Source organism: Rattus norvegicus, chromosome 15 (genome assembly GCF_021556685.1).
Source record: "Rattus norvegicus strain SHRSP/BbbUtx chromosome 15, alternate assembly SHRSP_T2T, whole genome shotgun sequence".
NCBI classification, from domain to species: domain Eukaryota; kingdom Metazoa; phylum Chordata; class Mammalia; order Rodentia; family Muridae; genus Rattus; species Rattus norvegicus.
Genome location: NC_141548.1, coordinates 34065137 through 34137225, shown reverse-complemented (window position 1 = coordinate 34137225; position 72089 = coordinate 34065137). Strand labels below are relative to the sequence as shown.

The 72089-nt window shown below is 43.3% G+C and overlaps 1 protein-coding gene across 2 annotated transcripts; it reads left to right on the top strand.

Moving 5' to 3' along the window:
• The first annotated feature begins 55982 nt into the window (after window positions 1-55982).
• Gzmb (granzyme B) lies at window positions 55983-59445 on the top strand. 2 transcript variants are annotated; one of them, NM_138517.4, is made up of 5 exons: window positions 55983-56127; window positions 56993-57143; window positions 57513-57648; window positions 57774-58034; window positions 58663-59445. In NM_138517.4, the coding sequence occupies exons 1-5, from the start codon at window positions 56073-56075 to the stop codon at window positions 58804-58806; spliced, it is 747 nt and encodes a 248-aa protein (NP_612526.2). In that variant the 5' UTR covers window positions 55983-56072; the 3' UTR covers window positions 58807-59445. The 2 variants fall into 2 exon arrangements, with proteins under 2 accessions (NP_612526.2, XP_087441052.1); XM_087584926.1 differs by having other exon boundaries at window positions 56843-57143.
• Window positions 59446-72089: the final 12644 nt, after the last annotated feature.

The window sequence follows — 72089 nt, the reverse complement described above, 5'->3', positions numbered from 1 at the left end:
TGTATGTGTGTGTGTGTGTGTGTGTGTGAGAGAGAGAGAGAGAGACAGACAGAGCGAGAGAGAGAGAGAGAGAGAGAGAGAGAGAGAGAGAGAGAGAGAGAGAATGATAATGGAGATATTGTTTCTGTGCTTTTTACCTTTTCATGGGGTGTAGAACAAGTCTTGCCTGAAGGACCCGATACTGAATTCTTGGCTCATGGAGAGCCCAGTGGGTGGAAAAGGGAAGGCTGAGTCACCACTTGGGAGGAGCTGGTGAAGGTGTAGGTGTAGTTCTTGTAAGATGGGGCTTAATTCTACTACTTTGAATAAGAATTTGCACTTGAGGTTTCTGTTTCAATAGGAGGGAAAATATAAAATTGGAGAACAAGGAGATTGTGTCTCCCATTGTGGCCCAAGAGTTTCTCTTCTGCAGCAGATGAAACCACTCATGAAGTCAGGGCCAACTCTCACTTGGACATATGGACTGGAACCTCTGAACAGTCGCTTGAAAAGTCTGTCTGCTTACGTCCTCCGGCCTCTCTTCATGCCCTGCAGACAGCTCACTGTTCAACACGCTTACATTTTGAGATAGAATCTGATTGTGTAGCCCAAGTTAGTCTTAAACCCGTAGTCCTCCTGCCTCAGATTCTAGTACTGGGATTGCAGCATGTGCCACCATCACCTTTGAATATTAACGTGCCTTTTTGGGGGGTGGTGTGGGTGGTTGAGACTGGGTTTCATCAGGTGTCCTGAGGTAGCCTTTTGAACTCCCTATGCAGCCCATTCTATTCAAACTTGCAGCAGTCCTCCTGCCTCTGCTGCTGAGGGCCTGAATCATGAGTGTGCATTACATTTAGTATGACACACTCACTGTGTGTGTTGAAATTCACAGACAAAGACATTTGCCATAGGAAAGCGCTGTGTTCATGGAGGGTATGTAGGTATCTTGTTCACGTAGGCCTCAAACATGGTCTGTTGCTGTTCTCTGTCCCCTGTGCTTGTGGTCATACAATGTACACATGGGAAATGTGACAGCTAGCCTGTCCCCTACCTGTTACTGACAAACTGTAGGAGCTCAGGGAAGTAATTTTTCTCTTGTCAAGGAAATTAAATAAAAATATTAACACTCAAGATGGAGTTGGAAGTATTCTAATCAGATCTGATTTACAAGGAGCTGCAGGCACATCCACCCCATGGAGCTGCCTCTGAAACATTGCTCACCTCCTTCACAATGGGCCTCTTCCTCCATAGCACACCAGAGCAGGAGATGAGATTTGATCCCCTTCTTAAAAGATACCCAATCTCAGACAACAACAGTGGTGATTCCCAGCTAAAAAGTGACGTCATCTCCATGGCTAGAAACTATTGGTACAGCCACCATTTGGTCAAATCTTAGTATACTTTTAAGATTGCTTGGGCCTGTGGTTTCCTAGACTGTAACTTGAATTAGTTTCAAATAAATATAAACATCCTCACTCTCAAGTAGGCGGACTTCATTCAGAAGGGAATATCCCTTAGTGCTTGACTTCATTTATAATATTAGGGTTGAAAGATATATATTATAACCCTTTGAATTTTTTTCCCAGAGTCTCACTATATAGCCCAGGCTGGCTTGGAACTTTTAAATCTCCTGCTTCCCCTTCCCAAGTTTAATTGACTTTATTTTGCAATCTTAAAACAGAGTAAGTGCTCTGGTTGGCTGAGTAGATTTAATCCTCTAAAACAAAGCAAGGCTCTCAGCCCGAAAGCAGGAAAGAGTGGATTAATTGTTTCCACATTGCCTCCTTTGTAATAGGCAGGTGGCTGGGGAACAGAAAGGGGAAGGAATATCCCGTCAGATTGTTTCTGGTCACTTTTGGGGGTTCAGAATTAAAAAGAGGGAAATTTATCCTCATGCAGATCCTAATCCAACTGTTTGGAAAAGTTGGCTTATGTCTCTCCCAACTCTTCAAAGTCAGTAACTCATCTTTCTGTTGGTGGGGAGAACTTTCAGGAGTGACTCCATCTTGATTTTCAGTCTGTTCTTCTAGAGCCTGGTACAGAAGCTTTGTTTAAAATGACACTTTCCTGGTTTGACTTTAGCAGGGCTTAAGTCACACAAGCTCTGGGTTTTGCCATAGCTTCCAGGGCTGTCCTGAGTTTTAGAGGCCACAGATTCCAGCTGGATCAGCCCCACTCATACCTGAGAGTTGACGTGGGGAAGAAGTATTTATTGAGAGTTCATTTTGCAGGGCTGGGGAGATCACTCAGGCCAATCTGCAGTGCCCACACGAAGCTGTATGCAATGGTATGTGCTTATAATCACGGTGCTAGGGAGGCAGAGACAGGCAGACCCCTGAGGCTCACTGGTTTGACCACATCCCACTTCAAGTTCAGCTTGCACCTCACTTGTTCTGAGTGCTGTTACCTAAAGTTCTTGATTTTCTGTCATCCTAACACTAACATCCTTTGGGTTAATTCCTGGTGTTCACAAATCCTTCCTTGTTATCATCATCATCATCATCATCATCATCATTAATTATTTCCATTTCTTTATGTCAGACACATTTTTTTTTCTCCTCAGAGAGTATAAGCAAGGTGACCTTCTATGCCAAGACCCTAATGTGTGGGGTTCTGTTTTGGTTTTGATAATAAGAAAGGGGAAGAAGAAGGCTGGGAGGCTGGGTAGGAAGACCAATTACCAATACTGTACTTATATGGTCTTTGTTTGGTACAGGAGGGTAATGTAGGGGGCTGTAGGTGGTTTTCAGACTTCTCATTAAGCCGGACCATTTTAGGGAGCTGCAGGACTAGGGTACCTTGACTCTTTCATGGGGCAGGTAAAAAGGTCTTTTCGGTTTCCTTCTTTGACTTCCCGGAAAGCCTTGTGCTTTGCACGTCCTGCCCGGCACTCATTTTAGCCATGGATGACTCATTTTCTCTGTAGGAATTCCAGGTTCAGAAGACTCTGAGAAGACTTTGCCCTTGGACTGTAAAAACCTTTTAACTGCAATCGACAGCTCAGAATCTTGCTCCGTTCCGTTTTTGTTGACTCTAGCCTTGTTAAAAAGTCTTAGAAGCTGGGGCCAACGGGCCTCTCCTTTACTCTCAGCTACTCTGGAGGCTCAGCCAGGAGGATGAGCTGAGTTCAAGGCTGGCCTGGGCAAGACAGCCAAAGTCCTTCTAGATAAGCTTTTGAGATAACTACAAGAAATTCTTAGGAGAAATCTAACCCATTAACTCACAGTGATTCCTATAAATGCAGTACAGGGTCTGGCACCTTCCCAGCTCACGCGTTACTGGAATGAGAGGTTAAGGGGACTCACAGGAAGGTGACGGATGCTTCACTCCCTGTGCCGAGTGCACACTGTTGTCGCGCTGAGCAGGACCAGTGATGGAGTTCCTGTTTTGTATGTGTGAATCCCTGAATTCTATCCCTTGAGCTGCAAAAATGAATGAAACCCACAAAACAAACAACAGACAAACACTCTCCTAGGCCAGAAGAGAGCCACCGAATTCACACTAATTCAACAGAATCATCAAAACCCTGAATTTGGGGGAGAGAGGTGGAAAGAGGATGGTGGTATAGGATGCAGGGTACCGAGGACAGGTCGATAGCATCTAACATGTTACAGTGAATTTGGGTTGCTATGACTGACAACAATTAATTGTTCTTTTTAGTATAGTTAATGTAGAGGATTTCGAATGTTCCTAATGCAAAGAAATGATATTTAGGCGATAATATGGACTTCACAGGGTATTTCGTCTATATGCACATCATTTATAAGGCAGTAATCGCTTGCGTTACTGAAGGTAAGCTAGTTAGTATATTTGATAAGCCCCAGCCTGAGGGCCATAACACAATGAGCGCTGTTTTCTCATTCGAGGAGGCAGGAGGTAGTAGGAGGGAGGGGATTTCCTCACAGGCCTTCAGGAAGCTGTCCCAGGAGGCTCTGCCAGGTGGCCTCACCCAGTGTGTCAACACCCTTCCCAGGGAAGCAGGAAGGCAAGAGTGGGGGTAAGCTAGTCATGCCAGCCCACATTTGGTGGCCCAAACGCGTTCAAAAGGCTCCATCCAGCTGCAAAGGGCCGAGGAATGAGGAAATGGAGTTCCTCACAGACACTTCCAGAAGCAGCTGTGCATTCTGGAGGGGAACAGGTTTGTTGGTTGTGATGCCAAGGAGCTGCTGACACTGAGGGCTTTGAGAATGTTCCCATCATTCCTCCAAAGAAATTAGGAATGCTCACCTCCTCCTCCAAACAGAGCCTAAAGGACATCTGTTTAAACCTCAGGCGATTTCCCCCAAATGTAGTTTTCTCCAGCCACTGCTCTGGCGGGGACTCCCAGGATCTCCTGCCTCCTAATTCTCTGCTCTGTTGTTTTGTATTCTTGAAGCCCATCCAAGCTTGGCTTCACAGACACAAGAAGATTTGGCAGTTCTCCTGAGTTGGTCATTCTTTGATCATGTTTCAAAATATTTTTTTAGGTTCTAGGCCAGGGGTTCTCAATCCGTGGATCGTGAGAGTCCTTTGGGGGACCAAATGAACCTTTTACAGGGGTCTCCTAAGATCATTGGACAATGTAGATATTTACATTACAATTCATAATAGTAGCAAACCTTCAGTTATAAAGTAGTAAAGAAGATAATTTTTGGTTGGGGCTAATCCCAACATGAGGAACTGTATTAAGGGATTGAAGCATTGGGAAGATTGAGAACCAGAGTCCTAGCTAGGCTCCTAAGCAGAGGGAGCTAGTCCACTCTTTCAGTCCTTGCTTTGTGGTTTTCAAATAGTACCCTTTCCTTCTTTGTGCGTGCGTGTGCGTGCGTGCGTGCGTGCGTGCATGTGTGTGTGTGTGTGTGTGTGTGTGTGTGCGCGCGCGCGTGCTCGCGTGCGTATGCGTGCTGGACATCCACCTCCCCAACCTGCTCTCTGAGCAACTCTGGCATGGATTCACACTCTCCATGTGTCCTTTCTCTTCTTTTGGTGTTTTGAGATAGGAGCTCACAGTGTAGCCCCAGCTGGTTCGAACTCATGGTAATCATTCTATCTCAGACTCCCATGTGTTGCGATTACAGCCCTGATCCAACAAAGTGGAGCTTTTTTTTTTCACCTCAAACCTCATTTTTGCAGTGTCCTAGTCTCTCTCCATTTAGCAGCCACGTTCAATCCTGCTCAGCCTGCAAGACTGTGCCATCTGGTGGTGGTGACGGGTAACTGCAGGATTGCGGTTTCCAGAGGAACGAGTTTGACCTGCTGTGGGCAGATGCACTTGCAGGGATCTTTGCTGATAGAATTCCAGCACAGCACTCAGCTTGTGTTGAGGGCAATTTCCTGCCTTTGTACACCCAGAATGCCTAGCGAGTGGCACAGACTTTCTGGTTATTTGAAATAACCACTAGCCAGGAATTTTATAGACTGAATTCACACACATAATCTCAGGCTAGCCCTGGCCGCAGTGTGGCCTTGGCCCACAGCCATAGCAGCCGCTTTTCTCAAAGTTCCTAAAAGGCTGTAATGGAGCCGAAATAGCCCTTAAGCTAGAGACGCCCTGGGTGACCATGCTGCATAGCCGCTGATGCCTGTGATCACAAATGTGCGGTTCATTTGTTCTATGTAAGCGCAGTGGCACGCTGGTGCACAGTCAGAATACTTAAAAGTGACTGCAGTCCTTGCGTATGTGTTTACTAGGCTCTTTACGGTTAATATAAGAAGGGCAGGTGAGACAGCTCGTTTGGAAAGTGCGTGCTGCCAAGTCTGAAGAGGTGAGTTTCATTCTCAGGACTCCCGTGGTGGAAGGAGTGCACTAATTCCTGTAAGCTGTCTTCTAATGTGCACACACCAGTTATGGTGCATGCGTACACCCAAATAAAGAAATGTAATTTAAAAGTTTAAAACAAAACTACCTTAGACTGAACTATGCCAATCTGTGGCAGCCTTTCAATCTCCTATTGTCTATATTCCTCGGCTGCATGGAGGGACTAATTTGAGCCAGCTTTGCTTGGGTGAATGCAGTTCTAGGATGCTCAAACAATGGCGATGAGGTTCTCAGAGCAGAGTGCTCTGACCTTAAAGGGTATGTGGCCAGATTAGCCGCATTTTACAAGGGACAGACTGGACTTCCTAGAGGTTAAGAGATTAAAACAGATGGACCAGTGGGTCAAGTTTTCAGACGTTTAAATCTTGGGCTCTCCCAGCATCACACTCCTGGTTTCAATGCTGTACCAGAGAAAAGGCAACTCACTTGTCAGATACTGGTAATAATTCTGAGTCTCTAACTGACCTCATTAAACATGGGCTTTAGAGTCAGGTTCCCTCACGTGAAATACGCAAACTAAGTTACATATACAAGAAAGTTGTGAAATAAAGGGATTTTGTTCTTTGGGAGTAATGTCTTTTGCTAGTTTTTGTTGTTGTTGTATTAAATGAGCACATTGTAGCCAGGAGTGGCACATATGCCTGTACTTGTAGCATTTGAGGGACAGAGGTAAGTGGATCATAGGTTCAAGGTCATCCTCAGCCACCTCATAAGTTCAAGGCCAGCCTGGGCCTCAAGAAACTCTGTCTTAAAAAAAATAGTGTTACTTTTTTCCTTTTCCATTGCTGGGGGTGGAATCCGGGAGTCTACATATGCTGGACAAATGCTCTACTAGAAATGTGAGCTATAAATGTGTTTAAGAACAAGGAGAAACCAAATTTGAAATGCATTTGTCCACAAAGTGCTTGACTCCAGTGTCTTTCTTCTTAGTTGTGCTAGGAAACCAGATGACAAGGACAGCCTGTTGGGAGACGGATTTGTGCACTATGTATTCAGCTACTGACTGCTGTGCCCAGATATCTGGTTGCAATCCAGATGCTGGCATTGTCGTGATTATTGGGATTCCTGTATCAGTGATGTGTAAAGATTGATTTCCATCACCTCTGATTGGTTAATAAAGCACTGGTCAGTGAATGGCTGTGCAGGAGAAGAAAATAGGGCAGGACTTCTGATCCCAGTCTGGGGATCCCAAGGGAAGGGGGGGCGGGGAGGAGAAGGAGAAAGAGGAAGAAGAGAAGGAGGAGGAGAAGAAGGAGAAAGAGGAGAAGAGAAGAAGGAAGATGAGGAGGAGGAGGAAGAGGAGGAGGAAGAGGAGGAAGAGGAAGAAGAGAGATGAAGGTGTGGAGAGACCGTATGGATGGACCAGGATGATTCACCATGAGGTTGTGATAAAAGAGCAGCCACGAGGACACACATGGACCAGCGTCAATACTCAGATGCAGGTAAAGGACCATGGCTGGGAAGTGGGCAGCATAGCTGGGTTAGAACAGCTCAAAACCTGTCCAACATAGTGCCTGCAGCTTGCTAATAAAAATACGAGACCTCCGTGTCATTTAATCAGGAGCTAAAACGGGTTAAAGCAGGCATAGAAATGCCTTGTAGTTATTTGGGAGCAGAGGGGGTGAAAAAAGTCCCCCAAGAGTTACTTTTACGCATCCTGATTCCCAGAAGTCTGCCTGTGTTCTACAGTTTACAGAACAGTGCATAGACACAGGCATGCCTTTGGCAGGACTGGGGAAGTGGGTGTGTTAGCATATCCCTCCTACCTGCCCCCACCCTGTCACCTGAGGAGATAGAAGCTGCGTATTAAGTGAATGGACAGAGGGAGTAAGAAGAGAAACACATTCGCAAACCCAGGTCCTTAGATGCAGGCCTTTTTCTTGTCACATCCACACATAGCCACCAAACCTGCTCAGTTGCTCCTGCCCTGCACTGTGGGCTAACCAGCTTTTGTAGCATAGAGAAGCCTCTCTCTTCTTTCAAGAACTCCCTCTCCACCCATATTCAATGCCTACTCAATTCTAGAAGTAGCTTTATGTGGTGGGGATGTAACAGTTGGTGTGTAGAGGGCCGCAATAACATTTGCCACCACAAGATGGCGATGGCTTCCACTGCGCCCCATGTGGAAGGCCGAGATAGTTTCGCCATTACAAGATGGCGCTGGCCTCTGCTGCGCCAGCTGACTTCCTTTCAGGAAGTTAACTGTGTGCGCATGTGCAAGAGTGCCTTCGTAACTCAAGAAGTTAGACCGCAGGGAGACAAATAACCCTATTAAAAAATGGGGTTCAGAGCTAAACAAACAATTCACAGCTGAGGAATGCCGAATGGCTGAGAAACACCTAAAGAAATGTTCAACATCTTTAGTCATAAGGGAAATGCAAATCAAAACAACCCTGAGATTTCACCTCACACCAGTGAGAATGGCTAAGATCAAAAACTCAGGTGACAGCAAATGTTGGCGAGGATGTGGAGAAAGAGGAACACTCCTCCATTGTTGGTGGGATTGCAGACTGGTACAACCATTCTGGAAATCAGTTTGGAGGTTCCTCAGAAAATTGGACATTGAACTGCCTGAGGATCCAGCTATACCTTTCTTGGGCATATACCCAAAAGATGCCCCAACATATAAAAAAGACACGTGCTCCACTATGTTCATAGCAGCCTTATTTATAATAGCCAGAAGCTGGAAAGAACCCAGATGCCCTTCAACAGAGGAATGGATACAGAAAGTGTGGTACATCTACACAATGGAATATTACTCAGCTATCAAAAACAATGACTTTATGAAATTCGTAGGCAAATGGTTGGAACTGGAAAATATCATCCTGAGTGAGCTAACCCAATCACAGAAAGACATACATGGTATGCACTCATTGATAAATGGCTATTAGCCCAAATGCTTGAATTACCCTGGACGCCTAGAACAAATGAAACTCAAGACGGATGATCAAAATGTGAATGCTTCACTCCTTCTTTAAAAGGGGAACAAGAATACCCTTGGCAGGGAAGAGAGAGGCAAAGATTAAAACAGACACAGAAGGAACACCCATTCAGAGCCTGCCCCACATGTGGCCCATACATATACAGCCACCCAATTAGACAAGATGGATGAAGCAAAGAAGTGCAGACCGACAGGAGCCGGATGTAGATCGCTCCTGAGAGACACAGCCAGAATACAGCAAATACAGAGGCGAATGCCAGCAGCAAACCACTGAACTGAGAATAGGACCCCCGTTGAAGGAATCAGAGAAAGAACTGGAAGAGCTTGAAGGGGCTCGAGACCCCATATGTACAACAATGCCAAGCAACCAGAGCTTCCAGGGACTAAGCCACTACCTAAAGACTATACATGGACTGACCCTGGACTCTGACCTCATAGGTAGCAATGAATATCCTAGTAAGAGCACCAGTGGAAGGGGAAGCCCTGGGTCCTGCTAAGACTGAACCCCCAGTGAACTAGACTGTTGGGGGGAGGGTGGCAATGGGGGGAGGGTTGGGAGGGGAACACCCATAAGGAAGGGGAGGGGGGAGGGGGATGTTTGCCCGGAAACCGGGAAAGGGAATAACACTCAAAATGTATATAAGAAATACTCAAGTTAATAATAATAATAATAATAATAATAATAATAATAATAATAATAATAAAAAGAGTGCCTTCATGCCAGGTCTTTGCCCACTCCGGGGCATGCCTAATGAGATCATGGGTAAGCGACCAATCAGGTGTGGATGCACCGCGCTAGGGTGTATATAAGCCGCGCCATGCCGGCGCGTGGCCTCTCCTTAAGATTCAATAAACGTTTAGCTGCAGTAAGGATTCGTGTGTCCCCGTGTATTCTTGCTGGCGAGAGGTCGCGAGGGACATTGGTGTTTCTTTCCGGTGAGAGAAGATAGGAAACAAAGGAAACAGCAAATCAAAGAGCTTTTGGCTTCCATGGCTGGGAAATCAGACAGACTGAAGCTATTATTTTCAGTGTGTGCTTTTCCACTCAACGGAGAGAGACACTGAGATGGCAAAGCAGAAACACAAATCTACACAGAAGCCTCTTCCAGTCCCAGGTCAGCTCTCCAGCTCGAGATCCATCTTTAGTCTGGGAACACACTGGCTTACACTGGCTTTCACAGGGCTTGATCCTGACACTCCACAGACCAAGCACCTACGCCATTCAGGTCTTAGGTCTCAGCTCCAAAGCCCCGATCACAACTGTAGCTTCCTGAATGGCACCATTATTTGATAAATGATCCTTTTTAGGGGGTATTTGATTAGTTACCATGACATTTGAGGAGTCATTGACAACTGTTGTGGGAAAGGATCTTAGGCAGCGGTCATCTCACTGGAGGGGGTTTGATCATGACCATCTCATTGGAAGCATGATTGATCTGGGATTGGTTCTCTCACGAGCTTAGGATTCCAGGGCAAGGACAGTATTGTCTCCATTCACTAAGCCATGGTCAGTCCTGAGCCCTGCAGGCCTGGTCAGTGTAGATGTTACTTGACTTAAAAGAAAAGGGAGGTGATGAGGTCTTGGATGAGAACTCCTTGATCCTTTGGGTGTGGAAACATGGGTGGCAATTTGTCCAAGTTTCTTCTCCAGAGCTATTTATAAGAATAGAAACTTTGAAACTGAAAGCACAGTCAAATTCTGAGTCATCGTAGCCTTTAATATAGAGACTTAGGACATGGAGAGGAAACACATTGCTACGAAAGGGTCAGGGCGGGGCGAGTCGTGAGTCCATCAAGATCTTTGAGTTCCTGAAGACATGCTTCTCCTGGTCTGGCTTCTTCACTTTCAGGAAATCCCTTGAAACTGATTTTACTAAGAAAGTGTGAGACTTACTGAGGCCTTACAATCTTCCTCTAAATCTTTGCATCTTTGCGCTGTGGTCTGAATGAACCTCTTTCTCCTAGTCCCAACCATCACCCTAGGCTCGGGATCCAATTCACTCCTGGCTCCTCAGGTCCCATTCCATGGTAGATTTTTCTTTTTTTCTAGACTGGACTTCTCTGACTGTCTTGGAACTTGCTCTGTAGACCAGGAGGCTGGCCTTGAACTCACAGAGATCCACCTGTCCCTGCCTTCCAAGTGCTGGGATTATAAATGTGTACTACCATGCCCAGCAGTTACTTTGTTTTCAAATTCTGGAGGCCGACTTCATGGCCCACTCCACGCCTGCCTCATCCTTTGCTCAGTTTTTCATCATCCTAGTGAATTTCTGGCTTTGTAGTACTTGCCTTGACTGTGGACAGGCTGCCCGTGGGCATGTCTGTGCCATCATACTCTAGGCTCTACCTAGGATGGTAGTGAAGGAGGTCCTGTCCGTGAGGGAAGTTCTCAGAAAGCATAGAAGGTACAAGGTACCAAAGATGATTTCCACGAGGCAGTCAGGTCACTCGCCTGTCCTCAGGAGACTCTGGCATTGGAGGCTCTCACTATGGTCAGGAGGCCCAGCCTTTGGATACCACCTATCTCTCTGCCATTCAAGAGGCATTCTTTAGCCAGAATGGGAAGTGGCAGCTTGGGCTTCCAGGAAGTACTTAAACTCCAGGACCCTACCCACAGCATATCTTACCCTGGAACTGGTACATAAGCAACCTTTAGACAGCTCATGCCTTAGGACACAACAAACAGTGCTTTAGAAAGGACATTTGTTGATTTCTTCATCCTAGGTAACTTTATCATCCCTCATCCCAAAGGACAAAAGCAGAGCTCAGCTTCTGTGAGAATGTGGGTGTTCCCAAAGAAAGCACCCCAAACTGAGCAGGGGAGGAAATTTCAACTGAATCTTAAAGAACGGACAGGAGGTAGCTGAGTGGAGAGTGGGGGAAAGATAACACAACAAAGAGAACAGCATTTTACAAAAGTCAGAGTCATGAGAGAAAGCATAGAGAATTTTTATGTAGCTAGCTGTCTATCCCTCTGTCCATCCATCCATCCATCCATCCATCCATCCATCCATCCACCCATTCACTCACCTCAAACATTAATCTATGCTCCCACCTACCCACCAATATATCTACTCCCACTCTATACATCATTCTTCATTCATTCACTCATAGATAGAGAAATACGTCTTGAGGGTCTGGAGAGATTGTCTCAGCAGTTAAGAGCTCTGTTGCTCCTGTGGGGGATCAACATTTATTCTCCAGTATAAATGTGGCAGCTCATTACTGTCTACAAACCAATTCCAAGTAACTTGATACCCTTTTGTGAATTCCATGGGCATAAGGCATGCACATGGTACACATACACGTAAGCAAAATACTCATACAACTGAAATAAGAGTAATTCTTTTAAACAATTTTAAGACGAGATCCTTACTGAACACCCACCATTTTGTTCAGTTTTGGGATTCCATTAGTGAACTTTTATAAGTTTCTAATCTATCAAGAAAGACAGGTACATATGGTAAGAGGTTATATATGATAAATGGTGTCTGGATACATGTTGAATTTGCTGTGGGAAGTGGTTTAAGTTTGGCAGCAAGGGATATTTTAGGGAAAGTTGAAGAAGATGTTAGAGAAAGAGATAGTTAGCGAAGAGGGGTCAGAGGTCACCCAGGGCCTGTGTACTGTTTCTGGCATTGAGGAATCAGCAAGGCCTACTACTATAAAAATGTCCTGCTTAATAGAACCCACATTCTGGATGAGGGGCAGTGTGGTGGTTTGTTCCCATAGACTCATGTGTTTGAATGCTTGGCCCATAAGGAGTGGCACTATTAGGAGGTGTGCCTTATTATAGGAGGTGTGGCCTTGTTAGAGGAAGTTTGTCACTGTGGAGGTGGGACTGTGAGTCTTTTATTTTTTATTTTTATATTTTTTATTGGATATTTTTATTTACATTTCAAATGTTATTCCCTGTTTCCAGTCCATAAGCCCCCTATCCTATCCCCTTCCCCTTCTTCTATAAGGGTGTTCCCCCTCCCCAACTACCTTCCCCCCCCCACTAACATTCCCCTACACTGGGGGTTCCAGCCTTGGCAGGACCAAGGGCTTCTCCTCCCATCGGTGCCCAACAAGGCCATCATCCTCTGCTACATATGCAGCTGGAGCAATGGGTGAGTCTATGTAGTCTTTGGGTAGTGGTTTAGTCCCTGGAAGTTCTGGTTGGTTAGTATTGTTGTTCTAATAGGGTTGCAAGCCCCTTCAGCTCTTTCAATCCTTTCTTTAATTTCTCTAATTGGGACACCATTCTCAGTTCAATGGTTGGCTGCTAGCATTTGCCTCTGTATTTGTCATGCTCTGGCAGAACCTCTCAGGTGACAGCTATATCAGGCTCCTGTCAGCATGCACTTCTTGGCTTCATCAATATTGTCTAGTCTTGGTGACTGTATATATATGGGCTGGATCCCCAGGTGAGGCAGGCTCTGAATGGCCTTTCCTTCAGTCTCTGCTCCAAACTTTGTCTCCATATCCTCTCCTATGAATATTTTTGTTCCCCCTTTTAAGAGGACTGAAGCGTCCATTCTTTGGTCGTTCTTCTTGAGCTTCATGTGGTCCGTGGATTGTATCTTTTGTAATTTGAGCTTTGGGGCTACTATCCACCTATCAGTGAGTGCGTACCACGTGTGATCTTTTGTGATTGGGTTACCTCACTCAGGATGATCTTTTCTAGTTCCATCCATTTGCCTATGAATTTCTTGATGTCATTGTTTTTGATAGCTGAATAGTACTCCATTGTGTAGATGTACCACATTTTCTGTATCCATTCCTCCACTGAAGGACATCTGGGTTCTTTCCAGCTTCTGGCCATTATAAATAAGGCTGCTATGAACATAGGGAGCATGTGTCTTTGTTGTATGTTGGAGCATCATCAGGAGTGGAATAGCTGGATCCTCAGGTAGTTCAATGTCCAATTTTATGAGGAACCTCCAGACTGATTTCCAGAATGGTTATACCAGCTTGTAATCCCACCAACAATGGAGGAGTGTTCCTCTTTCTCCACATCCTCACCAGCATCTGCTGTTACCTGAGTGTTTGATCTTAGCCATTCTCACTGGTGTGAGGTGGAATCTCAGGGTTGTTTTGATTTGCATTTCCCTGATGACTAGGGATGTTGAACATTTCTTTAGGTGCTTCGCAGCCATTTGATATTCCCCCTTTGAGAATTCTTTGTTTAGCTCTGTACCCCATTTTTTAAACAGTTATTTGGCTCTCTGGAGTCTAATTTCTTGAGTTCTTTTTATATATTGAATATTAGCCCTCTTAGGATTGGTAAAGATCTTTTCCCAATCTTTTGGCTGCTGTCCTAATCACAGTGTCCTTTGCCTTACAGAAGCTTTGCAGTTTTATAAGGGGGGCCATGAGTCTTAAATGCTTAAGCTATGTCCAGCGTGAAACATCTAGTGTCCTCCTGGCTACCTTTGGATCAAGATGTAGAACTCTCAGCTCCTCCAGCACCATTTCTACCTTCACACTGCCTTGCTTCCCACCATGATGACAATGGTCTAAAACTCTGAAACTATAAGCCAGCCCCAATTTAATATTTGCCTTTATAAGAGTTGCTTTGGTCATGGTGTCCCTTCACAGCAATGGAAACCCTAAATAAGTCAGAAGTTGGTACAAGGGACTGAGGTATTTTTGCTTTTGCTTGGAGGAAGTGGATTTGGGGGACTTTGGATTAGGAATGCAATGGAATGTTTTAACTGGGGCTTAAGGAGGAACTGGGGCTTAGCAGGAACAGGGAAGATAGTGGTGCTGGAGGTGACCCAAACTCTGGGAGCCTTGCTCAAGAAGTATCAGAGGAGATTTTAGCATATTGCCTAGAAATCTTCTTGTGATATTTTAGTGAAGAATGGACTGCTTTTAGTCCTTGTCTGCCTAAGGCTAAAATGAAAAGATGACAAAGGAAATTAAAAAACAGCTTCACATAGACTCTGCCCTATTGCTCACTCTTATGAAGAGTGTTCTGGTCAAAAGGAGAGAACTGAGAAAAGAAAAATAAAAGTGTATGGTTCAAAGGTTAAAGGGGCACCAGGAAGTGAAGTGGAGCTAAGTCCTGTGTTCAAAATAAGAAGATTAAAGGGAGTGGTAAGCTCAGGGCAAGATCCCACCCAGCTTAGCTTCCATCTCGTGAAAAGGATGCTCCCCAAAGGACATGTCACCTATTCTAAACTTACAGTGAATTCCCATTGCATGAGGGATAGTTATAGCATATTAGACATTATTATGTCCTGGCTATTGTTTTCATGTGCACATTAAGAGATCTGATCTGATCGAGTGTCACGTTGACAAGGGATGCATTGTTATGGGGATTCTTGGTTGTCAGGTTGACTTCGTCTGGAATGAACTACAATCCAGATGTGGAGGGCACACCTGAGATTGATCCCGATCTTGAGGCTGGAAGTCGGCAACCCTTTAATCTAGACCTTGAGGCATAGTGACCATGCTTATAAAGATCTTAAGAAAAGGAATTAAAGAAAAGCGCCAGGTGGGGTAGTCCACACTTTTAATTCCGGGAAACAAAGGCAAGCAGATCTGAGTTCAAGACCAGCCCAGCTGCAGAGCAAATTCCAGATGTGTGCCTGAGCTCACACATAGGCTTGCCATTCTTGTCAGTGGGGGCAGATGAGGCATCCTATAGCCACAAAGAGAGAGATTGAGGTGGAAGATAGGCCAAGATTTTCCCAGCAGCCCCACATCTAGCACGGTGTCTGGAGCACAGCATTTCCCCCGGCACTGCACTGATTGGACAATTGAGGAGCCCCGGCCTGCCTGCCTCTTGCTGTCTTTATTGAATTTAATGAAAACACTTTACCATCCCCCTCTGTGAAAACTACAATACAGGGACGAGGTGGTGAGATGCGTGAGACAGAGGGGTCTGCAGTGATTCTCAGCTTTGAATCTGTGCAACTAAGTGATGGTGGCACTGGGGTGAGGGAGAAAAAAATACAAGCAGGTTCAGGTGACCAAGGAGCCTGACTTCACTTGTGGTAAGGTGTTTTGAGCTGAGCAGACCATTTGAAATGTCACAGAAGATTGGGGCTAGAAATAGCTTTCTTTAGCTATTTAGGGCCAAGTTAGATTAAATACATCTCCACTCCTAGGGATCTCCAAGTGACTAGCTGCTTCCTTCCTCTGAGTTATATTAAATATATTCATGAATATTTTAGGAGATTCTTTCCCTATAATCTGCTCTCTTCAATAAACTTTATAATCTAAGGTTTAATTATATATATTCAAAAGTCAGCAAACTATTGTCATGAGGAAACAAGATTATGTTTTATACCGATAGTTTTATTATTTTCCCTGAAACAGCTAGGGAGGCGGGTGGGGGGAGCAGAGACAAAGAAGGGGAGTTAGACCATGAAAGAACACAATTTGGACACTAGAGGGCGCCATGAGCATGTCAGCGGACCCAGAACTTAAAAGGTATGTCTCACAGTTCCGTTCTCTTGCTTTCAGTCCTTCCCCTAATGCAGAAGGTTCCTGGGACTGTAAATAAAGAGCAAGGTCCCCCTCTGCTCCCACCCCGTTGCCACCTTCACAGGATCATTTTGTCAAGAGGTTCCTTGCCAAGCATGGCTTCTCAAAGACAGTCCCGTAGCAGGCTAAAGGTACATGGGAGCAGAAAGGGGGAGTTAAGGCGAGTGAGCACACAGGAAAAAGAGGGGAAACCGAGAGCAAGCAAGATGGGGGAGGGGTGGACAGGAGGTACCTATTGTGAAGAGTGGGAGATTCCTGAAATCAAGCCCAAGGAAACAGGTTTTTGTTTTTGTTTTTTTCTTTTTTTCCCCCTGAGCCTTCCATTTTCCAGGGCTCTCTACTTTTCTTGCTGTTGCTGAATACAATGCTGTAGCGAAAACAACTTAGGGAAGTGTTCGTTTGGGGCTTGGTTCTAGGCAGGGAAATCACAGTTGAAGGATCCCGAGGCAGCCAATTACATTGTAGCAATCACTTTCTTCTTTCAATGCAGTCCAGGATCTCAGCACCGGGAAAGAATGCCACAGTGAGTGGGTCTTTCCACCTCAGGTAATCTAATCCCGGTGATCTTCCACAATTCCATGTCTCCTCGTGTTGGGATCTGATATTAACTGTCACACTCACGTGAACAGTCGGAGGTATTTCTCTGAGTTAGGGTCCTCCCTAGGTTGCTATTCTGCTGATGATCTTGACCACAGTTTGGCATCTTCATAGAGCACACAGAGTTCCTTCAGTGGCAAGCCACAAAAAAAAATTGTTTTTTTTTTCCTTGTAAATTCACAGTAAAGTTTAAAAATCAGGAACGGTAATGGAATGATGGGTCGGGAAGGATTAAATGGGGCGGGGACTTGGAGAACAGCATAGAAGAGTTAGTGTGGAGAGGATAATTACTACCAAAGACCTTTGAAGATGCCATATGGAAACTTCCAACTGTAGACGTTTTCTAAAATGTGTACACAGGTAAAAGTTACCTAAGTAGAGTTACCATTCAGTGTGGGGGACCATGTATCTCCCAAACACCGTAGGCCATCAAACGAAAAGCCCAGTACCAGGTTTGCATCACCCCTTTTCACGTAGTTGGTCAGATGAGTCCCACAAAATGTAGACTACTGTTACTGCTTTTAGTTTCTCTCCAGGGGTAACAATAAGACCCTATCTCTGTAGACACCATACACTTAGGTCCTAGGACAGGAAGAAATCAAGCTGGTATTGATGCAGAAGCTTCATCCCTACTCTCGTTGGACTTTAAGCTGACTCCAGAAAATGGAACTCCTGCCTGGTAGGTACCATTAACTGGGGGAAAAAATCATGGCCAGCTAAGTCAGAAGCCCCAGGGGAGAATCTAGTACTGTTGTTATTCTGCTAGATGGCTACAGTAATAAACTGTTCCATAAGTTCTTATCTTTATACTCATAAACCAGTGCATTTCTCAATCCTCATCAAAAAAGCTTATTTTTTCCCAGTAGACTGTGATCAATACAGAGACCCATAACTGGTCATCATGTAGCAAATAACTCAGTGGAATGTTCAACTCTAACTAAGACATTTATATCACCCTGCTCCTACCAAGGTTCAAAGATCACCATGGAAGAAGGTCTGGGAAGACCGTAAGAGCCAGAGGGAACAGATATTTTCAGTGAAATGGTATTTGTTGAACATGACAGGCCAGTGCACTCATGAACTCATAGTGACCGTGGCTGAATGCATAAGACCTGTGCCAGATCAAGCCCACCATAATTCCTGTGTGGAAGTGGGTGGACCTCATGAACTCCCATCCTTACCCGAGAAGCTCTTGGCAGTGGATGGCTCCTTGGGGGACAGAGAATCCATTTGTTTTAGGGATGTGACCCTTGAGATCCTATCCCCAGGTAATACAGGTGTATGAACTCTGGGATTTTTAAAGAGAGAGAGAGAGAGAGAGAGAGAGAGAGAGAGAGAGAGAGACAGAGAGAAACAGAGACAGAGAAAGAGACAGAGAGAGACAGAGGAAGAAGGAGTCAGGAGGGGAAAGTTTCAGGAATAATTTGGTCAAAACACATTATATGCATATATGAAATCATTTATTGAACATTATAATTTGAAAGAAATCAATTCAATAGTAACAACTAGTAATAAATTAGAGCAATTAGAATGAAATTGAATAATATATATTGTTTATGGAATTTTACATTTGCATTTTTAGACCATAGTTGATCATTGTTAACTAAAATTATACAAGACAAAGCTGAGAAGGGAGATTGCTGTATATATCTTAGCTGCGTTACATTTATTCTCAGCAGGCCTTAGCATGAACGTCCTCTACATTTAATGTTTGGAGTTCCAAATACTCCATAAAGCACATATGTAGACTATACCATGTCATAAATATGATGACACATCTCAAACTGAAGTGCTAGAAACAATGTCTGAATTACAAAATTACAACAATTGGGCTCATGACTACATTGAAAGGGCTCAGGATTATATTATCTCTCCCAGGGCTCTTTTTAAAATTAAAATGTTTTTCCATCCTGCCAAATTATAAAGAGTGGAAATTTTGAATTCCAATACTGGCTTTTCTCACTTTCTAGCAGTATTTCTAAGTCATTTCCCTTCCTCATCTAGAAAATAAAAGTAACAGTATGTCAAAGGGTTGTAAAAGATTGAATTTCTCAAATGTTGTTGGCAAGATTTCTAGTTCATCATATCTTCCCACTAGAAGAAAAGGTTGATATCCTTGACCAATAGAGGTTCTTATAAGTTACATTCTCAGGATATGCACAAATGATTCACAAGGAAAGATAAATGTAAATAAAATGCAATTCACGAGTAACTGAAAAATTAAAGTCACAATGACAACTTTTTAAAACTTTTCTCATTTCAGTTGAATGTAGCCCTCCTCCAGCAGTTGTCTAAATTACAGACTTGGACATTAAAATCGAGTGCTGTAAATTGATGTCATCCAGATATGACATAGCTGTTTTACACATGAACTACAGCAGCTGTGGTTACCTGCACAAGACCTGTACCAGGTCCATCCAGCTAAAATTCCAACAGAAATGGACAGATGACTCCAGGGTCCTATCCTGACTGAGGAGTTAATGGCAGCTACTGCTAAGGAAGGGGAGATCATTTATTTTTTGAGTATGGGGCCACTGCTGGGGTTCCCACGTTCCAGTGGATGGTTCTACACCATCAGCGGCAGTAACTGGACTTGGGCTATATATAAAAAAAGAAGACTTGAAGTATGTGGGGATCTTTGCAAACACCAGGACTGACATAAGAATGATCTGAATGAGACAAGGAGAAGATCCAGTTCAACTCAGGAGCCCCCGTTAGTACAGCATCTAAAGTCTGACACTGGACAGTTTATTTTAGTCATCGAGAGAAAGCCGTTAAAGAGCAACCCTGGGCTTTCTTTTGCTATAGGGAATGTCATCGGAGCAGCCAGAGAAATGTGAGTAAGTCCTTTCGATTATGTAATGGCACCGTAACAATGCCGGTTTCTGATTTTAATAACATTTTATTCTTTCGACCAGGAGGAGTTATCTTTAATAGTTTCCTTCAAGAATTGGTGCTCTAAAATAATTTTAGCAGATTGAATGAAATTGGCGAACATATATATATATATATATATATATATGTGTGTGTGTGTGTGTGTGTGTGTATACATATATATATATATATATGTGTGTGTGTATACATGTATATATATATAATGTTCACCATGAAAAAAAGTGTCTGGAGCCACAGTCAGGGTTGTGGCCTACACGTAGACCTCAGCAGAGCCTTCCTGCTTCCCCAGTTACTCAGAAAAGCACCCATCTTCCTTTCCTTCTTTTCTACCTCTTGTTCTTTTGGATATTGGGTGAAGCTTGGGTATTTACCGACACTCTCCCTCACTCTCTGAGAACCCTCCCTCTAATTATTGCTTGCAATATCCCTTCTTAAGGCTTCTTACTTTCCTGGACCCGGATTTAAAAGGCCAGCTCTTTCTTTTTAACCGCCTAACCTGTTTTGTGTCCTAGGGACTAAATTCCTATCTATGACACCACCCAAAGACATGTTAATAGCATTGGTCTCCTCCAAAATTTCCAATACTAAAGATTTCCCCAAAACCTGCTTATGGAGGACCCTGCCTTTATCCAGCAAAAGGTAGTCCCAAAATGACAGTTGCAACCTCCCCTCCTTTTAACATATCTAACAAAAACAAAACCAGGAATGTTAACCCTGGCCATGTCCCTTTAGTTAAACAATGGCAATCCTCCAAACTAAAATAACTTGGTTCTTAGAATTAAAGTAACTCATTTCTCTGCATTCTTGCCCTCCCCAACTTGCTGGCCCCAGCACTGGCCAGCCACAAGAGAGGTTTATTAACCACACAATGTTCTTTAACCCTAGCCACTCCTAATAAAGGCAAGATGCAGGCAAGAAGGGGAATTTTTCAGTCTCTTTTCTGTTTCCCCCTTTCTGCCCTATAACTACCCGGCCTGTAAGTGGACACCAGGTTTTGGTTTTTACACTAGAGACCACCCCTCCATGGGTCCTTTCCCACACTAAAGCCTTTGTGGTCAAGTCCCTCGTTCCTCTGTCTTTCTTTCCTTCTCATTGTATACTTCTCACACTGAGCACATTGACAGTGGCAGAAGGAGTTTTGACAGCCTTACCCAGCCAAGTTCAGCCACCCAGCTGATCAGGACAATTAGACAGCGGCAGTCATAGAAAGCAAGATGAGGAGATTTATTCAATGTGGCCACACTGGCAAGAAGGACACAGAGGCTCAGGGGTATCACTCTCGACCCCACATCCATCTTCGGGGTCCTGAGATGAAGTTTAGGTTTAAATAGAAAGCAAGAGGTGTGCATAACTAAGCAGTCCTGAGCAAGGTGTGTTCCTGTCGGTCACCTTCATCTCTGTTCTAGTCTCTGCACCAAGTCATCTGGCAAGTTGTCAGAACTACGCACTCATTGCAGGGCCCAATCCTCCAGTAACAACTCTAGCAGCTTTGCATGTGCCCCCGCTGCCTGGTATGTAACTAAAATAAATTGATATTGCTTATTCTGTGGTCAGGTTTCTCTTATATTTTTGGTTGTGAGCCTAGCCTTTAACGACTGAGCCATCTCTCCAGCCCCAGGCTTCTCTTACTTGAATCTTAACACTGCTTAAATAGAGGTTTGAGGGGCTTTAAAAATGGTGATTCTGCCCAAAATTATTCATAAAATTCAGTAGACAAGTATAGTGATCCGGATCTGGCTGAAAAAAGGAAAAAAAAAAAAAAGAAACAAAAAACCGTGTTCTCTGTGGAGGTGTGTGAAATGACTAACAGGAAGCCACCACACCCCGCATCCGCCCCAGCCCTGTTAGGCTTTTCAAGGGAGGAACAACTCAGACAAGAGGCTGTAGGTTTACAGCTCTGCATTTACCCCTTCCTCTTCCACAGTAGTTTCCTCTCACGTGTATTTATGCCTCAGGGACAGCTCCTTCCCCTCCCTGTCCCCTTCCCTCACTCATGGCCATGCCCTGGTTTGACGCAGAAGAAGGCGTTGAGGGAGTTTCGTTAGACCCGACTCTTTCCAGGACAAGTGTTCTTGTGTGCTTATGGGGGAGGGAAACGGGGTAGAAAGAAAGACTGGCTTTTCTCACCCACCCCCTCAAAGCGCTTTTCTAGGAAATGACTGATTCTGGTCACTCCAGGGGGCTTCTGATAAGTGATTCTGTGGGCATCACCCACCCTGTCCACTTGTGTCATGTTTTCACATATCAGCAGCCGCGCAGCATGAGCAATGCTTTCCAGGCCATTTTCCCCACCCGCAACCCGCATCCTCTCAGCCATTCCTTGGTGCGAGGCTCTGGATCACCAGATACCTGTGCCGTCCTGGCTTCGGTTTCCATTGCTAATGTAGACGTGTCGAGGGCCACTTGTCTCATTTCTGCTTCACCCTTACCTTCCTGTCCCCAAACAACATTCCTATGTATTTACAAAGCCAGTCTCCAGCGGTCCATGGAGCCTGTGATTCCTCCCTGGCACTGTTCAACGTCACTTCCTGCAGACCCTGCCACAGCTTGTAAAGTTTCATCAAAGCATGTCAGGATGTCTGTGGGGACACCACGGAGCCATGCTGTTCTGTGATGTCTTGTGCGGAACACAAGCCACTGAGACCCAAAAGCATTCTGTGTTTTCTTTGAAGTTCATATTTTAAATATCTCACTGTGTCACAGGCCAGTGCCTCCCTTTCCTTAGGAATAAACTTCAACATGCCAGCGACAGAGTAATTAACTCTATTTGTGCCTTGATATCCTTTAGAAATGCCCCAAGAATAGAAGGCTTTCTTTTCTTTCTCATTGCCACTTCCATGAGCTAGGCTGGGGCAGAAAGCTATGCTGTCTCTTTGCCCACCCCCTTCCTTGATCCAACACTTCAGCTCCATTTTGAAGCTCTTCAGCTGCCCTCTGGTTTCCAGAGAGTCAGAGTCCTTCCCTGAGGTTCCCAGGTGCGCATGCGCGTTGACCCCTCGCTTTGTTTTTTGTTTTTTTGTTTTTTGTTTTTTTTCTTTTTTCTTTTTTTTCGGAGCTGGGGACCGAACCTAGGGCCTTGCGCTTGCTAGGCAAGCGCTCTACCACTGAGCTAAATCCCCAACCCCCCTCGCTTTGTTTTTGTTTCTCAGAATATGAAATTTTGTCACAGTGTTTCTATCATCAACATTTACTATCTCTGTGCTCTTCTTGTCTTTGTGAGGGGCTAAAAGAGACATGTTGGCTACTCGAACAGCCTTAAGACAGACTCCAGGAACATCACCGACGGTGCAGGTGCAACCTTTTTGACCAAATCCAGCAACAGAACGTCATTGTTTACTTTAGCGGGGTTCAAGCAGCCATCACTGGGAACGAATGCTGTAATCTTGCCATACTTGGTGAGCTGCACCCTGACACATTGCTAGCAAAATTGAGTTGTTTGGTTTCAACCCTACATTTTCGAAAGAAAAGAAGAGAAAAGAAAAGAAAAAAAGAAAAGAGCACAGTTCCCTTTGTATGAGAAGCACCTGCAACAGAATTGGCTTCAAGGGCTGCGTCCAAACATGCTTTCTTGTCATGTCACTTCTGGTACTGTTGGTGACTGTGGTGCTTCATGGCAGAATGAAGACACTAGCCCACTGTGCTGGCCCAAGCAAGGGTGCTGACCCCGGTGTTAATTACAGGTAATTAGCACCTAGCTCTTTCTTGCAATAGTTGATTTCTCCTCCCATTTCTCCTACAGAACCCTAACTCTCCTCAGTCCTTTCTTTCAGGACTCAATGCTTCCAGGGCTTTCTCTGTACTCTGTACTACCACTCCTATATAGGACCACGTGGCTGCACTACAGAGCTCTGTTTCTGTCCCGACTCACATGGGGTGAACTCAGTAAACATCCAGCTAGGGATGAAAGACAAAAGTGTAGGTAGGGAGGTTTACAGCAGGTGCCCTAATAAAATAAACAGCGAGACTGCAAACAGTCTAGCTGACCCCAATTAAGTAACTGTTGAATAAATAGAATCATATCTACACAGTGGAAAGTTAACTGGATAATGTTATATACTTCTTGGAGACTCTCGAACAGTCCAGGTCAGCCTGCATCAGAGTCATTCAGGGCTTTATTAAAAATAGATTCCTGATCCACTTGGACTGGAGTTTTATGCAGGGTGATAGGTTATAGGTTTATTTGCATTTTTCTGCATACCAACATCCAGTTAGACCAGCACCATTTGATGAAGATGCTTTCTTTTTTTTCCATTGTATATTTTTGACATTTTTTAAAATCAAAAATCAGGTACCAATAGGTGTGTAGATTTATGTCTGGGTCTTCAGTTTCTTTGATCAACGTGTCTGATATGCCAAAATATCATATGATTTATAATACGATTGCCCTGTAGTACAGCTTGAATTCAGGGATGGTAATACCTCCAGAAGTTCTTTCATTGTACAGGATTGATTTAGCTATACTGTTGGTTTTTTCCTTTTCAATATGAAGTTGAGTATTATTCTTTCAAAGCCTAAAAAGAATTGTTTTGGAATTTTGATGGGGATTACATTGAATCTGTAGCATAAAACCAAATACACTGAACCTGATAGAGGAGAAGGTAGGAATAGTCTTAAACTCATTGGCCCCGAGACAATTTCCTGAACAGAACACCATTAGCACAGGCACTAAGATCCACAATTAATAAATGGGACCTCACACAACTGAAAAGATTCTGTAAGGCAAAGGACACCAACAGAATGAAAGTGGCAGCCTATAGAATGGGGAAAGATATTCACAAACTCCAGATCCCACAGAGGGCTAATATCTAAAATATATAAAGAACTCAAGAAACTAGACATCAACAAACTAAATATCCCAATTAAAAACAGGATATAAATCTAAACAGAATTCTCAACAGAGGAATCTCAAATGGCCAAAGAAACACTTAAAGAAATGTTCAACTTCCGTAGCTGCCAGGGAAATGCGAGCCAAGGTGACTTTGAGACTTGATCTTATACTTGCCAGAATGACTAAGATCAATAACACAAGTGACGGCTCATGCTGGGGAGGATGTGGGACAAAGTGAGCACTCCTCCATTGTTGGTAGGAGACCAAACATGTACAGCCACTTTGGGAACCAATATGAAGGTTTCTCAGAAAATTGGAAATTGTTCTTCCTCAAGATCCAGCTGTGCCATTCCTTATCAAATACCCAAAAGATTCTCCACCACCCCACAAGGACTTGCTCATTTATGATCATAGCAGGTTTACTCATAATAGTCAGAAACCGGAAACAACCTAAATATCCCTCAACTGAAGAGTGAATAAAGAAAATGTGGTTCATTTACACAATGGGGTATTACTCAGCTGTTAAAAACAGTGACATCATGAAATTTGTAGGTAAATGGATAGAAGTGGTGGGGGGGAGATCCTGAGCGAGATAACCCAGACCCAGAAAGACAAACATGGTATGTATCACGTATACCAGCTATAAAGTAGAATTCGATCATGCTACAATCCGCAGACTCAGAGGCTAAGTAATAAGGCGGGGGGTACTTAAGGATCTCCCTGCGAAGGGGAAATAGAATAGATTTCACACTTGGATGGATTTTGGGTCAGATTGCGACCATAAGGGAGAGAAAATACTAGGAGAAACAACTGGAATTGGGGATATTTGGTGGAGGTGGAAACTACATGTAATGGAAACTCCCTGGAATCTGTGAAAGTCATCCTAGCAAAGATTGCTATGGACGGTGCAGGGCATGAACTGATCATCTTCTGTAACTAGGCAAGGCCTCAAGTGGAGGGACTGGGACACCAATCCAGTCACAAAACCTGCAACATACAGTTTGTCCTCACTGCAGAGTGTGCTCTGACTGGAGCAGAGTTGTCATCAAAGAGAACAGAGAGGTTTCGTTCAGCACTTGATAAGAGCAGATGCGGAGTCCCATAGCTAACTAAGTATTTCGGGCCCACGACCCGGTCAGAATCAATTGACTGGGACTCATGGGTACTTGAGAGATGAGGGAACTGGTGGAGGTCTGACCTAGGTCCTCTGCATATATCTTATGGCTGAAGAGCTTGGTGTTCTTGTGGGAATTCTATCAGGGAGCAGAGGCTGTCTCTGACTCTTTTGCCTACTTGTGGGACCCTTTCCCCCCTACTAGCTTGCGTTGTCCAGCCTTGATGTGATGGTGTGTGCTTGGTCTTATTGTAGTTCGTTATGCTGTGTTTGGTTGATGTCCCTGGGAGGCCTGCTCTTTTCTGAGGGCAGGGAGTGGGGAATCTGAGTGAGAGGGGAAGTGTGTGTGTGTGTGTGTGTGTGTGTGTGTGTGTGTGTGTGTGTGTAGGGGGAATGCTGTGGCTGGGGAAAAATTAAAAAAAAAAACAATGAAAGAATCCAAGCAAAAAATTATACAGATTTCTGCACAGTGATCCCAATTACGCAGTCAGAAGTTCTGGGAACAGATGACATTGTTTACAGGGTACCTACCGCAGTGGCAGTTGGTGCACTTTAAACTTGGACAGGGAACTATTGTAGGAGTTAGTCAGTCATGATGAGACATGGTCCTGATCCATTATATCTGAGTCTACCTGACAGATACAGCATGGCTGTGTTTTTCTTTGTCACCTTGGCAGATAACAATGCTCTTAACCGAGCCAGAACTTTAACAAGAGTTGTGACTCATTTTCTTTATCACCAGTCACTTGAAAAGAGAGGGCAAAGAAGTGGCTGTGAAAGAAACTTCCCTCTCCTGCATTTCCATGGCTGCTCCCTGCACCAGGCTTCAGCCCTCTCACGTTAAAGATGAACTACATCTGCAGTCCCAAGGGCTCGCTCCAGCACAGTTAAGGATGGAAAATGGACAAGCTGGCGAGTAAACACTTGGCCAAAGAGGGGTGAAATTGGCCGGATGGCACCTGAAAACACTCATCATTAGTCACTAGGGGAGTGCAAAGCAAACCCACAGCTAAATGTCATTTACCTCCTTGAGCATTGCTAGGAAAATATGTGTTAGTTAAGGGAAATATCAGGATTTTGCAGAAATCAAAACAGAAACCCTGTATATTGCTATGTCACTGTAAACCAACAGTGTGTGTGTGTGTGTAAAATAATGGAATTGTTGCAGAAGACAGTTTGGCACTTGCTCAACAATTTAGACATAAAATTACCATGTGAGCCAGAAATTCCAGACATAGGTGTTTTTCCAAGTTATTGAAACCATTCAAATAAATATACATGAAATATTCATAATGGATATTATACATAATAGTAAATAGCAGGATATTATTTAGCCATATAAAAATGATGTCACGAATCACACTACAACAGAGTTGAACCTTTAAAGGATTCTTCTTGGTTAGAGAAACCTTTACATATGGGATATAAAAGGTCACATATGCCAAGCATGGTGGTGCTTGCCTTTACTCCCAGCACTTGGAAAGCAGGGGCAGACTTATTCCTGTGGATTTGAGACTAGTCTAGTCTACAGTGAGCTCCAGGAAAGCCAGAGCTACATAGTGAGGCCCTAATACTAAATGAATAAACAGACAGACAGACAGCTACATGTTATATGGTTTCATTTACATCAAACATCTGAGAGAGAGAGAGAGACAGACAGACAGACAGAGAGACAGAGACACAGAGAGAGAGACAGAGAGAGACAGAGAGAGACAGAGAGAGAGAGGAGGGAGAGGAAAGGGGGACCTGACTTGTGTGTCTTTTAGGGTCTAGAGTAGAAAGGAGGACTGGAAAATGATTAGATACAGAGTTTTCCTTTCAGTGTGATGAAAATGTCTTGGAACTAATTAGAGACAATGGTTCCAAGTCTTCCGAATGTACTAAACGCCACTAGGTTGTGTAAGAGTTGAGTGAAGTCCTGAGAGGATGTGTACTGTTACCATGGGCACAGCCATGTTCACAACCCCAGTGCTTCAGAGTATTAAAGGCTCCCTCAGGTGAGGCTCAGAGGTGTGGCAAAGCCAGGCATGGTGGAATAAGCCTACAGTGCAGCACTTGGGTGGTCGGAGCGGAGGGAATAGGAGCCCTATTATAGCCGTTCTTAGACATAGAGGAAGTTGGAGGCCAGCCTGGGTTTTGGGTTCTCACAAAACAAAAGAAAATAAAAGTGTTAAGGTTTTTTTTTTTAATGGCATGGATTTAATTTGAATAAAAATTTTATAAGCTTACGAGGTCACTCAGTGATATCTGGGAAAGTCAAATCAAATTTTTGTACCTCAGAGTTTGAGTCGCCCAGGAGGCATCCAAGCGAAGACTCCAGAAGACAATCGAGGCCACCATTGAGGGGGATGGGAGAGATGCAGACTGGAACAAAGGTCCCGCCATCCCTCCAAGTCAGTTCTAATGTCTATCTGACTCGAAATTCATTTCAAGGCACAATTAATATCCAAGCCAACATTTTTGTTTTGTTGTGTTTGCTTGTTTGTTTATTTGTTTCTGTGACTGGGTCCCACATAGCTCACGTTGCCTTAAACTCCTGATCCTCCTGCCCCCACCTCCCATGAGATTGACATTACACATTACTACACTCAGCTTTAAATGCCAGGGGGAGAACAAGGTTAACCCTGGGTGTTTTGGGTCTGGATGAAGGATATATGAGTGTTTGTTGTACTACTCTCTCCATGTTTGTGTTGAAATATGTATAATAGCTTTAACATCATGAAGATTGAGGCTCCATTCAGTTTTGTTTAACAGCAGTTTTGTTCCTGTCATTCAGTATCTGCAAGATAGACAAGTTTGGTGGTGTTTCCTATTATAACACCAGTTTAAGCCTTAGTTTACAACAAATAGAATTTCCGTGCAGTAGGAAGATGGCTAACAATTATCCCTTGTACCAGAGCTGCTTCAACCACTCACTCCTCCCACCTCCTCCTCCAGGGTCTGGCCTGGTGAGTAACCCTTACTATCAGACACTTATTATTCCACAACCCGCCAGATCTAATGTGGATTCCATAGGCCTTGCCCAGTCTGGCCACCTTCACCATGCAGTCGCAAACCTCTAGGCTTCTGCAGAGTGCCACATGCCATATCCTACTCCCACCACTTCCTCTGGCACTGCAGCCAAGTTCTAGACATCTGGAAGGACATATCCTATCTCATCTACCCACAGGATCTTCTGCACTGCCTCTACCCGCCTCCTCCATCCCCAGACTTGCCACATCCTCTCCTAGAGTCTAGCCTGGTGAATAACCATGACCCTCCTCATGCACACCTTTTCCACAACTTACAAGATTTAGCCTGGGTTCCACAACTAGTGTACCAGCCTGGTCTGACCTTTCTTGCATGCACCGCAGAGGAGCTCTAGGCTTGGCTCAGAATACTTCTTACCTGTGAGGCAAACCACAGGACTCTCCCATATTGTATCCAACCTTTCCACTCAGACCTATCTATCTGCTCACTACCCATGTGGAACAGGAGGCACAACCTGTAAGACAACGGTCCCCTCTGTCTACCTCACCTCATTCTACCCAAGCCATTTCCAATGTCTAAACCCCAATATACCTTCAATCTGACTCATCCACAGCAACTTCAGAACTAATGAAGGGAGTCCACAAGTCAGATCTCATCCCAGGAATAACAATACGAGAGATCAGGGCAGTGTCTTCTTTCTGAAGCCTACCAGTCCTGTAGAAATGTTTGCTAATGAGAATTACCTGGATGAACTCAAGGACACAGAACTTAAAAGAGTACCATAAACCTCCTCAAAAAATTCAAGGAGCTTAAAGAAGAAATGACTCAAAGAAATCAGAAGGAAAAGCTAACAAACAAAACAAACAAACAACACCCCCTCCACACACACACACACACACACACACACAGACATAAGGTTGATAGAAATGGCAAAGACAATCCAAGATTTGAGTTGGAATTCAACCAGGAGGTAGAAACATTGAAGAGGACTAAAGCTGAAGTGGAGATGGTATTTAAAAACCCTATAAGCCAACTAGAGAAGTAAAAGGAAAGCTTTACAAGTAGCATGGATCAAGCAAAAGAGAAAACATCAGGCCTTGAAAATAAAATAGAGGATCAAACAAAAAAAAAACAAAAAAAAACCAACAAAAAACAAAACAAAACAAAACAAAAGAACAACAAAAAAACAGAGCCAACAAGCAAAAACAGGGAAGGAACGCACAGGAAATATGGGACTCTATGAAAAAACTGCAGTCACACCTTTGAATCATAGGCATTGGTGAGGGAGGAAAACCCAAGTCGGTGTCATAGGCCAGGTTTTACGCAAGGCCATAGTATGAAGTTTCTCCAAACTAAGGAAAGAATACACATACAAATACAAGAACCGTACAAGAAGTTAGACTCCAGAGAGCCAAATAACCATATTAAAAATGGGGTACAGAGTTAAACAAAGAATTCTCCACTGAGGAATATTGAATGGTTGTGAAGCACCTAAAGAAATGTTCAACATCCCTAGTCATCAGGGAAATGCAAATGAAAACAACCCTGAGATTTCACCTCACACCAGTGAGAATGGCTAAGATCAAAAACTCAGGTGACAGCAGATGCTGGCGAGGATGTGGAGAAAGAGGAACACTCCTCCATTGCTGGTGGGATTGCAGACTGGTACAACCACTCTGGAAATCAGTCTGGAGGTTCCTCAGAAAATTGGACATTGAACTACCTCAGGACCCAGCTATACCTCTCTTGGGCATATACCCAAAAGATGCCCAAACATATAACAAAGACACATGCTCCACTATGTTCATAGTAGCCTTATTTATGATAGCCAGAAGCTGGAAAGAACCCAGATGTCCCTCAACAGAGGAATGGATACAGAAAATGTGGTACATCTACACAATGGAGTACTACTCAGCTGTTAAAAACAATGACTTCATGAAATTCATAGACAAATCGATGGAACTAGAAAACATCATCCTGAATGAGGTAATCCAATTATCAGTGAGGTAATGCATCCAAGATACAATCCAAAGACCACATAAAGCTCAAAAGGAAGGATGACCAAAGTGGGGATGCTTCTATCCTTCTTAGAAGGGGGGACAAAAATATTCATAGGGGAGATACAGAGACAAAGTTTGGAGCAAAGACTGAAGGAAAGGCCATTCAGAGACTGCCCCACCTGGGGATCCAGCTCATATATATACAGCCACCAAACCCAGACAATATTCCTGATGCCAAGAAGTGTATGCTGACAGGAGCCTGATATAGCTGTCTCCTGAGAGGCTTAGCCAGAGCATGACAAATACAGAGGCAGACACTCAGAGCCAGCCATTGAACTTAAAACGGGGTCTCCATTGGATGAGTTGGAGAAAGTATTGAAAGAGCTGAAGGGGTTTCCAGCTCCATAAGAACAACAATACCAACCAAGCAAAGCTTCCAGGGACTAAACCACCATCCACAGAGTATACATGGACAGACCCATATGTAGCAGAGGATGGCCTTGTTGTGCACCAATGAGAGGAGAAGCCCTTGGTCCTGCCAAGTCTGGTTTCCTCAGTGTAGGAGAATGTCGGGAGTTGGGGGGTGGACAGGAAGGTGTGGGTAGTTGGGTAGGGAAACACCCTCATAGAAGAAGGGGGATGTGGGACGGAATAGGGGGTTTATGGACCAGAAACCAGGAAAGGGGATAACATTTGTAATGTAAATAAATAAAAAAATATTCAATAAAATACACAGAGTAGATGAATCAAGAAACATTGACATCATACATCAAACGAACTTCACGGATATCTACAGACCATTCTATCCAAACACCAAACACTGCATACACACTCTACTCAGTAGCACATGGGAGCTTTTCTAAAATAGTACACTTCCTGGGGCACAAAACAAATTTTTACAAGTTCAAAAGGATTGAGACCATTTCTATCCCACCTGACCACCATGCTATAAAACTTCAAAGACGTCTAGGAAATGCACAAATTCATGGGGCTTAAACAACTGATTACCAATGATGGATAGAAACCAAGAAAGAAATAAAAACCTCCTATAACTAAACTAAAACAAAAACACAATAGAAAGACTCCGTCTCAGAAACAAACAAACAAACAAACAAACAAATCCTGACTAAGCTAAAACAATCTTGAGCAATAAAAGAGCTGCTGGAGGTCCCACCATTCCTGATTTCAAGTTGTACAGCAGAGCTCTAATAATAGTAATGAAAATAATAATAATAATAATAATAATAGTAATAATAATAATAACAATGCCAACCAAACTGCATGTCATTGGAATGAAATGGAATTAAATTTAAGACCCAGAAGTAAATCTCACATACGGACATCTGATTTTTTTTTTTTATAAAGAAGCCAGAAATATACTCTGGTAAAAAGACATCTTCGACAAATGTTGCTGAATGTCTACATGCAGAATAATGCAACTAGATTCATATTTATCACTGTGCACAAAAAGTCAAGTCCAAGTGAATCGAAGACCCCAACATAAGACCAGATACACTAAATCTTATAAAAGAGAAAGTGGGGTACAGCCTTGAACACACTGGCACAGGAAATGACTTTCTGAACAGAGCATCTGTAGTGCAGGCATTAAAGCCAACAATTAATGAACTGTACCTTCTGTAAGGCCAAGGACATTTAATTAACAATTAATGAACTGTACCTTCTGTAAGGCCAAGGACATTTCATTGGGCAAAATGACAGTTTCCAGAATGGGGAAAAATATTTTTCTCCTTTTCTTTCTTTCTTTTCTTTTTTACAACTCTACATTTGATGGAGGGGTAGTATTCAAAATACATAAAGAAACTATTAAAAAAAAACCCAAATGATCTAATTTTAAAATGGGGTTCAGATCTAAATAGAGAATTCTCAATAGAGGGATCTCAAATAGCCAAGAAACTCTTAAACACATGTTAAACATTCTCGGTTATCAGGGAAATGCAAATCAAGACTACTTTGAGATGCCGTCTTACCTGTCCGAATAGATAAGATCAGTAACACAAGTGACAGCTCATGCTGGCAAGAATGTGGAACAACGCTAACCCTCATCCATTTCTGGCGTGAGTACAAACCTGTACAGCCACTATGGAGATCAGTATGTTGGCTCCTCTGAAAGTTTGGCATCAATCTACCTCAAGTGATCTGGCCGTACCACTCTTAGGCACATACCCAAAGGGTGTTCCATCCTAACACGAGGACCCTTGCCCAACCATCCTCACTGATGCTTTATTCATAATAGCCAAAATCTGGAAACAACCTAGATTTCCCTCAACAGAAGAATAGAGAACATGTGATACATTTATACAATGGAGTATTACTCAGCTCTTTAAAAAAAACATGACATCATGAAATTTGCAGGCAAAAGACAGAAGTAGAAAAAAAATCATCCTGAGTGAGGTAACTCAGACCCAGAAAGACAAATACGTCATGTATTTACTTCTAAGTGACTATTTGCTATTAAGTAAATGATAACTAAGCTATGATTCAAAGACCCTGAGAGATTAGGTAAATAGGAGAGATCTGGGGTCCATGCATGGATCTCTCCCTTGGAGGAGGAAATAGAATAGGATGTACTAAGGACAGGTGGGGACAGGAATGGGGGAATTAGGTATGTGTGTTGGGCAATGTGGTGGAGGGAGAGAGAGTGTGGAGAAACAGCTGAAATTAGGATTGGGGGTTTTGGGGGATGGTGTGGAAAACTAGTGCAGTGGAAACTCCCCGGAATCTCTAAAGGTGATCCTGGTGAGGACTCCTAGTAATGGGGGATACAGAGTTTCACCTAGCCATCTCTTATCCAGGCTAGGCTTCCAGGCTAGGCTAGGTGGGACTGGGTTGCTCTCAGTTGAGTAGTTGGCCAAGGGGGTCCCATGGAAGTTGGACATGGCACCCCAACCAAAGAGAAGGAGCCTCAAGAGCAGACACAAGAGTCAGAGACCCACTCGTTCACACACTCAGGAGTCTCTTCGAAATATTAAAATGAAAACTATAGTGTACACACAAAGACCTAGTGCAGACCCTGTCAGACCTGTGCTTGCTGCTTCAGTCTCTGAGTTCACACGAGCTTTTCTCAGTTGATAGGGCCTTGTCCTCCTGGTGTCATCCCTGTCCTCCGGCTCTTTCACTCCTTCTGCAGCCTCTTCTGAGGGGTTCCCTAAGCTCAGAAATGCTAACACTTCAAATATAAGATACCTTTTATTTTCCATATGTTGATGCAGTCTAGACTCCTGCATATTATTGTTTTTGACCTGGCAGAGAATTTCAGTTCAGTTGGCCCTTTTCAAGGCCTGCCTCATTGTAGGAGCAAATCATGGCTCCAAGGTTTTAACACCGGGGTTGCCAAGTCAATAGGCCAGGAGGTCTGCTGCCAATATCGTTGTTCCTCCTGTGCAGGTCTCCTGCTCCAGACAGCCCCTATACTCTTCCCTTTTTAGGTAAATTCTTAGACAAAGTACTGAGCTAGCGCAACAGCATTTTCACATGCGTTTTGCCCCAAGACTCTCGCTTTCCTCTTATTATTAAACGACTTGTTTGCTACTGTTAGCCCTTAACCAGACAGAGTTGAGACTCCATAGACGATGGGCTTGGTCAGCAGGCAGGCTTTGCTGACCCAGGGACAGAAATTTAAATGTGAATAGGTCTCTGCTGTGCTCTCTCTATAGCAGTCTGCTCACTGAGGAATGGGCATGTTTCAGATATGCTCCAGGCGAGGGGGCGGGGGGAGACAGAGACAGACAGAGACAGAGACAGAGACAGAGAGAGACAGAGAGACCTCAGAGCTTCCACAGAGATTTAGTTCTGTAAGCTTGTCTTGTGTCAAAATGCTCCTGCAAATCAGAATCATCCGTGACTCTAACATGCAGTGAAGTTATGTTTGGAGGATTCCTGGAGTAGACTGAGCTCTGGCCCTAAACTGAAAGAATTGGTCTTTCTTTCTTTTTCTTTTTCTTTTTCTTTTTCTTTTTCTTTTTCTTTTTCTTTTTCTTTTTCTTTTTCCCTTTCTCTTTCTTTTCCTTTTCCTTTTTCTCTTTCTCTCTCTCTCTCTCTCTCTCTCTCTCTTTCTTTCTCCCTCCCTCCCCCCTTTCTTTCTTTCCTACCTGGGGCTTCTTTTTATTTCAAGGTCAAACCCTGGCAGCCCCTCACTTGCTTCCTCTCCATTGGTTCTTTCTAATTATTCTGCCATATTTATTTTGACCCCCCCCTTTTCTTTTCTACTTCTCTTTTGGAGTTATCATTTTAAGCCAAGATCACTTGGTATTCATAATTCTTTTCGTCAAAAGGCTTCTTTCCGGTGAAATCAGAGAATGGTCTAGTCACATCCCACCAGGAACAATGGTCATTATGCTAATGGCACCCTCTCAGTTCTAGCCCTCTGGTGTTTTCAGAGCTGCAGCCTCTGGATGAATGAGCTGATACTGGACATTCTCTAGAGAAAGTGACGACCTTTGAAAAACACAATGAGAAGGTGAATCTGCAAGATGCTTCCTCAGAGCACCAACAGCTCTTCATGGCCAGAAATGTGGAACAATGTAAATAAGGCCTTTGGATAGAAAGAGAAAGAGGTGGTGGTGATGGGGCAATTAGAAGGGGAAAGAAAAGGTAGAAAGGAAAGCCATTGATGTCATCTCTCTGACATAAATGATCCCTCTTTCCCCAGGCATAGTGGTCAATCTCAAAGCTAGATAAGAAAGCAGGAGAGAAAAGGCTGAAGCGAAGTTGCCTTATTTAAAAACGTCTTTCCTGAAGTGCTGGAAACATAGCTTTGTGGTAGAGTGCATGACTACCTAGCATGTGCAAGGCCCTGGGTTCCCTCCTTATTACTGAAGAAAGACTGTGTTCTGGAAATCTCACTCACTGATTTTGATTGGAGAGAAACAGGTCAACGTGTCATATATAAGGTGTCACATACAAGGGAGCCTGGGAGGGTGGGTGTGTTGTATCTAGTTACATTTCCACTCTGGGAAAAGAGGGTGGGGGGAATCTTTAGTAAGGAATCGGGGCAAATAAATGTTGGTCAGGCAAATGTCACAAATAATTGCCAAATCTTGCAAGCATACTGGATCTTAGAACCTTTTCTACAAATATGAACCAGGAAAAATCGTTGGGGATGATTGGAGGACCTTTGGTTAGATTTACATTGAAAGACAGACAGATATGGACTCTGTGATTGAAGCTACGAGCTTTACATTTGTAACTAAATTTAAAGAGACCTTGGGACTAGAGCACCCACTTTGATGTGGTACCTGCTTATCAATTAAGGGGATTTCTGCAGCCAAATCTGAGGTGGTGCCCAGGAAGCACTATACCCCACCCCACCCACTAGCACTCAGGTGACAGCTGAACAGTTCCTGTGAAGCCTGTCACTGAGCGTAACTGTGTCACTTTAAGCCTCTGTCTTTCAGCATCTTCTAGCCAGAGGCAGGAAGCGGTATTCTGAGACCACCACAGAGATTTCGATTAAGTTTGATAGTGGGACTGAGGTATTGTTCAAGTGCATTGCTAGCATAGTTGAGTATTAGCTTAACTGCAGGGACTACTTTCCCCCAGAGTCTCAGGGTATAGGACCACTCCAATAGCAGACCATCTCTTATTAAAGTTGCATCCACCTTCCTGTTATGGTGTAACAACTTATACAAACTCAGCAGTTTGAAAGGTGGCTGGAGAGACAGCCACGGGTGCTGGGAACCGAACTCTTATAATTTTGGTTGTGAGCCTAGCCTTTAATGGCTGAGCCATTGCTCCAGCCCCTCAGCAGCTTTAAAACACCCGATGTCTCGTTGTTCTGTAGATCTAAAGTCTGGGTGACTGTAGCTGGGCTCTTGGCACTAGTCCCACCAAGTCAAAGCCAAAGTGCCAGCTAGGACGCACTGCCATCCGGAAACACCAGAGAGCTGAGAAAGCCCATACTCATCAGGCTATTAACAGGCTTCTGTTCCTTGCAGCTAAGCTAGTGTCTCGCTGCCACCAGTGAGGGGCAGCTGTCAGCTCCGTCCTTGCCACTTCATGCCCTAATCTTCAAGCTGGCAGTGGTCCCTCAAGTTCTTTTCAAAGTTGGAACTTCCCTGGATCTCTCTTCTACAACCAACTGTAGAAAACTCTGTGCTTTTGAGTTACTCCTGTAGACTGGACCTCTCTGTGTGTCCAATGCAACCACTGAAGTCCTTTCTCGATATATCCATGGCTTTTAGCCACATGTGAAGGGGGGGGGATGGAAATTTAAGAATAAAGGTCACAGGGAATCCTATTGGGCTTCTTCCATGGGCTCCAAGAGCGACAAGGTGACAAGACTCAAGTGAGACAAGGGACAAAACCCGGGGGGTTCTGCTCAGAGAAACATGAAAAGGTGAATTTGTAATTTCTCCCTCTGAGGACATTAGACTTTCTCCAGATCAATTTCAAAAGTACCTCAAGTATCAGGCACTCATGAAACATGAACATCAGTCCAATCAGAAGGTACAGAGGCCTGAAGGAACTAAGATGGCATCGTGAGCAACCAAGAGGACATGGGACATCGCTAACCTGACTCTGACCTAGGAGACCATGGGACATTAGGGAAAGGACGACCAACATCCCTGAAAGACAAGGAATGTTTCCCCCTCCCTGGGGTCCTCCAAGACACCCCAAAAGAGGATCAGCATAGACTAAAGACAAAGAAGGACCAACCATGAAGAGGAGGAAAAGCTGGTAACCTGAGAGAGAACCAGGAGCTTAAGCTCAGAGCTTCTCTAGTGTGAGGGACCCTAAGAGGGACTGACTCACCCTCGCCAGAGAGCTAAAGGCAAGAGACCCCAGGACAACTGAGCAGGAGGCCATTCATGATCTAGACACTAGGTGATTTGCATATCTGCTATGACAAAGGAGCAGCAAATTCAGGAAAATGCCCTGCCCTAACTCGGCCAGCGTGCTGGCATGGTTTTCTGACGGCAGAAAGCAAACCATCTTGGGGGAAGCGTGCTGTGTCTACTGTGAACAGCAGTGCCATGTGGTATGTGGCAGCCATATTGCCACTCACGGTTTTACCTTCCATCCTTTGAAGCATACTTTTCTGAATATGCATTGATTTGGGGAACTACTAAGACATGTCAAATATGGGATGGAGTCTGTTTGGTTCTTGTTTAACCATCTGCCACCCTGGGTTTCTGACTGACGGGAAGGTCTGTCGGGCCCATGCCTCAATCTGGAAGTTGCTTCATTTCCCCACCCTGTTTTGAGCTTGGCCTGCTATCGATATATGGATAAATAATGACCTAGCCTTTTTGATGGACAGCAGCACGCCCTTGAGTGCCAGTCCGGATGCCTTATTTTACTTGTTTGATTGTGACAGGTCTTACTTTGTAGCTTTGTAGCCCAGACTGGAGTTGAACTCAGACTCGAAACCCCTGCCCCTGCCTTCTGAATGCTGAGGTTATAAGGGAGGGCCAGCCACCACCCTTGACTTGGGCACCCTGTTTCTGTTGGGACAAGGGCCGTAATGAGAGGGCCCAGAGTTTTTCTTTCTCCTAGAAGCTTCAGAGGAGAAGCGCCAGAGACAGATTGAGTCATCTGTGGCAAGGTCTCAAGATCAAAAGCTCATCTGGTACACTCTTCAGCCCCGAAATACTGAGTGTCCTAAGGAGATATTCCATCTGCTGGCTAATTGTGACAGTACGTCTGATAAATTGTATAAAAGAAGTTAGAAAGGTTCATATGTGAAACACACCTTAAACATTCATAGGAAGGGCTGCTGGAGGTGGTAGAATTTGCATTAAGTCTCAACCAAAGACAGATAACAGGTCATAGGCAAGCAGGGTGGCCACACAACCCACTTGGCTGCAGCTTAGAGAGAAGAAAGGTGACATTTCCTGGTGGCCTCAAGTCACCTTAAATGGCTCCAAGACCAAATGGGGAGCCAATGACTGTTTCAGGCTTAGCCCTCTGAGTCACCCCCCTCCTCGACACACACACACACACACACACACACACACACTTTTGGCATCTAGAAAGTTTTGCTTTCTTGAATCTGTAGGAAATTGAAAGCTATTTAACAGCTTTTTAAAATGCTGAAGTTAGACGTGAGAGCTAGCCACACGTGTGACTTGGGCACCCTATTTCTGTTGAGTAAAGGCTGTGATGAGAGGGCCTTTTCTTTCTCCTAGAAGCTTCAGAGCTGATGCTCCAGAGGCATCCTGAACCTCTGCCGTCCATCTGCGGTTAGATTTATTTATTATTTTATGTGTGTTGTATACCACAAGTATGCCTGGTGTCTGTGATCTGGGGGGATCAGAAGGGGACATTGGGTCCCTGGAACTGGAGTTAGGGATGGTTGTAAGCCGCCATATGGGTTCTGGGAGCTGAACCTGGATCCTTCGTAAGAACAACAAATGCTCTTAGCCACTGAGCCATCTCCCCAGCCTTACTAACTAGCTTTACTGCATATGTAGCCTTGTTGGGCGCCAGTGGAAGGGGAAGCCCTTGGTACTGCCAAGGTTGGACCCCCAGTGCGGGGGAATGTTGGGGGGGCGTGGTAAAGGGGGTAGATGGAGGGGGACACCCTTATGGGGGAGGGAGAGAGGGAGGGGATAGGGGGGCGTATGGACAGGAAACCAGGAAAGAGAATAACATTTGAAATGTAAATAAAGAAATATATCCAATAAAAAAATTAAACATCAAAAAAAAAAGAGTCAAATGATCAGATTAAAAAAATGAGAATCTGACTCTGGTAACCAGCATGAGGAAAAGCAAAAGGCAGAGAGAGAGAGAGAGAGAAAGAGAGAGAGAGAGAGAGAGAGAGAGAGAGAGAGAGAGAGAGAGAGAGAGAGAGAGAGAGAGAGAGAGAGAAGAGAGAGAGAGAATGAGAATCAGGCAAAGGGAAGGGATGGAATATGTAGACAGAGGCAATGAGTTATGCAGAATTTGCAGGGCTCCTGAGATTCGCTATTTTAAATGCTTAGCAATAGTGATACTGGGTACAGGGAAAGGATAATTTCAGATGTAAGTATGAAAGCCATCCAGTCCCCTATATTTCCATGTAAATTCATGGGGTTTTCCAGGCAAAGTATCCCATCATAGGCCTGGGGGACATGGAGAAGAAAGGGCGAAGTGAGCTAATAATACTCAACTCCTGTGGCAAATACCACAACTTTCCCCAAAGTTTCAACACATCTTGGACACTCGGGAAACCTCTGAGATGGAGTTCTGTGGAGAAAGGGCATGGCTAGCAAGGCCAGCAGGAGAAGCAGATCTTGCTGGGGGGATGGCACAAGGCATGGCTGCTGGAGAAGCAAGGGAAGGCGAGCTCTATGGCCACAGTTCATCTGCAAGCCTGAGGACTCGGGCCCTGGCTGTCCTCACTATGTCTTATGCCTGCGTTGTCCTAAGAGACAGAGCTGAGAAGGTGGAACAGAACAGCCATTGCTCAGGGTTCTAGGTCGTGTGGACTGCAGCTCTGAGAATGGAGGCTACTACATGGCACATCATCATAGGCAACTCAGCTGCCCTTCATTTTGTTTGCTTTCCAACTTAAAAGGAGGAGGAGAGCAGCCAGAGAGATGGCTCAGCAGTTACGAGCACTGACTGCTCTACCAGAGGTCCTGAGTTCAATTCCCAGCAACCACATACTGGCTCACAACCATTTATAGCTCCAGTTCCGTGTCTTCTCTTCTGACCTCTAAGAGCACCAGGCATACACATAGTGCAAATATGTATAATAATATATATCATTATTATTGTTTAAAAGGTGGCTTGCCCTATGCTCAGCTCTCAAAAACCTCATTTTCACTTGATATTTTAAAATAACTGCATTTTAAAGAAAGATATCCACACCGTGCGTTTCAAATACATTGTTAAAATTTTTTAGTGTACTATCTATGAAATCTCTTCTAGAGAAACCAATCAATGATATATGTTTGAGATTTATTTCAGCCTACACATGTAAATACAGCTCCTTCATTTTACCGTTTTAACTCCCATGAAAATAAGTGTTCATTCTTAACACAGCTTACTTGTTTCCAGGTTTTGTTTCGGGAACAGTTGCAGGCAGGTTCTTGAACGGGTCTCTGTGTATTGCATGCACATGAGCTTCTCTAAGAAAATCATTGCAGCAAGGCCTTCAATACTGGTGAGGTTCGTGATTCCTTCCAAAATCTGTTAACCCTCTGAGATTGGTCTTCAAGGAAACATCTGTCAAGCCTCTTAATTTAAAGTTGAGTTGAAAGTCTTCCATAATTAACATCTTTTAGGGGTATTGCCTTTCACCAGGCAGATCCTTGCAACACTGCTTCCCAATCCAAACTTGCTTTGACATTTTATGAAGCCTTTGTTAAACAGAAGATTCAAATATTAAAAGAACTAAATTCATTAATGTATCCCCATTGTTTTTGAATTCACATGTTTGATGGAAAACAGAAGGAGTCATGTCTTGGCATGATTCCTCATTTTTTTTATTATAAAACTCAAACACTCTAGAGCATCAGAACCTGTGAGACTCTACCTGGGTGACTGGATCAGAGAACACGTCTCATGTTCAAGTGTACATTCTGCCTAACTGTCAAACACTTATTTTCCAGGAAAGTTTTGATGACCCTATGGAAAGGCCAGGTTAACCTTGTCATCCTGTCTTGTGCTTTGTTTTCTTCAGAATGCTTGCTGTTGTTAATAAGTGTGTGTGTGTGTGTGTGTGTGTGTGTGTGTGTGTGTGTGTGCGTGCGTGCGTGCGTGTGCGCACATTCTGCTCTCAAGAGGAGAAACACATTGGTACTTGCCACTTGGGTCCCAGTGTTTTATAGAACACCATGTACAGAGAACTCAGTGTATTCTATCTGAGTGAAAAAAAAATTACCCCAAGTCAGACGTTCCCTCTCCACCCATGTGCTGTGAACGCCTTTCCCTAGAGGCTAATTCTCCAGGGTTCTTATGGTTTGGCTTCCCCCATATCAGCACACGGAATGGAAAATTTCAAAATGAGCAAGAAGTACACCTTTGTGATCTCAGGCCCACAGTGATATCTCCCCTCCTCACCCCTCAGAGGTTGCAGCTGTGGCTACAGTGACCTTAAAATGTCAATGGTCGTTTTGACAGAGTGAACCTCAGAGTGGTGGTTAATAAGTTAGAAATTTCATTGCAAGTTTATGGTTCTTGACTAATTAAGTGAATTTTCAGCCACAATTCACCTCCTACCCCCTGTAGTTTGTATTCTTCCTCTAACACATATTCAGGGAAGTACTTCTGTACTATTATATTTAAAGTACTGAAGGAAGTGTCACAAAGTATCACTGACTGATCGGGCCACTGGAATGCCTACTATTCATCTAGAAGCCATAGTATTGATGATTTTTAATATATAGGCCTTCTGCCCAGACACACCCATAATCAACCTGCTTCAGATTTCCCCTAATAATCAGTTGTACCTTCCTCCCTCCCTGCTGGCCAGAGTTCAAGTTGGAATTCGATGTCAGATGATGGGAGCACCAGACATATGATTTACAGTTGTTCTTCGTGAGACTGGGGAAATTGACATGGAAATTACATGAAACAGAGGGAGTTAGCCAAGCACCGTGGTACATTCCCAAATCCCAGCACTCAGCAAGCTGAAGCAGGAGGTTCTGGAAATCATAGCCAGGCTGGACTACCGCCGCAAGTTCCAGGCTGACCCTGAGCTATATAGCAAGATCCTGCCTCACAAACACAAAGAGGGAGTTGTTGGGATACTAAAGGATAATAAAGGTCATATAAAACGATAACACGAGGCCACATCATTAATCTCTACTCTTTTTTTTTTGGTTCTTTATTTCGGAGCTGGGGACCGAACCCAGGGCCTTGCGCTTCCTAGGTAAGCGCTCTACCACTGAGCTAAATCCCCAGCCCCTAATCTCTACTCTTAAAAGGGCATGTAGGAAGGTGGGTAGGTGCTATGTAAGTTGAAAGTTACCCAATATTTACAAAGACAAAGGGGATAAAATCATATGCCGGATACTAAGTCATTGATAGAGTCAGAAAAACTCAGAAATGCAGGGTTTCACAGCCCCTGATCCCCTCAGAGTTAGAGAAATGCAAAAGCACTTTGGAGACAAGGTATTTCTAAACAGTTCTCCCCAGCCCAACACCATGGAGAGTCTCAGAGGCTCTGGGAGGAAGGCTCTCTTCCCTAAGTCACTTTGAAACTAACTGGTAGCCAGCCCCTCCTTTCTGTTTTTGGCCACCTGCTGCCATCCTCATCGTGCCCTCACATCAGGAAATCCCTGTCTGCATGTGTCTGCAAGGTGTTCAGGCTTTGACAATTGTCCTCACTGTCTAGTTGGGTAATCACACAACTGTAAATCTGGGGAACAGAGCAGGAGGCAGGACAAAGGGAGAGACAAAGGAAACCCCATGGTTTCCTGTGGGGACTCAGGAGCACTGAGCTGTGGAATTCCCTTTTCTAACAAAGTCTTGGGCACTGTAGACATCTTGCTCTGGGAGAATCTGCTGTTGAAGGCATGGGTTGTGCTTCCCTTGGTGAGGCTCATAACCTCTTCAGAAAGCTGTGTACTGGCTTTACCAGGAGAACACGAGGGGTAAAACTCCCAGTCAGTTTCCAGAGATTCATTGCAAAGGGAACAAGAAAAGATGAAAGAAAGAGAGAAAGAAAGAGAGAAAGAAAGGAAAGGGAAGGGGAGAGAGAAGGGAAGGGGAGGAGAAAGAAGGGAGGGGAGAGGAGGGATGGGGAAGTGAAGTGAAGCGATGTTAAGCATGACCGGGTGTGACAGCACACACCTTGAGTTCTCGGCACTCAGGATGCAGAGGAAAGCAGATCTCTGTGACTTCAGGACCAACCTTGTATATGTTGTGAGACTGTGTGTCAAAAAGAAAAGAAAGAAGGAATGGAGGAAAGAGGGAAGGGAGAGAGGGAGAAGGGAAGGAAGAAAAGATCTTCCATCCCAATTCTGGGTAAAATCATAGAGGAGAAAAATCTAGACCTTTAGGGGAGGATCCTGTGCAGAGGGGGGCTTGGTGGAAGGACATCTAAGAGACTGTCTCGTTTATACTTATGAGAGGCCTTCCTATGAGCATCAACTTTCAGTCAGAGACAAGGGAAGAAATGCCCAAGACTGCACCCTGCTACTTGATTGATCCCACTGTGACTTTATTAGAAGGCAGAGCACAGGCAGAGATTAAAATCATACTTTATTGGAAAGAGTCACAGCTAGGGTAGACATGGAGTGAGGGAGAGAATGGTGCGATGTACCGTGTCATGTTCTATGCTGCAGCTGCTCAGTGCTTGCTTCAAAGGTGTTCGGGAGAAATGCAAATTTCCCAACAAGCTTGGACACTCGGCTCATGGCTTTTCTCCAGAACAGTTACAAGGAAAGTCACCAAAAGAGTATGACAGTCAATGTCTGAAAGCAAAAATTGAATGTATCATGGGAGCTATAGACTAAGCACGAACTAATTGTTTAGATTTTGGAAAAGTAAACCCAGGGTTTAAGAGACGCCAGAAGTAAGGATGTTTGGGGATTGGCCAAGTTTCGGCTGTGGACGCCAGGACAATGGGATGAGGCTAAACTGGCTGAGTGACTGCAGCTCTCTCAGACCCCCCACCCCCTTTAGAGTGTGCTGCTTCATTCAAGTCTGAACATGGAGAGATAGCGTAGTCTAGACACAGTATCAATTTACAGAATAAGGAGGAGAGATGGAGAGGAGGAGAAAAGACCTAATCCCATCCCCATCCCAGTGGTCCTGTTGACCCAACCCCTTTCCCCCAGAAGCCGAAAGTGTGCAGAGAAGAACTACACTTTTATCACAGTTTAAAAGGACTTTTCAGTAGCTTCCTGTCTGGACCATTTCTGTTTTTTGTTTCTATGTTTGTTTTGTTTTGTTTGCTCTGTTGGTGGGGAGGGAGCGGGGGAGATGTCACAGAAGCCTTCGGTGCCTCTCATTCTCAGTTAGGAGTCTGCAGTCGTCAATACCACTGCAAAAGAAGCTTCCTTGATCATAGCAACTGGTGGTATCATGGATCGGGGACATCAATATGGCCTCTAACAGCAAGAGAAGCGGGTGGGTGGTGGACGGTCGTGGTGGGTGGGTGGCTCCACTGTGGGTCGAATGGCAGCATTGGATTAGAGATGGCAACTGCTCTCCCATGCCTGTCACCTCGTGACTCTACTTCTGCTTCTCTCCACAGAGCACACTGCACCATCTCCCCCCCACCCCCAATTTCATAAAACCACTTTTTAAAAGCATCTTTCCTTAAGACCCGCCTTTTTAAAAGTTGTTCTTGAGCTCTCAGAGATTGAGCCACAAACCAAAGAGCATACAGGGCTGAGCCAAGCCCTCCTCCCACATAAGTAGCAGACGTGAAGCTCAGTCTCTGATGGGTCCCCCAACATCTGGAGTGAGGGCTACTCCTAAAGCTGTTGCCTGTCTGTGGAATCCATTCCCCTAACTGGGCTGTCTTGTCTGGCCTCAGTGGGAGAGGATGTGCCTAAAACTGCAGAGACTTGATGCGCCAGGAGTGAGGGATACCCAGGGGGCACCCCACCATCTCAGAGAAAAAGGGGAGGGGAGAGAGACTCTGAAAGGTGGGAAGTGGGAGAGGGGAAGAGATCAGGATGTAAAAACATGTTCTGGAGACATTGTGCTCCCTGCAGGCTAATCCTCCGCTGCTCCGCCCGCCATCTTTCTTTTTATCTACTGCTACATGAGTTTTAAGACTAAAATGCTTTCTTTATATACCCATCTTAGTTGCACAGTTTTAAAATAAATTCCATTATTATTTCATGCAATGCATTATATATTATATTAACTTCATTTATATTTGTTACTTGAAACTATGTTTCCACTTTTCTAAGATTATAGAGATTTTCTAATTACTCTTATTAATTTCACAATACATATGTTGCAACCAGGAAATATTTAAAACTCTTTACCTTTGGAATGCCTCAAGATTCATTCTATGGCTCAGTATGTAATCTATTTTGTTGGGTGTTTTTAAGTGTATTGTGGGGCCATATTTGCATGGTGGGTGCCAAGTCCCAGCTGTTGGGTTCAGTGTGTCAAATGTTGTTAGTTAAATCCCAAAGTATGATTGATTTGGTTCATTCCTTAGAGCTCCTTCAACTTCTGCTTTATATGTTTTATGGTCGTATAATTCCAGGCATGGCATTCAAACAACTATTTCTTCCTGATGAACAGGAGTAACCTGTGTCTGTGTGAAGTGACCCCTTACAGACATGATCCTTACAGAAGTGTTTTCTTTTTTCTTTTTTCTTTTCTTTTTTTTTTTTTTTGGAGCTGGGGACCGAACCCAGGGCCTTGTGCTTGGTAGGCAAGTGCTCTACCACTGAGCTAAATCCCCAACCCCCAGAAGTGTTTTCTTAAAGTCAGCTTTCCCTGCTACTGATACTCACCTATGAGCACTTTCTCTTTCCTGTTTTCTGTCTTTATCTTTAGGTGTTAGACCTGATCACAGCACAGACTTGTGCTTTTGTAGCTGAAATGATTCCCTCTGACTTTCAGCTAGGGCTTTACGAGCACGTGTATTGAATGTAGTAATTCTCTTGTTTCTCTTCCCTGACTTGATCACTTCTATGGAGAGGGTTGTTTTCCTTGTTTTAAAGTCCCCTGGGTTTTACACATTTTTAGGTTCATAGCAAAATTGAGAAGAGGGTACAAAGATGTCCTCCATGGCCCCTGGCCACACAAGTTACATGTACAGCCGCCTCTACTCTCAGCGTTCTTCCCCAGCAGTGTGGTTTTTATTTTTTAACAGTGAATCCATATATTGGCATACCACCACAATTGTGTAGTATCACACAGAAGAGCATCACTGCTCCCAAAAATCTAGGCTCACATTTTCATGGCTTCCCACCCTCCCACCACTGGGCATCCACTCTGCCAACCATATGATCCTTTACTGTCCCTGTGTAGTTTTGGTTTTCAGTATTTCTACTGAGAATCTTAGTTCACAGTCTTTTCAGACACTGTTTTCATCTGACTCTAAACATTTACAATCCCCCCATCTCTTTCATGGCACAATAACTTCTTTCCTTTCCTTCCTTCTCTTTTTATTCTTTTGTTTCTTGTCTCTTTTCCTTGCCTTCATTGGGTGGATTGTATTTTTCACTTTGCCTTTCTGTTCCCCTCCCCTTATTTGGAGGTCACATGCTTTAAGTGGTTACATAAAATGACAGCACCACCTACACCACTCCTGGGCATATACCCAAAAGATGCTCCAACAGATAAGAAGAACACATGCTCCAATATATTCATAGCAGCCTTATTTATAATAGCTAGAAACTGGAAAGAATTCAGATGCCCTTTAATAGAGGAATGGATACAGAAAATGTGGTACATCTACACAATGCAGTACTACTCAGCTATCAAAAACAATGACTTCATGAAATTCTAAGGCAAATGGGTGGAACTAGAAAATACCATCCTGAACGAGATAACCCAATCACAGAAAAACACACATGGTGTGCAGTTACTGATAAGTTGATATTAACCCAAAAGCTCAGATTACCCAAGATACAATCCCAGACCACATGAAGCTCAAGAAAAAGGAAGACCAAAGTGTGGATGCTTCAGTCCTTCTGAGAAGGAAGAACAAAAATATTCACAGGAGGAAGTACAGAGACAAAGTGTGGAATAGAGACTGAAGGAAAGGCCACCCAGAGTCTGACCCACCTGGGCATACATCCCATATACAGCCACCAAACCCAGATAATATTGCAGATGCCAAGAAGTGGATGCTAGCAGGAGCCTGATATAGTCGGTTCCTGAGAGGCTCTACCAGAGCCTGACAAATACAGAGGCATAAGCTCACAGTCAACCATTGGACTGAGAATGGGGTCCCCAATGGAGAGGTTAGAGAAAGAACTGAAGGAGTTTAAGGGGCATGCAACCCCATAGAAAGAACAACAATATTAACCAGCCATATCCCCCAGAACTCCCAGGGACTAAACCACCAAAGAAAGAATGCACTAGGAGAGGCCCTTGGTCCTGGGAAGGCTAGATGCCCAATGTAGGGGATGCCAGGGTGGGGAGGTGAGAGAGAATGGGTAGGTGGGGGGAGCACCCTCATAGAAACAGGGCTAAGGGGGAGGGGATGTGGGTTTCTGGAGGGGAAACTGGGAAAGGGGATAACATTTGAAATGTAAATAAAGAACATATCCAATAAAAGAAAAGAAAAAAGTTAAAATTTAATCAAGGAACTCGGGACTTTTAACCTAACACATTTTTCTCTGGACATTTACTCATTTAGGTCTATCCTTTTCTTAATGCCATTAGAAATTGTTTATAAATTACAGATGCATAAACAATGCTCATGTTCCCTGATGGCTTTTAATTGCTTGAGTAGTTTTAGCTTTCTGCATTGTATTCCAGTGATGTCTTCTGATAGCTCTTCAAGTTAATGATTATCCTTTCTGTTGTCTTTGTTTTAATTACATAATTTTTATTATTTTAAAAGTTCTCTCACTCTCTTTCCATGTGTGTGTTTGTGGGGGACACGCACATGCATGGTGCATGTGTGGAGGTCAAAGGACAATCTTGGGTGTTCATCCTTACCTTTAAGCAGGATCTCTTTGTTGTTCATACTGTATAATCCTAGCCTGGGAGCTTATGGGATTATCCGGTCTTGACCCCTTATCTCACTGAGATTACAGGCGAACAACACCTATCTTTACATGGGTGCCCGGGACGCACACTCAGTCCTCACACTTGTACAGCAAGTGATCACCCACAGAGACATCGACCTATGCTCCTGTTTGTTATTTCTTGAAAATTATGGAACTGAAGAGATGGTTTAGTGTTAAGAACATTGGCTGCTCTCCCAGAGGACCCAGGTTCAATTCCCAGCACCTACATGGTGCCTCACAGCTGTCTGTAACTCCAGTTTCGGGGGATCCAACACCCTTACACAGACATGCGAGCAAAACACCAATGCACATAAAATAAAAAAATCATAAAAGGAAATCACATTTATCAGTTATAATTTTTATAGAAAGTTATGATGTTTCATAAATTCCTATTCCCTCCATTATCTTCAGTTTTGTGCTGATTTGGCTCAGGCAGTTCCAAAATCTCAGGCACTTGCTGATCCATCTGCCCTAACGTTCTTTTTGCTGCCTCTCATTCCTATATTTTCTAAGTTGTTATTTTAAAAAGAGGAGTTGTGTAAGGGAAAGGGGGGGTGGTCTCGTGGGAGAGGGGTCAGGAGTAACAGGATCTCAAAGTCTAGAAATTCCTTTGATGGTCAGGCAACAAGCAATGGGAAAACAAATGGAGTGAGACTAAGGGCGCCAGGGGAAGTGCTCTGAGCAAAGATAAGGTTCAATGTTAGAGCCAAAGAGAAAGGCAATCCCTGCTGCCTCTTGCTCCTGATGAACAGGAACAGGAAATATGACTTTTATTCCTACTCCTGAGAATTAGCATCTGATGGGAGCCCTGGCTTCGTCAACCTGCATTCATGAAAGAGCATCCCAGGCAGTAATGACTCTGATACTAGAGATGATCTGATGCAGCAGGGCTCCTGGGTGTCTCTCCTCTTTTGTAAGTCTTGCAGAGTAAAGAGAGAGACTTAAATAATTACCAGTGTTTTAATATTTATATTGTGTGACAATGATTCTATTGAGAATATCCCCTAAACACAGGGTCCAACACACACACACACACACACACACACACACACACACACACACACACTTCTTTGTCTCTTCCCACCATACACACTCCCCCTCATACATTCTCTCCCACACACACTCTTCTCCCCCAGTCTCTTTAACACAGTCACCTTCTCTCTCTCTCTCTCTGTCTCTCTCTCTGTCTCTCTCTGTCTCTCTGTCTCTCTCTCTGTCTCTCTCTCTGTCTCTCTCTCTCTCTCTCTCTCACACACACACACACACACAATGTATACAAAACTTATCTTCACATGGTAAATTCCTTCCTCATGACTTATTGCCCATAAAGACCTTTAGAGCAGAGGATCTTAATAAACTAGTCCACCTTCACAATGAGGGAGAGTAGTATCATCTATTTGAATGCTTGAAAATACTCCAAAGAAATACTCCTAAGATTATGCTTGCAAAGAGAAAACGAAAGGATACAAACAGAACACTTTATCAGCAATATGCATGCCCACACACCAATATACATATATAACCACATTATAGAATTATATATAGCTTAATACACACATTATATAAATACATATGTAAAAAGTATAGATATGGTTTAATTTAGTCGTGGAGAAAAGTAGAATGTATATGATATCAAATGATACCTTGAATCATGTATATTTATATTTTATGTATAATTTTTACACATCATGTATATTTATATTTTATACATAATTTAATTAAGGAAATGCTCACACAGTATAAAATTTTAATCCTATACTGTAGTCAACACTGCCTTTTGATAGATAAAGATCAGACAGTTTGAACTTGGCAATCAAGCCTCATAACTGAAGAGGAAATCAAGACCCCAAGGCCTCAGAACAACCAGGTGAGAGATATTCAGAACTGAAGAAGGCCCCAAAGGGATTTGGGCTCACATTCATGGCCACCTCTCAGAATGAAGACTGAGATGTTCTCCAGTTTCTATAGTTCCCTGGAGAGAAAGCACTTGGCCTCCCCAGGGCAAGCATTCTCAAATGAGCTCTGATTATCAAGAATGCTTTTCTCTACTGAAATTTGCCCACTGTGGCTTCTACTACTTTGAGAAGTTGTAAAGACGAAAATTTCACTGTGGTGGGCACATATTTTACACATGTATGTTGACATACTTCTGAAACCATGCGGCCTTTGGGTACATCACTTAGTGTTGCTGAGTCTCTCTGATTTTAGAATTTGATAGATGATCACCTCCATGCAGAGTAAGACAGTGAGATGACAGCACTGTCACATGAGCTTCAAAACACTTTAAGGCATAGATTAATCCCAATCCACTTGCCTCCTTTCTTCTCACACTTCCGTCTCACTGTATTTGTATAAAATGTGATTTAAACGAACTCTGGTACCAAATATCAGCCTCCAATTGTTCTGGGCTAGGGAGATGGCTCAGTGACTAATATGCTTGTTGCACATGAGTTTGGATCCATAGTACCCACCTAAAAGCTGAGTGGTGGTGTACTCCTTTAATCCTAGAACTCTCGAGAAAGAGACTGGCAGATATCTATGTGTTCAAGGACAGCCTGGGTCACAGAGCAAGCACTAGACCACACAGTGAAACCCTGTCTTTGAAAAAAAATCTTTAAAACTTTACAGGTGTCTGAATTGCCTCAGAAATCTGTAAGCCTAACCCTGGGAGGCAGAGTCAGTTAGATCCCAGGGCCTCATTGACCAGCCAGTCAGGCTAAAACAGCAAGCTTTATGTTCAGTGAAGAAATGCTCTCCACAAGGAGGCTGGAGAGCAATGTCAATGAAGACATACCAACATCAGTTTTTGGTCTTTACACACGCCTGTGTACGTGTGCGCACACACCCACACACAAATTGTTTCAGATATCTATGAAGTGTGCTGCTCCATTTCATCTTTCTCTTCATATAAATGGCCTAGGAATTGACAGACAGCAAAACACTTTTCAGAGACACCTGACAGACACCAGGCTGAGTATCATGTTTGGAGAGGGCTTTCTGTCTCCTTCTTAATTCTTGTAACCTCAATGGGGAAATGAAAACACCCATCCTCCTCTCCTCTGTGAAGACTAGGTTGGGTCTGAGGTGACATTTCTGTATAGAAAGGAACTAAGCTAAAGGCATGCACTAACATTTGACACCATCATGACCTGTCCTCATTATGTCCCAAGACTTATCGAGCAATTTGTGTAGCTATTATACTACTCTTAGCTATAGAGTCAGATCTTTAGCATGTGACACCAAAGTGAATTAAATGCAGGATTTCTTAAACCCCTTAGGAAATATTCAGTGCTTTGGTAGATTGACACAGCCTAGCAACCAATTCTCATCCTTCCATACTTATAAACTTAAAATGGGAAAACATTCAAAATCTGTAGAATTTCTAGACACATCAGAGGCTCTAATAAGTGATTCACAGCAAAATGTGGTCAGAACAATGTTGTCACTAATTGTCAAGCATTACCAGTGTCCTGGTAAAACAATGCTACTGTGCTGTCATGCACAGTTCCCAGAGACAGGTTTGTCAATACATAGTTTCTCATAGAGAATACTTGGTTCAGTTTCTCTACTATGATCATGTGTATTTCATAGCTCTCTTGTGAATTATTTGGTCAGAAACAGAGAAACTAAATATAAGAGTTCCTTATAACTGGGCCATCTCATGAAGATTGATTGATAAATGATAAGACACAAGAATTATTAGGCATGAGTCAACATGATAAAGCAAAAAACCACAAGCTTTGCAGTTACAAACCCATGTTTCTTGTAAGTGACTCAGCGGCATTCATCTCTTTTGCCTCAGACCAAACTATTTGCCACATCCTAAGAAGATGTGGTCAGACCGTTCATAGCATGAGACTGTGAGAGAGATGATGGGAAAAGCACATTGTTCTAGAAGGTTAAGATGTGAGTTCCATTTTCCCATTCCTAACAACAGACCACCTTTAAGGAAAGAACTCATGGGCAATATCCAGAACCTTCAGTTTTTAACACAAAGTTACAGAGGAAACAAAGGAGTAAAAAAATGACCTTGTTAGTCACCCGGGAGACACTTTACCTGAAATACTTTTAAGGGATCTTAGATGTTATAAAGTTCACAAAGGTTTTTAGTTTCTTAAAAAGTATTTGGAGCTGAGGGCAACTTTCAGAAAGAACTAAAGGGAATCAGTAAGGGCATGTGAAAAAGTAGAAACTATTCATAAACACGTCAATGTTTCAACACTGCAAAGGACAATAACCAAGACGAAAGCTTCGCTAATGAGATTTAACAGCAAATTGGAGCAGAGGGAACAATCAGGGAGCATGCTGGAGATGTGACTCAGCAGTTAAAAATACTTACTTCTCTTATAGAGTATTAAAATCCATTTCCCAGTACTCATATTTTATAATTCACAACTGCCTGCAACTCCAGATCAAGGGGCTCCAATGCCCTGTCTTCCACGGGCACCGCATCTTGTACAGGCACAGATACACACAATGCTTGCATTTGAAAGTAATTAGAAATAAAAGAAATCTTTTTTTTTAAGAATCACAATGTTAATGCATCACCAATAGATTAGCTCAAGCAGACAAAATATTGGGAGTTGAACCTGATGCGTGTGATATTCAGACACAATAAAAAATGAGGCATGATCATAATTTGTTAAAAATTCTATGATGTGATCAAGAAACAAAACCTAAGAATCCATAGGATAGAGCAAACTGAGATTAAAAGAAAACCTTAAAGGCATAGAAGACGTATTCCATAAAATTACAAAACAAAATTTTCCAAAACCATGTAAAGAAGTGGACATCTAAGCACAGGATGCATTTAGGAACCCAGGGAAAAATGAACAGAGAATACTCTCTCCACAATACATTTTAGTTAAATGTGAACACTAAAAACAAAAGACACTAAAGCTGAAGGAGAAAATCAGGAACTCATTTACAAAGAAAACCCATCATGATAACTCAGACCTCTCAGCAGAATCCATAAAAGGTAAGGAAGAATGGATTGTGTATTTTTCAAGTAAATAGAGTAAATAAGTGTCAACAAAGCTTATTATGACCAGCAAAGTTACTTCTTAAGATCAATGGAGTAATAAATACAAGATAAATACAAACTAAAGCAATTCATGTTCAATAAATCAACATTGCAGAATATGCTTAAATATTCAAGTACTGTGTTTACATAGTTTCTCACCCACACTCTCCCTCCTACAACTCCTCCCATATCCACCTCACTCCCTCTCAAATTTAAGACTTCTTCTTTAGTTATAACACACACACACACACACACACACACACACACACACACACACACACCTATGTAAATACATCCTGTGAGTCTACTTAGTGTTGCTTGTAGATAACCTATTAGGAGGTTTATTCCCATAGATGATTGATTCTCCCTCACTTATTAGCCATTAATTCACTGTAATTCTTTATCTAGGGGTGGGGTCTTGTGCCCCCACCCACACTGGAATGTCAGTTGGTATTGTCATTGTGCAAGTCGTGTGTTAGGCAACTGTTTTGTTTAGATTTCATGAATGCAGTAGCCCTGCTGTGTCCTAAGCAGACATCCCAGTCCTCTGCTCCTTACAATCTTTCTGTTCCTTTTTCTGTGATGTTTCTGGAACCTTGTGTATAGGAATTGTGATGTGGATGTATCCACTGGGGTGGGCTCTCCACGGTCTGTTGTTCTCTGCATTTTGACAGGTGTATGGATGACTGTAATGGTCTCTGTCTGCTGCAAACAAGACTTCTTCGATGAGAAGTGAGGTAGAACATAGTTGGTGATCACACGGTTTGAGAAAAGTGTCAATTGCAGGTTCTCCTCCACTTGGGTCCATTACCTCATAGCCACAGGTAGTTGACAAGGTTTCTAGTCTCACACATGAATTCTCTCCTACTTAGTGGACCATAAGTCTCATCAGAAAGCTGTTGGTTAGCTCCAGTGCATAGGGGCCACTATTACACTCTTGGGTATTTCTTGCTGCACTGGTCATTGTTGTGATTTTATATCAAGTTGTCTTTTGCTTTGGCATAATACCATTAGACATTTTGAGAGCTAGTCCTCAAAGAGAGGCTCAAATTTGGTTCCGGCTTGAGTCCTCCAAGTCCTGAGTCAAAAGCGTGGGATGTGTCCAGAAATACTTTTTTTTTTCCTGCTAGGAAACTCATTGCATGAGGGAAGATTTTCTTCCTTAAAATCTGATTATATTATTTTTCTTTTAAGAAATATCAACTTAAAGCACCCTTGTCTTTGCAAGACTTGTTTCGTTCATTAGCAATAATTGCCAATAAAGCCAAGGGAATACATTTTAAATTTAATGGTGGTGTGGCTCTGCAGACTTCGTGACCTGATGCACAGGTAAAGATGAGATTATTGACACTGTTCATTGTATGACTCAAAACCATTGTCGATTGTGATACAGGTGAGCTGAAAGGATGGACTTCCTAGACATGTTTTGTGGTATCTTATGAGCCAATCATTCCTTTCTTTAACATTGGAATAAACTGATTCACTTTTGTATCATGAGGTGATATTTTGATTTGGTTTCTTTGTTATTAAAGGCTGACTTGTAATAAATAATGAATATCTACTGATATTGGATATAAAGGGATTCATTTATACTAAATAAATATTTTTCATTCTCTGGACACTAAGTAAGAATAGCCACATAGAATTCTCTAGACACTAAGAAGAAGTTGGGCAAGAATTCTCTAGACACTGAGAGGATGTTGGGGAAGCAGCTGGGTCTGTAAAGTGGTTTCCATGTAAACAAGAGGACCTGAAGTCCATTCCCAGAGCCTATATGATGAAGTTGGTTGTGCTGACAACACTTACAATCCAAGCTCTGAGAGAAAGAGGCAGATACCTGAGATTCTCTGGCCAGCCAGTTTAGCATAATCATCAAGCTAAGTGAGAGACCATGCCTAAAAAGAAAAACAAGTCAGACAGAATGTGAGAACGATCCCCAAGGTTCACCTCTGTGCGTGTGCACGCACACACACACACACACACACACACACACACACACACCCCACTTGAAGAGCTATTGTTGAGTTTTAACAGCCTGGCTTTTCCTATGTTGCACTATGTCAGCAATTTAATGATCTGATTGTCCTTTGGGGAACCAGATTCTTCCCATCCTTAGTATCCAGGTTAGCAGCAGACAATATCATCTTTCCCAAAGAAGTAGGAATGACTGGGTGGTTCAATATTCAGCCAGTGATTCCCCTCTCAGAGCCTGCAGCCATCTCTATTTTTCTTTGTCAGAAAGGGTCAGATGCAGGCTTTTCATAAGAAAGGGCTTTGCCACATGGAACATTTGAAGCTATGGTGCTAAATAGGTTGACAGGTGCTTGGTAGTCCTGTCTGTTCCTGCCTTGTCCATCACTCTACCATGGCTCTCCAAAAACTGTAATGGATGCTCGTGATTACCCTCTCTAGATGGTCATGCTTGGTCCTGGGATAAGAGATGAGCCGAAAGGCACATCTGTCCTGATGGTCTCAGCACTGTGGCATCAAAGACAGATGGTCCACCACTGGGAACTTGGGTTTCTGGGACCCTAATACCACATGCTATGAACCCCACCCTATGCTTTTGTGGTCCTGCAATGGGCTGTAAGTGGTGGTTCTCTGAGTCACTAGCTGTGGGTTCTGCTGTGGTTACTTCATGGTTCTCACACAGGCACTCGGAAGACGTCATTAGGCATAAGCAGTAGGGCAGACGTTTTCATAGAAAGCATGTGATGAAGCATTATAAAAGCAGAGAGGGGTTCCAAGGCCACAGAGCTCACTCTGCCTTCTTCCTTTCCTAGAGGTGAAGAGAGCAAGGACAATACTCTCGACGCTGGGACCTAGGTGGCCTTCCAGGGAAGATGAAGCTCCTCTTGCTCCTGCTGAGCTTCTCTCTGGCCCCCAAGACAGAGGCAGGTGAGTGAGCAGCACATCCCTTTAGTGGTCTAACCCCACTGTCACCGGTAGTAGGAGGGTAAAAGTCTTTCTCAGGAAGAGCCGCTGATTGATATCCCCTCCCTGAGCCATATTCTTATCATCTGGAAAGTGGATTTTCCTAGAAGTACTTGGGAAAGGGTAGGAACCTGCAAAACAGAAACCATGTTCTCCTGGAGCACATAGAATGGGCCTGGCTTCTGCATCTGTGATGATACAGGCCTTCCCCTCACCACAAACTCATCAAAGAAGCTAAGGTACTGGTGACCCCCTAGTAAATGGAATTGCTGTCTTCAGAAGAAGTGAATTTGCTTGACCCAAACCACTTGATCCCTTCCTCTAACTCAGTGCTTCCCAGGTTTCTGGTGGTTCCCCAATGTTCAAGTATGAGTCACTGGGCACTCTGCTCTTTGGAATACCAACACCTGCATCTAGGAATGAAAGTGAGTGAGGAGGCCTGAAGAAATAAGATGCCTCAAAGTGTGAACTGAAGCCTTGGTCCCTAGAAAGCAGCAGTATTCCAAGCATCACAGGCCTGGGAGTGAGAGAGAGGAGGCCTTAGAATCTCTCTGGGACCAGAAGTCAGAAGATAGACAATCTGAATCCTTAGGACTTCCTTGTCCAGAATAATATGCTTACCTCTAACTGTGTGGAAGGAAGATTTATAGACCAAGACCTATCTTTCTCTCCTTTTTAGGAAGGGGAACATGAGGGCACTCTTCCCAAGTCCCTTTCAATGCCAGGCCTCCCTGGCTCCCAAATGCCTAGAAAGTCTGGAGCCACCACACAAAACTCATCTGGTGGATGGACTAGCAGGTGCCCACAAAAAGGTTGGCTTTCCCTTCAGGGGAGATCATCGGGGGACATGAAGCCAAGCCCCACTCTCGACCCTACATGGCCTATCTTCAGATCATGGATGAGTATTCTGGGAGTAAGAAGTGTGGCGGCTTCCTTATACGAGAAGACTTTGTGCTGACTGCTGCTCACTGTTCGGGAAGGTAAGGAACAGCAAAGCCCATGCCCTCTTGGGAAGATTCCATGGAGGCTCTGCCTTCATCCTAAGCAGCTTGAGATCAGAGGGGGCCTAGCAAGTCTCATGACAGAGAAACAGTCTCGCACTAGTCACTGATAAGGAATCAAACACATTTCAACCAAGGTTCACATTGAATTATGAGCCGAACTATGCAATTTGGGTTCTTTGGCATGACTGGCCCTTGAGACCTCTAATGCAGCAACTGTTGCTTCAGATTACCCATTAACTCGCCGCAGCTGGAGCCCCACCCTGCAGAGCTGCCTGTCCTTCACACCTCCTGGGCTGCCTCCTCTCTGAGTCCACATCTCTTATCTCCACTCTGCTCTCTTTGCAGCAAAATAAATGTCACGTTGGGGGCCCACAACATCAAAGAACAGGAGAAGATGCAACAAATCATCCCTGTGGTGAAAATCATTCCCCACCCAGCGTATAATTCTAAGACAATCTCCAATGACATCATGCTGTTAAAGGTGAGACATTACCCCGTCCCTCCACAGACTGTCTTTCCTGCTCCCATCCCTCTCAATCCATCCTGGCCTTCAGGGTGTCTCAGCTCAGCAGGCCATGAGCTGGACTCTTGCTTCTTCCCCAACAGCTGAAGAGTAAGGCCAAGAGGTCTAGCGCTGTGAAGCCTCTCAATCTGCCCAGACGCAACGTCAAAGTGAAACCAGGAGATGTGTGCTATGTGGCTGGTTGGGGAAAGCTGGGCCCAATGGGCAAATACTCAGACACACTACAAGAGGTTGAGCTAACAGTACAGGAGGATCAGAAGTGTGAGTCCTACTTAAAAAATTATTTCGACAAAGCCAATGAGATATGTGCAGGGGACCCAAAGATCAAACGTGCTTCCTTTCGGGTAAGTTGGGTTTCAGTCCCCTCTGGGCTCAGTGGGAGGGGAAAAGGAATTTGGGACCTAGAGATCCAAACATCAAGGGACTCCTTTACCCCTTGGCTATTCTCTTTCTCTCTGGTAAGAGCAGGAACCAATAACTAAGTAGGGCCCCTGAGCTAAGAGGCTCTGCTGAAGGTAGCTTGTATAAAAGGAGGTGTTTGCAAAAGGACGTGTAGCTCCAGGCCCAGGCTCTAGAGAACTGGGCTCCCTAAGTGTGTTGTAAACATGGCCAGGTGTTTGCTCCTCTGAGCAAACACACACTTTGTAGTTGGGCTTCCCCTCCATGCTCCCATCAGGCCCACTCACTATCCCCATGTCCTTAAACAACAGCCTGAGGACAAGAGTCCCACACACCTTCACAGAGTAGATCACAGACCCAGGGAAAGGGCAGAGGCTGGCCTCAGGAGGGAGGTGCAGCTCTAACCATATCCACAGTCAGAGCTGGAAAGGCCAAGGGGCCCCAGGCCTGCCTTCTGACCTCCCACAAGCATAGAAAACAAGTCATGCTTCTCTATGAGGAGCCTTGGCATCAGAGGGAGGTTGGGACTACAGTGAACAATATCTTAGTACCTTGTGCCTCCTCAATTCACAGGGGGACTCTGGAGGGCCTCTTGTGTGTAAAAAAGTGGCCGCGGGCATCGTCTCCTATGGACAAAATGATGGTTCAACTCCACGGGCATTCACCAAAGTCTCGACTTTCCTATCATGGATAAAGAAAACTATGAAAAAGAGCTAACTACAAGAAGCAACATGGATCATTTCCTGACTAACCATCTGCCCTATAGCTGAGTCCAGGATTGCTCTAGGACAGATGGCAGCAACTGAATAAAGCACTTTTTTTCTGACTGGAAGACTGGTTTCATGTCCATTCACAGTGATCAACCCTGTCCTTGGCAGATGAATGGAATACTTCTGCCACAAGGCTGTGACAACCCAGCTGACATCTGGTAGTTCACCCTCTCTACAAGAGAAGAAGAATGTTTGATTGTCCCAAACATGTACTACTTCCCCTCAAAGACCTTAGAACATTATTTAATGCAAGTCATCATTAACAGCTACCTACAGTATTTTCATACAGTTTGACCCAAGTCACTGGTGTGCTCTTTGGAACAGAGCAAGAAGTGATAGATAGAATTCCTTTTGATTCTCTGTGCTATTTTTCCCCAATAGAAGGCTTTTATGTTTTATCAGGCTAATTTCCTTATCAAGTGAAATGTTTCCATTTTTACATTAATTGCTCAAGGTACAACCTGATCTTTTATGTAAATGATATAAAATGATTAAAGTAAACTAATTAACATGTCCACTAATTTAAATACTTTTTATTTTTGAAGGGAGTACATAAAAGTTTGTTTGATAAAAGTTATGAAATGTACAAGGCCTCATTTTTTTTCTTTTTCTTTTTTTTCCCTCCATCTTTATAAACTTGGGTATTTCTTATTTACATTTTGATTGTTATTCCTTTTCCTGGTTTCTGGGCCAACATCCCCCTATCCCCCCCTCCCTTTCTATATGGGTGTTCCCCTCCTCATCCTCCCCCCATTATTCCCCTCTCCCCAACAATCACGTTCACTGGGGGTTCATTCTTGTCAGGACCAAGGGTTTCCCCTTCCACTGGTGCTCTTACTAGGCTATTCATTTCTACCTATACAGTTGGAACCCAGGGTCAGTCCATGTATAGTCTTTGGGTAATGGCTTAGTCCCTGGAAGCTCTGGTTGGTTTACATTGTTGTTCATATGGGGTCTCCAGCCCCTTCAAGCTCCTTCAAGCTCCTTCAGTCCTTTCTCTGATTCCTTCAATGGGGGTCCCGTTCTCAGTTCAGTTGTTTGCTGCTGATATTCGCCTATGTATTTGCTGTATTCTGGCTGTGTCTCTCAGGAGAGATCTACATCTGGTTCCTGTCACTCTGCACTTCTTTGTTTCATCCATCTTATCTAGTTTGGTGGCTGTATATGTATGGGCCACTCGTGGGGCAGGCTCTGAATGGTTGTTCCTTCTGCCTCTTGTCTACAGTTTGCCTCCCTATTCCCTCCCAAGGGTATTCTTGTTCCCCTTTTAAAGAAGGAGTGAAGCATTCACATTTTGGTCATCCTTCTTGAGTTTCATGTGTTCTGTGCATCTAGGGTAATTCGAACACTTGGGCTAATATCCACTTATCAATGAGTGCATACCATGCGTGTTTTTCTGTGATTGGGTTACCTTACTTAGGATGATATTTTCCAGTTCTATCTATTTGCCTACGAATTTTGTAAAGTCATTGTTTTTGATAGCTGAGGAATATTTCATTGTGTAGATGTACCATATTTTCTGTATCCATTCTTCTGTTGAAGGGCATCTGGGTTCTTTCCAGCTTCTGGCTATTTTAAGTAAGGCTGCTATGAACATAGTGGAGCATGTGTCTTGGTTTTATGTTGGGGCATTTTTTGGGCCAAGAGAGGTATAGCTGGATCCTCAGGTAGTTCAATGTCCAATTTTCTGAGGAACCTCCAGACTGATTTCAAGAGTGGTTGTAACAGTCTGCAATCCCACCAACAATGGAGGAGTGTTCCTCTTCCTCCACATCCTCGCCAGCATTTGATGTCACCTGAGTTTTTTATTTTAGCCATTCTCACTGGTGTGAGGTGAAATCTGAGTTGTTTTGATTTGCATTTCCCCCTATGACTAAAGATGTTGAGCATTTCTTTAGGTGTTTCTCAGCCATTCGGCATTCCTCAGCTGTGAATTCTTTGTTTAGCTCTGAACCCCATTTTTTAAAATTTTATTTCTTTTTTATTAACTTGAGTATTTCTTATTTACATTTCGAATATTATTCCCTTTCCTGGTTTCCGGGCAAACATCCCCCTAATCCCTCCCTCTCCCCTTCTTTATGGGTGTTCCCCTCCCCACCTTCCCCCCTTTGCCCCCCTTCCCCCAACAGTCATGTTCACTGGGGGTTCAGTCTTAGCAGGACCAAGGGTTTCCCCTTCCACTGGTGATCTTACTAGGATATTCAATGCTACCTATGAGGTCAGAGTCCAGCGTCAGTCCATGTATAATAGTTAGGTAGTGGCTTAGCCCCTGGAAGCTCTAGTTGCTTGGCATTGTTTGAACCCCATTTTTAATAGGGTTAGTTGTCTTGAAGAGTTAAATTTCAAAAGGTTAGTCACAAACAAGGTCCAGACATGCCTGAGAGAATTTGAGATAGGGATTGCTGGCCCGGCTATCAGCCCCAAGGACACTGGCCATCTGGAGCCACCCCCTTCCCTTCCTTCTCTCCCTAGAAATGAGTCATCCCCCTGCTAAGTGAGACAAGTTGCACTACCCACATTGCTGAGATGCTAGATTACACGTACTCTTTGCTGATGTAATTCCGCGCCAAAAGTAACTGTGCACCATTTGAACCAGCCAATAATGTGTAACCACGCGAGTTCCCCTGGCTTTCCCTATATAAACCCCTGCCTTTAGAGGCTCGGGGTCGACTCCTCTATCTCCTGTGTGAGAAACGTGTCGGCCCGAGATCTCGTTAATAAAACTGCCTCCTGCTGTTACATCAAGATCGGCTACTCGTGTTTCCTGGGGCGTGCCATCCCGAGACTGGAGCGAGAGTCTCCCCAATTTGGGGTTCTTTCAGTCTCCCTGCAGTCTAACTTCTTGAGTTCTTTTATATTTTGGATATAAGGCCTCTATCTGTTGTAGGATTGGTAAAGATCTTTTCCCAATCTGTTGGTTGCCGTTTTGTCCTAACAACAGTGTCCTTTGCCTTACAGAAGCTTTGCAGTTTTATGAGATCCCATTTGTCGATTCTTGATCTTAGAGCATAAGCCATTGGTGTTTTGTTCAGGAAATTTTTTCCAGTGCCCATGTGTTCCAGGTGCTTCCCTAGTTTTTCTTCTATTAGTTTGAGTGTATCTGGTTTGATGTGGAGGTCCTTGATCCACTTGGACTTAAGCTTTGTACAGAGTGATAAGCATGGATCAATCTGCATTCTTCTACATGTTGACCTCCAGTTGAACCAGCACCATTTGCTGAAAATGCTATCTTTTTTCCATTTGATGGTTTCGGCACCTTTGTCAAAAATCAGGTGCCCATAGGTGTGTGGGTTCATTTCTGGGTCTTCAATTCTATTCCATTGGTCTATCTGTCTGTCTCTGTACCAATACCATGCAGTTTTTATCACTATTGCTCTGTAATACTGCTTGAGTTCAGGGATAGTGATTCCCCCTGAAGTCCTTTTATTGTTGAGGATAGTTTTAGCTATCCTGGGTTTTTTGTTATTTCAGATGAATTTGCAAATTGTTCTGTCTAACTCTTTGAAGAATTGGATTGGTATTTTGATGGGGATTGCATTGAATCTGTAGATCGCTTTTGGTAAAATGGCCATTTTTACTATATTAATCCTGCCAATCCATGAGCATGGGAGATCTTTCCATCTTCTGAGGTCTTCTTCAATTTCTTTCTTCAGTGTCTTGAAGTTCTTCTTGTAGAGATCTTTTACTTGCTTGGTTAAAGTCACACCGAGGTACTTTATATTATTTGGGTCTATTATGAAGGGTGTCGTTTCCCTAATTTCTTTCTTGGCTTGTTTCTCTTTTGTGTAGAGGAAGGCTACTGATTTATTTGAGTTAATTTTATACCCAGCCACTTTGCTGAAGTTGTTTATCAGCTTTAGTAGTTCTCTGGTGGAACTTTTGGGATCACTTAAATAAACTATCATATCATCTGCAAATAGTGATATTTTGACTTCTTCTTTTCCGATCTGTATCCCCTTGACCTTTTTTTGTTGTCTGATTGCTCTGGCTAGAACTTCAAGAACTATATTGAATAAGTAGGGAGAGAGTGGGCAGCCTTGTCTAGTCCCTGATTTTAGTGGGATTGCTTCAAGTTTCTCTTCATTTAGTTTAATGTTAGCAACTGGTTTGCTGTATATGGCTTTTACTATGTTTAGGTATGGGCCTTGAATTCCTATTCTTTCCAGGACTTTTATCATGAAGGGGTGTTGAATTTTGTCAAATGCTTTCTCAGCATCTAATGAAATGATCATGTGGTTTTGTTCTTTCAGTTTGTTTATATAATGGATCACGTTGATGGTTTTCCGTATATTAAACCATCCCTGCATGCCTGGGATGAAGCCTACTTGATCATGGTGGATGATTGTTTTGATGTGCTCTTGGATTCGATTTGCCAGAATTTTATTGAGTATTTTTGCATCGTTATTCATAAAGGAAATTGGTCTGAAGTTCTCTTTCTTTGTTGGGTCTTTGTGTGGTTTACATATAAGAGTAATTGTGGCTTCATAGAAGGAATTCGGGAGTGATCCATCTGTTTCAATTTTGTGGAATAGTTTGGATAATATTGGTATGAGGTCTTCTATGAAGGTTTGATAGAATTCTGCACTAAACCCGTCTGGACCTGGGCTCTTTTTGGTTGGGAGACCTTTAATGACTGCTTCTATTTCCTTAGGAGTTATGGGGTTGTTTAACTGCTTTATCTGTTCCTGATTTAACTTTGGTACCTGGTATTTGTCTAGGAAATTGTCCATTTCCTGCAGATTTTCAAGTTTTGTTGAATATAGGCTTTTATAGTAAGATCTGATGATTTTTTGAATTTCCTCTGAATCTGTAGTTATGTCTCCCTTTTCATTTCTGATTTTGTTAATTTGGACACACGCTCTGTGTCCTCTCGTTAATCTGGCTAAGGGTTTATCTATCTTGTTGATTTTCTCAAAGAACCAACTTTTGGTTCTGTTGATTCTTTCTATGGTCCTTTTTGTTTCTACTTGGTTGATTTCAGCTCTGAGTTTGATTATTTCCTGCCTTCTACTCCTCCTGGGTGTATTTGCTTCTTTTTGTTCTAGAGCTTTTAGGTGTGCTGTCAAGCTGCTGACATATGCTCTTTCCTGTTTCTTTCTGCAGGCACTCAGTGCTATGAGTTTTCCTCTTAGCACAGCTTTCATTGTGTCCCATAAGTTTGGGTATGTTGTACCTTCATTTTCATTAAATTCTAAAAAGTTTTTAATTTCTTTCTTTATTTCTTCCTTGACCAGGTTATCATTGAGTAGAGCATTGTTCAATTTCCACGTATATGTGGGCATTCTTCCCTTATTGTTATTGAAGACCAGTTTTAGGCCGTGGTGGTCTGATAGCACGCATGGGATTATTTCTATCTTTCTGTACCTGTTGAGGCCCGTTTTTTGACCAACTATATGGTCAATTTTGGAGAAAGTACCATGAGGAGCTGAGAAGAAGGTATATCCTTTTGCTTTAGGATAGAATGTTCTATAAATATCTGTTAAGTCCATTTGACTCATGACTTCTCTTAGTCTGTCTACGTCTCTGTTTAATTTCTGTTTCCTATCTGTCCATTGATGAGAGTGGGGTGTTGAAATCTCCCACTATTATTGTGTGAGGTGCAATGTGTGTTTTGAGCTTTAGTAAGGTTTCTTTTACGTATGTAGGTGCCCTTGTATTTGGGGCCTAGATATTTAGGATTGAGGGTTCATCTTGGTGGATTTTTCCTTTGATGAATATGAAGTGTCCCTCCTTATCTTTTTTGATGACTTTTAATTGAAAATTGATTTTATTTGATATTAGAATGGCTACTCCAGCTTGCTTCTTCTGACCATTAGCTTCGAAAGTTGTTTTCCAGCCTTTCACTCTGAGGTAGTGTCTGTCTTTGTCTCTGAGGTGTGTTTCCTGTAGGCAGCAGAATGCAGGGTCCTCGTTGCGTATCCAGTTTGTTAATCTATGTCTTTTTATTGGGGAGTTGAGGCCATTGATGTTGAGAGATATTAAGGAATAGTGATTATTGCTTCCTGTTATATTCATATTTGGATGTGAGATTATGTTTGTGTGCTTTTCTTCTCTTTGTTTTGTTGCCAAGGCGATTAGTTTCTTGCTTCTTCTGGGGTATAGCTTGCCTCCTTATGTTGGGCTTTACCCTTTATTATCCTTTGTAGTGCTGGATTTGTAGAAAGATATTGTGTAAATTTGGTTTTGTCATGGAATATCTTGGTTTCTCCATCTATGTTAATTGAGAGTTTTGCAGGATACAGTAACCTGGGCTGGCATTTGTGTTCTCTTAGGGTCTGTATGACATCTGTCCAGGATATTCTGGCCTTCATAGTTTCTGGCGAAAAGTCTGGTGTGATTCTGATAGGTCTGCCTTTATATGTTACTTGAGCTTTTTCCCTTACTGCTTTTAATATTCTTTCTTTATTTTGTGCGTTTGGTGTTTTGACTATTATGTGACGGGAGGTGTTTCTTTTCTGGTCCAATCTATTTGGAGTTCTGTAGGCTTCTTGTATGCCTATGGGTATCTCTTTTTTTAGGTTAGGGAAGTTTTCTTCTATGATTTTGTTGAAGATATTTACTGGTCCTTTGAGATGGGAGTCTTCACTCTCTTCTATACCTATTATCCTTAGGTTTGATCTTCTCATTGAGTCCTGGATTTCCTGTATGTTTTGGACCAGTAGCTTTTTCCACTTTACATTATCTTTTTCAGTTGAGTCAATGATTTCTATGGAATCTCTGCTCCTGAGATTCTCTCTTCCATCTCTTGTATTCTGTTGGTGAAGCTCGTATCTACAGCTCCTTGTCTCTTCTTTTGGTTTTCTATATCCAGGGTTGTTTCCATGTGTTATTTCTTGATTGCTTCTATTTCCATTTTTAATTCCTTCAACTCTTTGATTGTGTTTTCCTGGAATTCTTTCAGGGATTTTTGTGACTCCTCTCTATGTGCTTCTACTTGTTTATTTATGATTTCCTGGAATTCATTCAGGGATTTTTATGACTCCTTTCTATGTGCTTCTACTTGTTTATTTATGATTTCCTGGAATTCTTTCAGGGATTTTTGCAATTCCTCTCTGTAGGCTTCTACTTGTTTTCTAAGGGAGTTCTTCACGTCTTTCTCGAAGTCCTCCAGCATCATGATCAAATATGATTTTGAAACTAGATCTTGCTTTTCTGGTGTGTTTGGATATTCCGTGTTTGCGTTGGTGGGAGAATTGGGCTCCGATGATGCCATGTAGTCTTGGTTTCTGTTGCTTGGGTTCCTGCGCTTGCCTCTCGCCATCAGATTATCTCTAGTGTTACTTTGTTCTGCTATTTCTGACAGTGGCTAGACTGTCCTATAAGCCTTTGTGTCAGTAGTGCTGTAGACCTGTTTTTCTGTTTTCTTTCAGCCGGTTATGGGGACAGAGTGTTCTGCTTTCAGGCGTGTAGTTTTTCCTATGTCCAGGTCTTCAGCTGTTCCTGTGGGCCTGTGTCTGGTGTTCACCAGGCAGGTCACTTGCAGCAGAAAAGTTGGTCTTACCTGTGGTCCCGAGGCTCAAGTTTGCTCTTGGGGTGCTGCTTATGAGCTCTTCGTGGCGGCAGCAACCAGGAAGATCTGCGCCGTCCTTTCTGGGAGCCTCCCTGCACCAGGGTTCCAGATGGCGTTTGGTGTTTTCCTCTGGCGTCAGAAATGTGTGCAGAGTGCAGTCTCTTCTGGTTTCCCAGGCGTGTCTGCCTCTCTGAAGGTTTAGCTCTCCCTCCCACAGGATTTGGGTGCAGAGAACTGTTTATCTGGTCTGTCCCTTCAGGTTCCGGCGGTGTCTCAGGCGCAGAGGTCCTGCCGCTCATGGACCCTCCCCCACGGGAACCCAGAGGCCTTATACAGTTTCCTCTTGGGCCAGGGATGTGGGCAGGGATGGGCAGTGTTGGTGGTCTCTTCTGCTCTGTAGCCTCAGGAGTGCCCACCTGACCAGGAGGTGAGGTCTCTCTCCCACGGGGTCTGGGAGCAGAGAGCTGCTATGGGCCGGGATCCGCGGGTTTGGGACTCCTGCTAAACACCGGAAGTGCCAGGTCCTAGAGGAATTTTGCCTCTGTGTGTCCTGAGTTCACCAGGCAGGTCTCTTGCAGCAGAAAAGTTGGTCATGCCTGTGGTCCCGAGGCTCAAGTTTGCTCGTGGGGTGCTCCCTACGAGCTCTCCGTGGCAGCAGCAACCAGGAAGATCTGTGCCGCCCTTTCCGGGATCCTCCGTGCACCAGGGTTCCAGATGGCGTTTGATGTTTTCCTCTGGTGTCAGAGATGTGTGCAGAGTGCAGTCTCTTCTGGTTTCCCAGGCGTGTCTGCCTCTCTGAAGGTTTGGCTCTCCCTCCCACGGGATTTGGGTGCAGAGCTATGTCCAATTTTCTGAGTAATGTTCAGACTGATTTCCAAAGTGGTTGTAAGACCTTGTAATCCCACCAACAATGGAGGAGTGTTCCTCTTTCTCCACATCCTCTCCAGCATCTGTTTTTGCCCGAGTTTTTTATCTTAGCCATCCTGAGTGGCGTAAGGTGGAATCTCAGGTTTTTCTGATGATTAAGGATGTTGAACATCTCTTTATGTGCTTCTCAGCCATTTGATATTCCTCAGTTGAGAATTGGCTGTTTAGCCTTGTAAGCCATTTTTTAATAGGGTTATCTGGCTCTTTGGAGTCTAATTTCTTGAGTTCTTTTTATATATTGAATATTAACCCTCTATTGGATGTAGGATTGTTAAAGATCTTTTCCCAATCTGTTGGTTGCCGATTTGTCCTAATGACAGTGTATTTTGCCTTACAGAAACTTTACAATATTATGAGTTCCCATTTGTTGTTTCTTGATCTTAGCCATAAGCCATTGGTATTTTGTTCAGGAGATTTTGCTCAGTGCCCATGTTTTCGAGGCTTTCCCCACTTTTTTTCTATTAGCTTGAGTGTATCTGGTGTTATGTGGAGGTCCTTGATCCATTTGAACGTGGACTTTGTCCAGGGCAATAAGAATGGATCTATTTGCAATCTACATGCTGACTGCCAGTTGAACCAGCGCCATTTGTTGAAAATGCTATATTTTCTCCACTGGATGATTTTAGTGCCTTTGTCAAGATCAAGTGACCATAGGTGTGTGGGTTCATTTCTAGGTCTTCAATTCTATTCCATTAATCAATCAATCTCTCTCTCTCCTCTCTCTCTCTCTCCTCTCTCTCTCTCTCTCTCTCTCTCTCTCTCTCTCTCTTTTTCTCTCTCTCTCTGCCTGTTTCTCTACCAATATCATACAGTTTTTTTTAATCACTATTGGTCTGTAATACAGCTTGAGGTCAGAGATGGTGATTCCCCCAGAAGTTTTTTTTTTTTTTTTTCCGGAGCTGGGGACCGAACCCAGGGCCTTGTGCTTCCTAGGCAAGCACCGTACCACTGAGCTAAATCCCCAATCCCCCCCAGAAGTTTTTTATTGTTGAGGATAGTTTTCCCTATACTGAGTTTTTTGTTATTTCAAATGAATTTGCAAATTGCTCTTTCTAACTCTATGAAGAATTGAGTTGGAATTTTGATGGGGATTGCACTGAATTTGTAGATTGCTTTTGGCCAAATGTTCATTTTTACTATATTAATCCTGCCAATCCATGAGCATGGGAGGTCTTTCCATCTTCTTAGATCTTCTTCAATTTCTTTCTTAAGAGACTTGAAGTTTTGTCATACAGATCTTTCACTTGCTTGGTTAGAGTCACACCGAGGTATTTTATATTATTTGTGACTATTGTGAAGGGTGTCGATTCCCTGACTTCTTTCTCAGACTATTTATTCTTTGATCAGAGGAAGGCTACTGATTTGTTTGAGTTAATTTTATACCCTGCCACTTTGCTGAAGTTGTTTATCAGGCTTAGGAATTCTCTGGTGGAAGTTTTGGGGTCACATAAATATACTAACATATCATTTGCAAGTAGTGATATTTTGACTTCTTCCTTTCCAGTTCGTATCCCTTTGAACTGCCTAGGATTTCAGGTACTATATTGAATAAGTAGGGAGAGAGTGGGCAGCCTTGCCTAGTCCTTGATTTTAGTGGGATTGCTTCAAGTTTTTCTACATTTAATTTGATGTACAGCTAGCTACTAGTTTGCTGTTTATTGTTTTTACTGTGTTTAGGTATGGTCTTTGAATTCCTGATCTTTCCAAGACTTTTAACAAGAAGGGGAATTGAATTTTGTCAAATGCTTTCTCAGCCTCTAATGAGATGATCATGTGTTTTTTCCTTTGAGTTTGTTTATATAGTGGATTATGTTGATGGATTTCCATATATTGTACCATCCCTGTGTCTCTGGGATGAAGCCTACTTGATCATGATGGATAATCATTTTGATATGTTCTTGGATTTGGATTGTGAGGATTTTATTGAGTATTTTTGCATCAATATTCATAAGGGAAATTGGTCTGACATTCTCTTTGTTGGGCCTTTGTGTGGTTTAGGCATAAGTGTAATTGTGGCCTCATAGAAGGAATTGGGTAGTGTTCCTTTTTTCTATTTTGTGGAATAGTTTGGATATTATTGGTATGAGGTCTTCTATGTAGGTCTGATAGAAAAAAATTTCCCAGCCTTTTACTCTGAGGTAGTGTCTATCTTTGTCACAGAGGTATGTATCATGTATGCAGCAAAATGCTGGGTCCTCTTTATGTATCAAGTCTGTAAGTCTACCTTTTTATTGAGGAATTGAGATTATGATGTTAAGAGATACTAAGGAATAGTAATTTTTGTTTCCTGTTATCTTGCTGTTAGAGGTAGAATTATGTCTGTGTGGCTCTCTTCCTTTGGGTTTGTTGCAAGAAGATTATTTCCTGCTTTTTCTAGAGTGTAGTTTCCCTCCTTGGGTTAGAGTTTTCCATCTATTATCCTTTGTAGGGCTGGGTTTGCCGATAGATACTGTGTAAAGTTGGTTTTGTCATGGAATATCTTGGTTTCTCCACCTATGATCACTGAGAGTTTTGCTGGATATAGTAGCCTAGGCTGGCATTTGTGTTCTCTTAGGGTCTGTATGACATTTGCCGAGGATCTTCTGGCTATCATAGTCTCTGGAGAGAAGACTGGTGTAATTCTGATAGGTCTGCTTTTATATGTTACTTGATGTTTTCCCTTACTGCTTTTAATATTCTTTCTTTATTTTGTGCATTTGGTGTTTTGACTATTATATGAGAAGAATTTCTTTTCTGGTCCAATATATTTGGAGTTCTATACGCTTCTTGTATGTTTATGGGCACCTCTTTCTTTAGGTTAGGGAAGTTTTCTTCTAAAATTTTGTTGAAGATATTTACTGGCCCTTTAAGTTGGGTGTCTTTGCTCTCTTCTATACCTATTATCCTTAGGTTTGCTCTTCTCATTGTGTCTTGGATTTCCTGGATGTTTTGGGTTAGGAGCTTTTTGTATTTTACATTTCCTTTAATGGTTGTGTCAATGCTTTCTATGGTATCTTCTGTCCCTGAGTTTCTCTCTTCTATCTCTTGTATTCTGTTGGTGATGCTTGCATCTAGGACTCCTGATCTCTTCCATAGGTTTTCTATTTCTAGGGTTGCCTCCCTTTGTGCTTTCTTTATTGTTTCTTTTTCCATTTTTAAATCCTTAATGTTTTTTCCAATTCCTTTACCTGTGTGGTTGTGTTTTCCTGTAAATTCTAAGAAATTTTTGTGTTTCTTCTTTAAGGGCTTCTACTTGTTTACCTGTGTTGTCCTGCATTTGTTTAAGGGAGTTATTTATGTCCTTCTTAACGTCCTTTATCACCATCATAAAATGTAATTTTAAATCCAAATCTTGCTTTACTGGTGTGTTGGGATATCCGTATTTTCTTTGGTTGAAGAACTGGGCTCTGATGATGTCAAGTAGTCTTAGTTTCTGTTGCTTAGGTTCCTGCACTTGCCTCTAGCCATTTGATTTTCCCTGGTGTTAGCTGGTCTTACTGTCTTTGTCAGTGACTTGACATGTAAGCCTGTGTATCAGCACTCCTGGAGAGCAGCTTTCTTCAAGCAGGATCTGGGTACAGAGATCTGTGTCACAGGGTCAGTTCCAGGTGCAGGTACAAACCAGAAGGATCTTTTTCCAGACTGCTCCTCAGTTCCTGTGTCCAGAGGTCTGCTGGCAGGTTCCTATTGGGCCAGGAATGTGAGCAGAAGTGGAGATCTCCCCTGAGATTGTCTGTACTTCTGAGAGCCCAGCTCTCTGTCCCACAGGATTTGGTTACCGAGAGCTGTGGGATCAGGTCAGCTCCAGGCACAGGCAGAAATTGGAAGGGTCCTGTCCCAGACTGCTCCTTGATTTCTGTGTCCTGAGGGCTCCAGGCAGTCCTTCAGAGCAGATGTGGTAGTCTTTCTCCTGATCTCAGGTGTGTAAGCATTCCTGACTGGCTTTCAGCTCTGGGTGCAGGCAGAGATGGGAAGAGTCCTATCCCAGACTGCTCCTTGGTTCCTGTGTCTAGAGTTCCCCAGGAGTGTTCATCTTGTGCTAGGAATCTGAGCAGAAGTAGTAGTCTCCCCTGAAACCTCAGGATTGTCCACTCTTCTGAGACTCCAGTTCTTTCCCCCACAGATTTTTAAACACGAGCGAGATTATGCATTATTTTTTCTAGTATGCTGGCTTATTTGACTTCAGTTCTCAGTGTGAACTGTATCATTGTAAAGGATAGAATTTTATCATCTTAATGTCTGGATAATGAGTTAAAGAGATGGCTGAACAGTTTAGAGCATGTGTTGCTCTAATAGAGGAGTCTGGTTCAATTCCCAGAATCCACAGGATGTCTCACAACCATCTTAACTCCAACATCCAAGGCAACACACACACACACACACACACACACACACACACACACACACACACAGCATGTACAAATATTTCCACACATACATTAATACAATTTTCAAATTTAATGTCTGGATAATGCATATCTTACATATGAGCCACACTGTCTCTAAACTGCCTTTAACTGATGGACATGAGTCATGAGCTGTTGGGAATAATGTTACCAAAAGCATGAGAGTACAGTTGTAGGGGACCAGGAGAACATACCCAGACACTAAGTTCTCAATACAAAGGAGACTTACCCAGGAGGGACAAGCAGGTTTAGGGCCAGGGAGGTAGATGCTTTTGTACTGGACAAAGGTAGCACTAGGTATTTCTACAAAAGTGGTTTTTAAGGGAAGTCCGTGCTAGGGTTAGTTGGTAACTTCTGATGGAATTGTTTAGCCAGTGTAATTAAACAACCAAATTTTGATTGGTAGAC

Excerpts from the sequence above, each read along its gene's own strand:
- Gzmb (NM_138517.4), top strand. The coding sequence starts at position 56,073 with ATGAAGCTCCTCTTGCTCCTGCTGAGCTTCTCTCTGGCCCCCAAGACA. Across the intron at positions 56,128-56,992 it reads GGCCCCCAAGACAGAGGCAG|GGGAGATCATCGGGGGACAT; the intron begins GTGAGTGAGCAG and ends CTTTCCCTTCAG. Across the intron at positions 58,035-58,662 it reads TCAAACGTGCTTCCTTTCGG|GGGGACTCTGGAGGGCCTCT; the intron begins GTAAGTTGGGTT and ends CTCAATTCACAG.